The sequence below is a fragment of the Seriola aureovittata genome, chromosome 7, assembly GCF_021018895.1.
Source record: "Seriola aureovittata isolate HTS-2021-v1 ecotype China chromosome 7, ASM2101889v1, whole genome shotgun sequence".
Taxonomy (NCBI): domain Eukaryota; kingdom Metazoa; phylum Chordata; class Actinopteri; order Carangiformes; family Carangidae; genus Seriola; species Seriola aureovittata.
Genome location: NC_079370.1, coordinates 14,012,218 through 14,065,779, shown reverse-complemented (window position 1 = coordinate 14,065,779; position 53,562 = coordinate 14,012,218). Strand labels below are relative to the sequence as shown.

General features: G+C 40.1%; 4 protein-coding genes across 6 annotated transcripts; 1 reads left to right on the top strand and 3 right to left on the bottom strand.

Annotated features, from left to right (window-relative positions):
• The first annotated feature begins 2,768 nt into the window (after positions 1-2,768).
• Positions 2,769-11,837, top strand: LOC130172292 (potassium-transporting ATPase alpha chain 1). The gene is made up of 24 exons (XM_056380889.1): positions 2,769-2,968; positions 3,647-3,751; positions 4,031-4,090; positions 4,205-4,408; positions 4,646-4,759; positions 4,988-5,122; positions 5,567-5,684; positions 5,802-6,070; positions 6,160-6,238; positions 6,328-6,447; positions 6,655-6,764; positions 6,975-7,109; positions 7,288-7,480; positions 7,616-7,791; positions 7,983-8,119; positions 8,329-8,479; positions 8,893-9,061; positions 9,304-9,458; positions 9,618-9,741; positions 10,091-10,236; positions 10,389-10,522; positions 11,010-11,111; positions 11,342-11,433; positions 11,564-11,837. The coding sequence occupies exons 1-24, from the start codon at positions 2,957-2,959 to the stop codon at positions 11,590-11,592; spliced, it is 3,069 nt and encodes a 1,022-aa protein (XP_056236864.1). The 5' UTR covers positions 2,769-2,956; the 3' UTR covers positions 11,593-11,837.
• A 509-nt stretch (positions 11,838-12,346) lies between these two features.
• Positions 12,347-28,957, bottom strand: LOC130172290 (DENN domain-containing protein 3-like). Of its 2 annotated transcripts, none has more exons than XM_056380888.1 (28): positions 28,833-28,957; positions 26,364-26,525; positions 25,883-26,081; positions 25,611-25,700; positions 25,321-25,436; positions 24,963-25,087; positions 24,598-24,709; positions 23,625-23,744; positions 23,415-23,513; positions 22,774-22,893; positions 22,333-22,448; positions 22,021-22,176; positions 21,828-21,924; positions 21,583-21,686; positions 21,067-21,254; positions 20,744-20,903; positions 20,314-20,509; positions 19,995-20,163; positions 17,953-18,212; positions 17,682-17,852; positions 17,460-17,589; positions 17,106-17,213; positions 15,714-15,853; positions 14,905-15,065; positions 14,634-14,770; positions 14,151-14,269; positions 13,642-13,779; positions 12,347-13,167 (listed from the first exon to the last, which is right to left on the bottom strand). In XM_056380888.1, the coding sequence occupies exons 2-28, from the start codon at positions 26,445-26,447 to the stop codon at positions 12,949-12,951; spliced, it is 3,834 nt and encodes a 1,277-aa protein (XP_056236863.1). In that variant the 5' UTR covers positions 26,448-26,525; positions 28,833-28,957; the 3' UTR covers positions 12,347-12,948. The 2 variants fall into 2 exon arrangements, with proteins under 2 accessions (XP_056236863.1, XP_056236862.1); XM_056380887.1 differs by having other exon boundaries at positions 28,845-28,948.
• A 1,005-nt stretch (positions 28,958-29,962) lies between these two features.
• On the bottom strand, positions 29,963-43,777 carry LOC130172643 (solute carrier family 45 member 4-like). Of its 2 annotated transcripts, none has more exons than XM_056381487.1 (13): positions 43,636-43,777; positions 41,330-42,307; positions 36,982-37,170; positions 36,710-36,889; positions 35,829-36,478; positions 35,439-35,588; positions 35,070-35,318; positions 34,771-34,890; positions 34,439-34,538; positions 34,242-34,322; positions 33,967-34,097; positions 33,461-33,529; positions 29,963-33,205 (listed from the first exon to the last, which is right to left on the bottom strand). In XM_056381487.1, exons 2-13 carry the CDS (start codon positions 41,595-41,597, stop codon positions 32,906-32,908), a joined length of 2,487 nt encoding a protein of 828 aa, XP_056237462.1. In that variant the 5' UTR covers positions 41,598-42,307; positions 43,636-43,777; the 3' UTR covers positions 29,963-32,905. The 2 variants fall into 2 exon arrangements, with proteins under 2 accessions (XP_056237462.1, XP_056237463.1); XM_056381488.1 differs by having other exon boundaries at positions 35,439-35,585.
• Positions 43,778-44,134: 357 nt separating this feature from the next.
• Positions 44,135-46,931, bottom strand: LOC130172608 (G-protein coupled receptor 20-like). Its single transcript, XM_056381431.1, has 6 exons — positions 46,557-46,931; positions 46,164-46,434; positions 45,807-46,044; positions 45,486-45,570; positions 45,179-45,304; positions 44,135-45,006 (listed from the first exon to the last, which is right to left on the bottom strand). The coding sequence occupies exons 1-6, from the start codon at positions 46,878-46,880 to the stop codon at positions 44,857-44,859; spliced, it is 1,194 nt and encodes a 397-aa protein (XP_056237406.1). The 5' UTR covers positions 46,881-46,931; the 3' UTR covers positions 44,135-44,856.
• Between the last annotated feature and the right edge of the window lie 6,631 nt (positions 46,932-53,562).

Here is a 53,562-nt window from a genome sequence, read left to right as displayed (position 1 = left end):
AAGATCTATCAGTCACACGGGTTTCATATTTTGGGCAATTGTGGCTCGATTCTATCAATTTCAGACATTTAATAATGGCCTAAAATGAAATTATAGGGGATGCATTAGGCTACTTGGCAGCTAAAGTTGGTTCTACTGAATAATGCATCCACTCCTTAACAGCAAAGTAAGAAAACATTTAAACCTTTAAACATTATCCCAAGTCAGGAGACTGAATATCTTAGGAGACCTGGATATCTCTTGACTCCTCAAAGTCCAGAAATGCTGGGTCTACGTTTAATATGATGCAACTCAATAACTTCTTCCTTTAGACCTTTCTTAAGAATTCCTTCACAAATTAAATTCCAGAGAGTTTGCAGAGACTATGTCCCTGTTACTGATAATGCACACACTTAGCTTTCTTGTGATTTGGGTGAACCCTTTAATTTAGCTACTGAGGGCAGGAAGAACATTTTAATGGGTGTGTTTAAAGGATGTGTGTTGGTCCCTCTATCTATGTCCCTGTCTCTCATTCTTATGTTACCCATCATCCCGTCCATTCACTCCCTACTCACCTGTCAACCCCATTAATGTGTCATTAGAGCTGATAAAACCACGCTGATAACATTGCTTTGATTGTACTGTCTCTCTACAGTATACAGTGCAGTACAATATTGACTCTCTAAAACACAACTTATCTTACCTGGCTGTTATTTACCCAGCATGCAACATGTTCTGGGAAGGAACATTTAAGGGACGGGGTGACCTTAGCTCAATTTTTACTCATTACTCTTCCTCTTATACCAGTTCATTATACAATGTATTAGAATCATGCTTTTTTAAATGAATATTTGTTCCTATGTGGTAGAGTAATTTGTCTTACTTTGCAGTATTTAAATGAGTAAGTTATATGTGTGTGTTTTGGTGGAATATTTTTTTACCAGTAGGTAGTATTGCTAATGACCTGGTATATTTTATGATGGATTAATTGTAATTTGGGTCACTGCATTTCTAACAGTGTATCTTATCTCTAACATCTGAGAAGACAGACCTGCTGATGCATGTCTGATATAATGGCACCATCAGCACCCTGGCTCAGAAAAGAGGAATGCTGCGCCTGGATGTGAATAAACACCTGTGTTCTTAATATTCTTGATTAATCATTCACATAATGGATTTTTACTTCATTGAAAGTACTATCTGTGATCTGAAAGCCACCAAATCTCACAATTTAGGATTGGAACCATATGCCACTCCCTTAGTAATTGAAAGATCTTTTAACACAGAGACTAACAATGCATGAAACTAAGTATAGGATCTTTTCTGATTCTTATGTTGTTTGTAAATGAGCCGATTAGAGGAGAGCTGTATGTGGTGGAAAAACTTGAATATCTTTTGTTGATTAGTCATTAAGCTTTCATACCCATGTTAATGAGTAAGTTAAAATATCAGCAGATGATAGATCAAAATTATACTGTTTTGCGAATCTCTGATTTCCTTTCCCTTTCCCTGTTTCTCTCGACTGCCTTTTCATCCTTGTTTTTATACGTCATCTTATCGCTGCTTCCTTGTAGTTAGTGTGGAGTTGTTTGTTTACTCTGAAAAGTGGTTCTCAGTCATGTACACTAGACCCTGAATAGTTTTGTGTCCTGCAATGTAAGAGCGAATTACATATAAATGCATAAAAACATACACAACACAACATGGGGTTATGGGGCATGGTTCAAACTGTCTTGTTTCTTGCCTTGAGAGGATGCCTCTTTTGTGCACATCGAGACTTTTCTCAAAACATAGTGCACTATGTTTTTATATTGTAAGTTGTCGTGGAAACAGCTGGGAATCGCAACCAGACAACATGACAAATGAGGTGCACATGCACACCTACGAACAGGAATGTATTAATCAAATGTGGTGGTAGTGAGGGGTAGAAGCTCTAGAGGAAAGGTATGGGTTCAGACAGAAGGAGTGTGTGGTCACCAGAGTGATCACACCATCTGTTAACCTGCAGGAGGACATCCTGACACCATTAACCTGCCTCTGTGGCTGAGGCTACCTGTTACAGCTTTGCTGAGGAGCTGGGATTGGCAGTAGGTGTGACAGGCTGATTAACTTCAGCTGCAGGCTATTCTCTCCCTGACGTCTTCTCTCTTTGTATTTGGCTTAATGGCGCTGCAGTGCATCACTGACTGTCTGATTGAGTGGCACAGCTGTCAGGCTGTGGATTGCGCCTGCTGGTTTGAGTTCCTCTGTCTTATTTCCTAAGGGTGCATTTTGTCCATCAGCTCATACGGCAGCAGTAAAGATGACTAATTTTCCCTGGGCTTATGAAGTCACTTTGTCTCAGTTAATACTCATTCTATCAATCCCATTTCGACCTATAGAATGACTCGATGACCAATAGCAGATTGTAGTTGTGTAGTGCAGCTTTTGGTGTAAGTTGATGCATTGCAATGTCAGGCAGATTGGTAGAAATGACATTGGTCCGCTTTAACCTTCACAGCTCCTTCGTCCAATCAGTTTATCAGGAAAAGAAACGTGCTGTGGAGAGATAAGAGATAGCAGAGAAACACTAGCCTACGCATAGCTTGTGATATGAATGTATTTATATGTAAGTGCGTGTTGTGTGTGACCTGGCTAGGGGTGACATTGTTACTACTAGAGGTACCATTTTACGCAGATGGTCGTATTTAACTGCGTGTTTCAACGTGTGTGTGTGTGTGTGTGTCCAGAGATGTTTGTGCGCATGTGTATATGAAAAGGGGAGTTTCAGGTATAAAAGGCTTTTCCAGAAAATGTGTCCTGTTTCTAACCATTGCATGTGTGTGTGCGTTTGTGTGTGAAGGAGAGAGAGGGAGAAACAGGGTGTATGTCTGGGACTGGAGCGTAGCTGACAGCCAAAATTTCGGGGGTGAAGAAAGATCGAGTGATCTGGACCTCCATTGATTTGGGAGAGCAGTCCCCTATCACATCAGCAACCATGAGTAAAACGGTAGGAGAGCCAGCTGTTTAGATGATCACTATTCAGCTTGTTTGTCATTAATTGTGGGAGACAGTAGACAAGTCTTTAATTAATGTTAAGAAAAAAAGTAGGCAAATATTCTAATTTATTCTACATAAAAACAAAGACTAAATCAGATAAACAAAAAAAAATTTATGTGCAAGTTGTTATATAGAGCACACACGCTACTGTAGAAATGAAAAAAGTTCAACAATTATCTTTTATAAAAATATATTTTCTTTATACTACAATTTATAATCATTTATATTATATTAATTATTATACTTTAGGCCAGTCACTTACCAAACTTCCACTTTGTTATGGTGTTAGTACAAGTGCAAAAATTAAAACAAAATACTGCAGTCGTATGCCTTTCTTTCTCATTGCATTTGTTTTCCTTGACTGGCATGGACATAATGTATGTGCTCCAATATATGAGGTGTCAGGATTAGTTTTATTAGTAACTACAAACCAAACCAGTTGTCACATATTCACAGTGCAGTAAGTAAGCAGTTCCTTTGACAAACATACAGCAGATGTGGAAAAAATACATTTTATTTAGTTCTGGTATCAATATTATCAAGAATATCAAGCCGTCTGGACAGACAGGTAGATTTTCTGTATAAAAATATGCATATTAATATTTTTGCCATTTCTGCCTGCATTTAGGACGCTTACAATATGTTCGAGATGGATGGAGAGATGGACAAGAAGAAGAATAAAAAGATGAAGAAAAAGGAGAAACTGGAGGGCATGAAGAAAGAAATGGATATTGTGAGTAATGAAAGTTATCTGGCAAAAAAACAGCAATGGAAAACAGCAGTGGTAGTGAGTGTTGTTATGTATTGTATAGATAAACCTGTGGCGATAGAACAGAAGCCTCAGGGCTGCACAGTAGTGAGAAGATGTAATCTCTGTGAGAAAAAGTAATTCAAGCCACTGTGAAGTTGACCAAGCTTCAACCAACCGGCTCTGAATAAATCACCTTCATTCACTCTGATCTGTCCTTCACAAGTGTTCTGAATCAATGACGCCCTGTGTCTCCTCCTGCAGGACGACCATGAGATTACAATTGAAGAGCTGGAAATGAGATACAACACAAGTGTTACCAAGGTAAAAGTAATTCTTGATGATTGACAGTGGTGTTTCTCTATTCATTTTGTTTTTAATTCTTTTCAAAAATACTCACTTTATCAATTTATTTAATTTTCTGTCTTTCATCCACAGGGTTTGACCACCACCTTTGCCCAGCAGGTCTTGGAGAGAGATGGTCCAAATGAACTGAAGCCTCCTAAAGGAACTCCGGAGTATGTAAAGTTTGCCAGGCAGCTGGCTGGAGGGCTGCAGTGTCTGATGTGGGTCGCAGCTGTCATCTGCTTCATCGCCTTTGGAATTGAACTTGGGAGAGGGAACCTCACCAGCTTTGATGATGTGAGTTATATTACCATATTGAGTGTTTCTCCTTTAGTGCACTGGGGAAAAAAGAAAAAAAAAAACAGACATTGAGTGCATATATGGATTATGTGGATTCCTTTGAGAAGGACAGATCACAGAGTGACAGAGACAAAGAGACGAGAGAAGAAAAATGAAGAGAAGAAATTGAGGAGCTCAATTTGAATCAGCCGTTTCTAGCCTGTTTTTATGGTTAAATCTTCTTTCTGATTTCAGCTTTACTTGGCCATCACCCTGATTGCTGTCGTCGTGGTAACTGGGTGCTTTGGTTACTACCAAGAATTCAAGAGTACCAACATCATTGCCAGCTTCAAGAATCTGGTGCCACAGGTAGGTGCATTGTTGGAATTTAATGTTAATAGCTTCTCTATCATTGCACCTCTTTTGATCTATTTTCTTTCTGTCACTCTCATAATTTCCCTTTGTCTCTCTGTGTGTCTGTGTGTGTGTGTGTGTGTGTGTGTGTGTGTGTGTGTGTGTGTGTGTGTGTGTGTGTGTGTGTGTGTGTGTCCTCTTCCTTCATATTTGCTCATCTTATTCTCAAATTCCCAAAAACAGCAAGCCCTTGTGATCCGTGATGGCAAGAAAAACGAGATCAATGCCAACCAGTTGGTGGTGGGCGATTTGGTGGAAATCAAAGGAGGAGACAGAGTCCCTGCTGACATTCGCATCATCACTGGTCAGGCCTGCAAGGTAAAATACACACAACTGCACAAAGAAATATATGTTGCTTCTTAAGACAAATTTGTTCAACGTCTTGCTATGTCTGTAGATAAAATCTGTGTATTTTTCAACATTAGAAAACAATGTTAGGCTGTCTACATTCAGTCAAAGTTGGCAGCATCAACTTCAAAGTTGTTACCTTTTAATGATTGAGTCCTCACTTGGCGAGTGTAATTTACTGACTGTAGTGAGTTTGGTGCCAATTAGATTGAACTGCATATTAGGCCGGTTAGTGTAATGTTTTTACAATCCCAGTGATAGACAGTGGGAGAATGAACTACTCCTATAATTTTAATGTCTGAGGAACAGATAAAGCCCAATCCATCGTCACACACGGTATCTTCCAACCCCATTGTATCATGTGGACGTGTAATAAACCGTTGTATATATTAATATACTGCGTGCATGTGACAGGTGGACAACTCGTCCTTGACAGGCGAGTCCGAGCCACAAACCAGGAGTCCAGAATGTACTCATGAGAATCCACTGGAGACCAGAAACATTGCTTTCTTCTCTACCACCTGTCTGGAAGGTACAGTACATAGATATCATCTATATTGTCATTTATTTAAGTATTATTTGTTTAATGCTTTTGTATGAATTCTTCTACTACATAAGAATAAGGATGGATCTCCTCTCCCCTCTTCAGGTGTAGCCACTGGTGTGATAATTAACACGGGAGATCGTACCATCATCGGTCGGATTGCCAGTTTGGCAAGCGGCGTCGGCAACGAGAAGACACCCATCGCCATTGAAATCGAGCATTTTGTGGACATCATTGCTGGACTTGCCATCTTTTTCGGGTTTACCTTCTTCGTGGTTGCCATGTTCATCGGATATGCCTTCCTGGAAGCCATGATCTTCTTCATGGCCATCGTGGTGGCTTATGTGCCAGAGGGGCTGCTTGCTACAGTTACTGTGAGTAATATATGTTCTACAGGTTAGACAGATTTAACATGCGCTGTAGTAATCTGTCAGTGTGTAACAGCCTGTGTCTTGGTCAACAGGTATGTCTGTCTCTGACTGCCAAACGACTTGCTAGGAAGAACTGTGTTGTGAAGAACCTGGAGGCTGTGGAGACGTTGGGTCAGTATACCAGTGTACCGGACGTATCCTGTTCCTAGTAGTTTTGTTATATTCAGGCAGAGTCTGACCTTTAACCTGTGTGTGTTTAGGCTCCACTTCAGTGATCTGCTCTGATAAGACGGGCACCCTGACCCAGAACAGGATGACTGTAGCTCACCTGTGGTTCGACAACCAGATCCACGCAGCTGATACCACAGAAGATCAGTCAGGTAAACACGTGGATCAAAGCCTGTTTTTGTCCGAAGCATTTTCCTATTGAAATCGATCAACGCTGTTGTTATAAGCGATGTGATAATACAGATGTAATGGAGGCCATAATGAGCTGTTGTGTGGGTTGCTCTTTAAAGGTGGATTTATGTTATTTTACATGTCAGTAACCTTTCAGTAATCATATTGATTGATTGTGTGGGTTTCAGGACAGAGTTTTGACCAGTCATCAGAGACATGGCGTTCACTGGCGAGAGTGGCCTCCCTGTGTAACAGAGCTATATTCAAACCTGATCAAGAAGGAGTGCCTATTCCTAAGGTACGAATGTAATGTTTTAAGACATTTGTAGTTGACATCCATGTGATGTCATGCTGAGCAGACAACAGTAAGTCTTGCTCTGGCTTTAATTTTCAACAATCAAGTTGTATATTTGTAGTTTTGCCTACTTTCTGTCAGTACTACAAACTATTGTAAGAACAGATTTGTTCTTATCGTCTCTATGAATTTCTATTTTACCGTCTCACACAGAGGCTCGTGGTGGGAGATGCGTCGGAGACAGCTCTGCTGAAGTTCACCGAGCTCACTGTAGGAAACATCATGGACTACCGTAATCGCTTCAAGAAAGTGGTGGAAGTGCCCTTTAACTCAACCAACAAATTCCAGGTGAGAGCAGGAAGCTTTGCTGTAGTGGGCAAAAGATCTTTTTTTTTTTTTTAAATATATATTAAACGCTGACATCAGGAGTGTCTTTAATACTGTGATACTACTATAATCCTGTGATTCACGGTGGATCTAAGAGCACAGATTAACATCCAGTTTTATTCATCCCTTCTCTCTCCAGCTGTCTATTCACGAACTGGAGGATCCACTGGACCTACGCTACCTGTTGGTGATGAAGGGAGCACCTGAGCGTATCTTGGAGCGCTGTTCCACCATTTTGATAAAAGGCCAGGAGCTGCCTCTGGATGAGCAGTGGAAAGAAGCGTTTCAGACCGCTTACATGGACCTGGGAGGACTGGGAGAGCGAGTACTGGGTTAGAAAGTTCTACTAGTAACACTGATGTGGCCTAATCCTGGGGCTTGCTATTATGTCCCTATATACTGAAAGCAAAAAGTAATTATTATTATTATTAGTTGTGTTTTTTAACAATCCTTTCCTCCCCTCTCAGGCTTCTGTCATCTCTATCTTAATGAGAAAGAGTTTCCTCGTGGCTATCGATTCGACCCTGATGAGATGAATTTCACCACGACAGGACTGTGCTTTGCTGGTCTCATCTCAATGATTGACCCCCCCAGAGCCACTGTACCAGATGCAGTGATGAAATGCCGTACTGCCGGCATCAGGGTGTGTTCACATTGCCACACATGCACATAAACAGCTTGTTTGGGCTGGTTTTTAATTCTAAAAAAAACAAAAAAAAAACATGAGTGTGATTACTTTGGTTAGGCCGAGATGCTGTTTTCACTTTGTGAGTTGTTTTATGTTTATCTACCTGTCTCAGAAATGTTTTTTTTTTAAATATCTTGAAACCAAAGGTTGTCATGGTGACTGGAGACCATCCAATTACAGCAAAGGCAATAGCAGCAAATGTTGGTATCATCTCAGAAGGCAGCGAAACAGTGGAAGATATCGCCGAGAGGAAGCGCATACCTGTCGAACAGGTCAACAAGAGGTATTGAATCAGTGCTGTCCGCACTTTGAACAGTGCGTTGACTAGCTATCCGTTCCAGTGTAATTTTGTATTTCTTAATAAGTGAACTACAGGATTCATCATCATCATCCCTTAGAGATTCACAAACGATTCAATGAGCTGTCGTATCTGGATGCATGCTTGTGTCTTTGTCTGTTTATTGTGTGTAACTCTGTGTCGTCTGTGTGCAGTGACGCCCGTGCTTGTGTGATCAGCGGTGGTCAGCTGAAAGAGATGAGCAGTGACGACTTAGATGATGCACTACGGAACCATCCTGAGATGGTGTTTGCGAGAACATCACCCCAGCAGAAACTGATTATTGTGGAGAGTTGTCAACGTCTGGTAAATACACACACACACACACACACACACACACACACACACACACAGACAAACCCAAACACACACACACACACACACACACACACACACACACACACACACACACACACACACACACACACACAAACACACACCTTTTGCTTTACTACCTGTCTTCTTAACTGACTAATTGAATGTATTTGATCATTTAAAAGAAGATATAAATCTTCCCATACACATAATGTGAAAAAAAACAAGGATAGACACTATAAAGCTGATGTCTTATTTCACTGTGGTCCCCTGGGAGGATTGTGAACAAATAAGCAGCAGGGGAAGAGATTGGTTTGCATGTCTTCATATATACAGTGTAAATGATCAAACTGCACTTTCAGGCTTGTGAAAGAGTTTTTGTTTCTCGTCCTTGATCCCACCAGGGCTCTATCGTGGCTGTAACAGGAGATGGTGTGAACGACTCACCAGCTCTTAAGAGGGCTGATATTGGTGTCGCCATGGGGATCGCTGGTTCAGATGCTGCCAAGAACGCTGCAGACATGATCCTGTTGGACGACAACTTCGCTTCTATTGTCACTGGAGTGGAGCAAGGTGAGGCTCAGTAGAAAAAAATAAGAATAAAAACTTGATGTCCATATCCAGTTTGTGCTGTACAATTAACAGTATAGTGTTTACGTGTTGTTCATATACACTGAGCTTTTTTAAGAGATAAGGTCGAAGAAAATTCCTAGTGACCAGAATGTACTTGCACAAGGGGGAATCTGGAGGTAGATGATTCGTACAGTGACCACTGAATGAACTTTGTGTGTGTGTGTGTGTGTGTTTGCCTGTAGGCCGTCTTATCTTTGACAACCTGAAGAAGTCTATTGCGTACACACTAACCAAAAACATTCCTGAGCTGACTCCATATTTGATCTACATCACCGTCAGTGTGCCTCTTCCTCTGGGCTGCATCACTATCCTCTTCATTGAACTAGCAACCGACATTGTGAGTTAATAGGTCATTACAGTTGCAATTTATTATCATAATAGATGATGATTCATTTTTGAACACCAGCCTCAGTCTTTACAGCAGATGATTATCTTCCTCGCTCCCCTATCTGCTGCATAGTGATATGGTGTTTGTTTATTCCTGTCTCTCCTGTAGTTCCCCTCTGTGTCTCTGGCTTATGAGAAAGCGGAGAGCGACATCATGCACCTGAAGCCCAGAAACCCCCGTCGTGATCGTTTGGTAAACGAAGCCCTGGCAGCGTACTCGTACTTCCAGATAGGTGAGACTGATGTGTGTGTCTGTGCCGGTCAACAAAACATGCATACTCAGTATTACTATAGCACTAACTATATTGAACTGAATACTTCACATGGACATGAAATAGACACACATGACAGGCACCTGAATGTATCTCCAGTTCTATGAATACATGCATTGCCTGCTAACAGACATTGGTAAACAGGTTTTTAACAGAACAAAAAAGCAGATAAGACAGTACCTGTAACAGAGTGCACTCTGAGGGGCTGAGCCACGGCCTCGTATGATCCCTGAATAATGCCACACAGCCAATGAGCTAGATTTATATACTACTAAAACAGTATCGACCCATTTTTCTTTCTCTCTTTTAGGAGCCATCCAGTCTTTTGCAGGTTTTACAGATTATTTCACAGCCATGGCCCAGGAGGGCTGGTTTCCACTCTTGTGTGTCGGCCTGCGTTCTCAGTGGGAAGATGTTCACCTTCAAGACTTACAGGACAGCTATGGCCAAGAATGGGTTAGTACTGACTTAGAGATCCCACCTTTACAGGCTTATTTTTGCCTCCTGTGTTAAACCTAGAGAAAGTGGTTGGGTCAAGGGAGTATTTATATTTTTATCAGCAAACAAACTAAATAACTCCTCCCTTAAATCCCCTCCTCTACTTACAGACATTCAGCCAGAGGCTATATCAGGAGTATACGTGCTACACTGTATTTTTCGTCAGTATAGAGATCTGTCAGATCTCTGATGTGTTGATCAGGAAGACTCGACGTCTGTCTGTGTTCCAGCAAGGCTTCTTCAGGTCAGTGAAGATCCATCCCTCACATGACTCGTCCAGTATAGTGTATTTTAATAGATAAAGTTATAACATTAACATTTACAGGTTTAATTCTTTGTCTGTACCATGTTAACATTCCCAACTCTTGGGCTTATACTGCATTCACATATACGTCGGCATCAGCACATTATTCCAAGATGGTTGGATATATAAATTTGGAGCGGTTCATTAAGAAATCAGATACAAAAAGTGTGTATAGCTCCTTTTCATGAGCAGATTGTTCTCTGGATCCAAAGCATATGCTTTAAATACATTATTAAACACCATATTTGATGATTTATGAAGATTTGAAATTGCATTTCTGTTACAGCTGTATAAAAATTTTATCTCGCGTACTCATTTGCAAGTAGAGGCAACCGGTCTCTTTGGGGTTTTGAGATCAATTTATATGGAAGCAATTAAACCTGAACCAGCTGGGCGTTTGGTTATTTATGTGTGTATTTTTGCGCAGGAACCGTGTCCTGGTTACTGCAATCGTCTTCCAGCTCTGCCTTGGTAACCTGCTTTGTTACTGCCCTGGAATGCCCAATATCTTCAATTTCATGCCCATCAGGTAAAAGGCCTCGTTCACATGGTCACCATCTGAAATCAAAGCTCAGACTGAATTATAGCGAACACTTGGTCTCTTGTTGTGAATTCTGAGGACACACATTTCAAATGAAAACATTATAAATATAGAACCCACAAGTAGAAAGTTATTTGTGTTCTACACTCATCACTTCTTCTATATTAGAAACAAAAGAAAGCTGAAGTCTAACATCACATGTTGTGTTTTTACTTCAGGGTCCAGTGGTGGTTTGTTCCTCTTCCATATGGTATTTTGATCTTTGTCTACGACGAGATCAGGAAGTTAGGAGTCAGAAGATACCCAGGAAGTAAGCCAAGATTCATTATTCTCCACTAACCTTAACCTGCCATTAAACATCCATTCATCATTAACATCCATACTGTAGATTCATTCCATTCCATTAATTATTCATTAATCTTTGGTTTGTGCTCTCACAGGTTGGTGGGATCAGGAGTTATACTACTGAGACCAGAGAGGCTCTTTCATCCTTCCATCCATATGCATGAAAGCTTACTTATGTATTTATAGCTTATCCTGTCTTTTAATGTTAACATTATATAATATTCAAGAGTCTGCCTAAATCCTTTTAAGAAAGTATAAAGGTAATCATTACCGGAAGCCATTGTTGAATAATTCCCACAGATTTGTTGTGTTCCAGCTCTGTGACTGTGGCTGCATTGTATTTGTACTAATAAAGAAATTTAAGACCAATCATGACCTCAAATTGATAACAAAAGCAGCGACATTGTTGAATTCCACATTGTTTTTGTGTTGAAGTTTGTATCTTTAGTCAATTTTAGAGTTGCTGTCTGCATTTGAATAGTCTGGGATTAATAAATGCAGACTCATTCAATGTTGCACTTGAGATTCACTCTGGAAAATGTTCTGTCTGGTTTAATGCTTAAGGCTAGACGTGCACGATTTCTTTATTGATCTGGCACCACAAAGAGCCTCATGTCTAAGAATATACAATATGCACAAAGATGTTTCAAAGAGAAATTTGATATTGATTATTTTAGCAGGAATCAATACATCATTGACAAATTGATAACAACTTAATGTACTGATTCAGTCAACAACAATTAAACCTTTGCATTGCTTCAAAAATGTGATTCTTTGAAGCAGTACCCAGTTTAAATGTCATAGCAGGCAGACAGTTGACTGTAGTATGACTAATATTTCAGGCAAACACCCAAAAAGTAAGCAACAGTAAATGACAATACCTGAAAATGTAATTTATTAGCAGTGCTTGACAATAAAATGTGAATGACAATTACATTGTGACATTTCAATATCTGACTGCTGCTGACATCTAGACTAAATCAAGTTTTTTTTAAAACAGAACATACAGCAGGCACAGACTTGATCTTTTTCACACTCCATGTGCATAGAAGGTTTGTTTCCAAGAAGAAAAAGATCTGCTCTTCGTCGTCCAGGACCAGCGTCAGTAAGCACATCTTTGTTACATTCAGTGTACTGTACTTTGCTCCAAGGGCTCACACTTCCATATAAGTCTCACAATGTCATTTTAAAGAGCTGCTGTCATCATTTTGTGTCCTTAATTAATTATAGCTCCGAGCAGAAGACTTCAATTACCATTGAAATGTGGCTTTAAAAAGTTGCTTCGCCAAGTGAAAGAAAATAACTTTCCTCTGCACTTCTCTGTTTTTCTTTGTTACTCTTTTGTATCCCAACCCTCATTCACGTCATGCTTTCCTTTAAAGTGCCTTCTGTGTTTTTCTTCTTTCCTCTCCCCATGCTCCTCTGTTGCCTCACTTGTACCCACCTCTTTCCATTCTGTTGCTTTCTCTGTCGCTCTTCTCTACTCGACTTTCCAGATGGCGATCTTGCCATCACGGCGTGCGGAGCCACTCAGGACGTAGCGATCCTCAGCTGAGCAGAGTGTCTGGATGCTGTCTGAATGAGCCTGCAGTTCCTTAGCCACAGTGTGGCTCTCTGGGTCCACCACCAACACCTGACTCCTCAGCTGACCATCACAATGACCTCCGACACCGCTGCGGCCACGACAGCCCACCCAGATCTGAGGGGAGGACAGGACATCAAGGAAAGGCAGTCACAAAGTGACGATTGTGGTATAAAAAGACCAAAATGGCGATGAAATGAGAGTCAGCTACAACAATTCAAAGCAGAAAAACAACAAAGGTCCCTATTTATATTATAGCATGTTGGTACTGCAACTAATCTTCTGATTATTTCTCATGCTTTGTGTTGTCTGACCACTCATCCAGAACCCCAAAATATTCAGTTTACAATCATGTAGAAAAAGAAAAGCAAATCCTCCTCCTTTGAGAAGCTGAAAAATGACAACAATAATTATTTAATTATCAAAATAGTTGCAATCAAATAATTGTTGCTCAGCTCTCACTGCATAAAATAAACACCATATTTATTTACGTACACCTTTCAGCAACTCTTAAGTATTTTACAAAATATAGATAACAAACTAAAACAATTACAAGATAACTTCGTGACCTGACATGTTATAATAGCTCACCTGGTCCTTCACACGAATCATACAGGTGACTCCTGAACTGCCTGGCAGGGGGATTCTTTTGGATGGACGCCTGTGGTTGTTGGTGTGCCAGAGACACAGCTCCCCCGAGTCTACACAGCCTGTCCACAACTGACCTCGCTGGAACAGACAGACACAGACACAGACACAGACACACACACACAGACACACACACACACACACACACACACACACAGAAACTGTAAAGTCACATACATACTTTTAGCCTGTACAAACACTTACAAAAACGTGCCTAGCTGTAGACAGCGAGTCTTTATGCATAACAAACACATCTGACACCCACATAAGTTATAACATTTTTGTATCTGGATATCCACATGTTGGGAAATGTCAGTAAATATTTGAATCTTTTAGTTTCCGCGGTTGCAGTGACTTATACTTCCAGTTATGTTAAAACATAATTGACTGACTTGAAAAAAATGGCTGCTACCTTGTGTAATAGACTGACATATTGGATTAGTTCAAGTCACCTCTGGCATGACAATGAAGCTGCTGAAGCTACTGGGCACGCTCAGTAGGTCGTCAGGAAGTGGCATCCTACGCTGTGGTATCCCGTTCTTTTTCAATTCCACAATGCGGTCACCACAACCTGCACATACACAAACACTTCTGTTTAACAAATCATTATCAGGATCCCTTTTGCTTATAAAGCAGAAGTACAATGTAAACTAACACTGTTGGTTTTTTTTCACACAGGAATGAAGGTCTCAAGGTTGTCATGTACACAACACCATGACGATGCCTGTAATTGTAAAGAAGGAATACAAAAACCACATGAATGCACACAACATTATAGTTGGGTATAATTGTGTCAGTCACAAAAAATCTTTGTGCGAGAGTGAGTGGAGTTGGTACATTTACCTCAACAGGGGAGCACTAATTATACAGATAAAAATGTACATGAAATAAGAGTTTAAGATTAGAAAACAAAAACGGTAAGGAAGTGTACTTACAGCACCACAACGTGCCATCATGGATCTGTATGGAGGAGAGACGGTCACAGCTCAGGTGGAGCTGTCGCTTCACTTTGAGACTGGTCGAGTCCCACTGCAGGATCGTCCCATCACTGCTGCAGGAGTATGTCTGCTGACTGAGAGAGAGAGAGACACGACTGATTGTTCTGCTCTGTACGCCTACAGTGCTGCAACATGTCTGCTTACAAGTTTAGACTAATGTTTAATGAGCAGTAACTGATGACCAAAGTAGAGTCTGTCATGTCTCTACCTGTTGTGTTGATCTCTGGTGTCCACGGTGAGGCCGGTCACTTCATGTCTGTGCTCAGTCAGCTGTTTGTTGCAGGACATGCTGTGAGTGTCAATGATGTAGATTACAGAGTCCTGGGAGCCAATCCAAACCTGCTCCTGGACCAATCCCAGCATGCAGTTCTACACAGAAGATGTGACATGGGATCTCAGTTTTAAAAATTGATATTATGATTTATGCATTTTACATCTGTAAATACACAATATAGCTTATGTTATTTTGTGTGTATGTTGTTATGTACATTGGTTTCTATAACAAAATTGTAACAAATATCTGCATAAAAGAGATACAATACAGAAAATGTCAGTGTGCAAAAAATATTTAAATACAGGTTTTTTTTAAGTGTAGAAATTGAACATTTACAACTTTGCAGCCTCCAGTGAGAGGTTCAACAAAGTGGTAGATCTGAGTTTTTAGATTTCTCTTTCTTTCTATAAGCTAAAACTTAAGCTTTTGCAATAATGTTTAAGACCATTTAATCACATACAAATTCTGCAAACAGTAGATCTATTTTTGGCTTTGCTATATAGAGTTTAACAACCTATAACGTAGTCAGACTCATAACATGATGATAAAAATAAAAAATTGATGCAGCTGATCCAGAGATATAATCTTTTTTATTCAATGCATTCTTAATCATTGTCAAAACTTGTATCATGCCAGTAGTGGCAAATGTCGCCTCCATACATAGATGGGGAGCGGGCTACAAAGGTCTGGTAAGCTCACTCTATTCTACTCTTTATAATGAAGTACACAATGTCTGCTCTCACCAGCTGTGACTCTCCAACCTGAATGCAGTCCTGCAACATGGACCAGCTCGCTGCATCGAATACAACCACTTTGCCCCCACTGAGAGCCACCCACAGCTTCGGGTTCATCTCACCCTCTGAGTCATTGCACGTCAACTGACCTGAGGACGTGGGGGGGGGGGGTGCGAGAGAAGCGGACCAGTGAATTGCGAGAGAGTGTTTGCAGTAAAAATAAATAAATAAATAAATAAAAACATGTCAGTCAGCAGGGTGGGCATGAGAACCTCCACCCTTCACTCTCTCTTCTCTAGTTTTCACAGAGAGCTATTCATAAATGTCTCCTGGGCAGTGGCAATAAATACACAGAGAGAATAACTAGTTAATTAGTTGACATTTTTATTTTTCCAAAGTCCTGATAAAAATACTATAAATGACTACTATTTTGGTGTGTTGCTCTTGAGGTTGACGTCAACATGGGACATACTCTGCTTTTGTTCTGTCACAGTGTAAACAATTGAGACACTAACAATACCACTATTATCCTGCCTGCAAATACACAGCACAACAAGACTAATCAGGTTATGTGGATAGGTTTCCCTGAGGCAGCTGCTGCGATACAAACATTTTTGCACATTGCACGTGAACACTTCGCAAGTGTGCAATTAGTACTCACATATAGGTCATCACGTTGACATGTTTTCATGCAAACCTAAAAGTTTTAACCAGCCAAGCTGAGCAACAACAGATTTTTATTCAAAGCTTTGATACCAACTAATAAAATCCTTCACAGATACAGAAATATCCATTGAAGCATGTCTGTCCTTTGTCCTCTGTCTTTATTTTTATCCCTTACTTTGTCATTCCTGTCCCTACTCTGATGTGAATGCTCATTAGGACAACTTAACACCAGTTGACAGTGGGTGTCTTGTGACTTTAACAGTCAGTTTGCAGCAGACATACAGCTATACAGTGATTTAAACAGATATAATAAAGATCAAAGAAAATGGGAGGCACATGATAATCTCTCTCCTCAGACAGCAGTTCAGTTTCTGAACACTCATTACTATAAATAAATAAATGGATTGTCACAACATCTTTTATTCTCTGAACTATAAATGACTTTTAATAGCCATGACAGGGCAACAGGGATATATAATGCATGAAGCTACTGGTTATAAAAATGATACAACTGTCACCATGACAACGAGACCAAGGGGATGTGTGTTAGTACTGTTTTTTTGTTCATTTATTTGTCATGTATCAAACAAACTCTGATCTAATAATGACAAAACATGCCCAGGCTGAATATCCATTGAATCAGGTTAAATATATATATATATCTTAGAATAAGGCTAAACACACGAAAATGGATACTTATCAACAAAATGACACACAAATTGCTCCAAATAGTACCTGGTGTGTATAGCAGCACATGTACAGTCTGAGGTTCAGCCAGGTCCAGCGAGGGGTTGATCTTGTGTTTTAGCGTCTCTGAGGTAGTTTTAGGCACCATCATGGGCACTGGACACCATCACAAACACAAAGAGCGAATTCATTCAAGAGAGGGTAAATGGAGAAGGGTGTAAATTGCGACACATGAGAGGGAAGAAGAAGTAACTATAAAGGATAATGATGATTCAGGTTTGGCATCAACATCAGAATGAGCATGATAAATAACACACTTTAGTACAATTACATATTTGTAATAAAGAAAAAACAAAAACAAGAACAAGAAGTAGATGATGAAGAACAAGAGTAAGCCCAGACCTTCATGTTTAATCTTATCAAAGTAAGCCAGCTTTGAGGCAGCAATAATGGACCTCTGGGTCTGCACACAGCCCATGACAGCGTCCATCAACAGCACATTGGTCAGAGCCTGAGTCATGTACTGAGGGTCCTAGACACAGAAAATCAGTGTTACAGAAATCAACCCTAACCCAAACACTGCCGTTTCCTTCCCAGGCCAGTCAAAATGTTTTGAGATTTTACCTTGTGTTGATCGGCCATCTTGCGTCCGGCCCACATCTCTTTGACCACAAGGTTCCAGAGTTCAGTCTCTGTCTTCAGGTTGGCCTCAAACACCTCAGGCCTGCCAGAGGTCTGGATACGAAGGGAGGGAATACGAACAAGTAGAAAGGGAGCTGAGGCAATCTTCACGTCCTGCATAGAAATGGAGGAGTTACTGATTGAAATAAAAGAGGTTATAAATCAACTCCAAAGAAAACAGGATTCAGAGGAAAAAGGATGAAAGACAATGGACCTGTATATCTCTGAACTTTGTGATTTCAAAGTAGCCCGGTTGACCCTCAGTCAGCAAGAACAGACGTTTCTGCGTCATGGCAATTTTGCCAACGCCATGGGAGGTCTTGACACAGGATGACAACTTGTAGACACACTCGCTATTGTCAAGGTGGTCGATGACCTCAGTGGGCAGGTTGACATCTTGTGCCTCAGCCTCTGTCTCCTTCCAGAAGGTGTAAAAAACTCTGAAGAGGTCGGGGTCGACCTGCTTTGGCTGGCCTACGACACACACACACACACACAGAGCGGCATGTACAGTATGTAGACAGACAAACATACTGTATGCAAAACAAAGAAATACACGTGCAAATACAAGCAGAAAACATGTACATATACAGATTAGATATGGTGTTCAGTCCTGTTACAGTCCTGTCTGTTTTTTACATCCATCTAGCCATGCAGGATTCCTTTTCACGTCAGATAGAAATTCAAACAAAGATGGGGAAAAACATGTTGGTGGGGAAAAAAACACTTCAAAGACTGTGTGTGATATGTGTCTGTGGCGTAACACACCATGAGTCATTTCATGACCGCTGTCGCGCTTTTTTCTCTCATGTTTTTTGTTGCTCTAAACTGACTTTTTTCCTTTGATTTACAGATTAGCTTTAATGACTAGAAATTTATAATACAAAATTTTCCTCTGAAGATTAACAAATTGTGTTATCTTATATCGCATGGTGTGGCTTACTGAAAACAATAAATTAGATATTGGATACATATCAGAAAGTTGATCATTGTAGCCCATTTGTTCTAAGACCAAAGCAATTTGTCAATGGCACTATTAGATCACAGTTACTTATTTGCACATCCAGCAGACACAAAGGCACCTCAACATTCACATATTTCTGGCCATCTGATGAATTTAAGACCAATATTCATTCATTCTTTTGCTCTGGTTTTGGTCTCCACCAACATATCTGGCTCTTTAGCTGTTATATGTTCACCAGCTACTCAGTGACTTTGTCTGTCTGCTACTTGCTGCTGAGCACGTAGCAACAGTTTTTAATGTGAAAAACAATAGTGATGAGACTGAACCAAATCAATGATCTAAACACCTCTAAAATGCCGAGGGACACTGCAGAGTTGGATGATAATTTTCTGCCATTTTGTCACTATGAACGACTGCTCAGGGTATTGATTAGTGCAGCTTTAAGGCATTAGAGATTAAATTGGCCAGGCTGATATTAGCTCATTGCAGATGTATCAGTATCAGCGTATATGTCAGCCGATAAATAATAATGAGCTGAAGAACAGAAATGCTAAAAGGTCCATTTATTTATGTTAGGGGTTGTGCAAAGAAAATTAATATTGGGCCACCTGATGGGATTTTTTAAACTCTGAAATATCACTATCAGCCTCAAAAATCCTGTATCAGACAGGTTCAACCTGTCAAGAAAGAAATCCAAAAACCATTGTAAGAGCACTCCAAAAGGATAGAGGTCAGTCAGACAGTCTGAAGATTTTATAATCTGTGCCTGGTCGAGACACACAGACATAATATGCTGAATTTACAATTATGAGATTTACATTACCATGTGTCTGTACCCTCAGTTGGACACTTGTGTTACATTTACATTTAGCAGGGTTCATTTGAACAATATGTGTGAGTGTGTGAGAGAACATGCTGAACAGACTGTACTTTATGCTTACAGAGCATTAAACGAGTGTAACAGATCATCTGACAGCTGATTGATTCCACCATGTCGGCAGCCACTGGTGTAATCAATTCAAAATTCTTTTGTTTAATGCTGGTGACAAAAATGATTAGCATCTAGCTTTCTGTTTCCATTACGTTAGCTCAGAGCTCATCGAATTGCAGGACCTAAGATGCCTAAGAAACAAGATGCCTTAAAGATTCGCCCATTTGTCACCATGGATTTGGATTTTAAATCAGCACCATAGCATTTATAGCACTTTACTTTGACTCACACTGTACATGTGTAACAGAAATCAAAAGTTTTATCTAATCTACACACATCAGCCTTCCTTTCCTTCACTTACCATCAGTGAGAGCATCAAATAAACGGTGTATGGTCGCCACATCCTTAACAATCCCACATTCTTGCACACACCGCACAAAGTCGTCCTGATGCAGATGCTTACGAGGAAGCTCGAAATTCTTCACATGGTCGTCGGGCTGCACCAATGTCTTCTCATTCTCTGTCTTCACCTAATAGATGAGAAAAAAAGTAAAGATCACCAACATCATCGCTACGTAATCTCCATCAGAGGCAGCTATATCACAGCAGCAAACATACTGTCTATCACCAACCAACCACCTCTACAACAGAGGTGACGATGAAGGCGTGAGCCGACTGACCTTGAGGATGAGTCTCTTGAGTTCAGGTCGTCTGTCAGCTTGCTGTCTCTCGTCTCGGTGCAGCGAGTCCACGAGCCACGTGAGCAGCTGTGTGGGGAAGATGGCGGTGTCTGTCTTGTAGAGGTTCTGGAAATCACTCAGAGCGTCCAGCCGCCGTGAACACAACGTGTTGATGAAACCACGCAAGTAGTAGAATCTACAGAGGGGAAATGATTTAATTCAAGACAAGGTTCATAGTGGATTAAAGACGTTCAACAAGAGGAGGAAACAGAGGAGTTAAAACAGACGGAGAGTGAAGAGAATCAACGGACCGACAATGAGAAGTGGAAAAACATTTTATTGTACAAATCAAAATGAAGAAGACAGGAATTACAGGGTTGTTCTTGAAGCGATAGCGGGAGGGGCGTAGAAAATGATGAAAGCAGAGTACCTGGCAAGCAGAGTAGAGTTCTCGTTTTGGACGGAGAAGATGGCCTTGCCGAGCTGCTGGATGAGCTCACTGTAATAACTTTGGACAGAGTGGAAGGACAGAGACGCCGGGAAGTCTGGGAGTTTAAACACCTTTACAGGCTTAGGAGGAGTTCTCAGCGCTAAGGGACAAAGACAGAGTGGAGGATGGGGGGAGGAGGAGGTGGAGGAGGAGAGGACAAGAAAAGCAAGAAAAATTGAGGAAATGTTAAATTCTTTATTGCCACTTGTTCGTACCCCTGTATATAAAGTCATAAAATTGGGTATATCCCCCTTTAGCTTCACCAGGGTCAGACACGATGATCCGACTCAGCAGTGAGTTTCTTTTGAAGCTGATAGTTTGGGCATCTCCCAGGTTAGGAAGGCTCATCCCCAGTCTCTTATTCAGCCTGTTCTCTGTGATGGAGCTCTTTCTCCGGGCTTGAATCTCCTGCATGGTGGGTCTCCGTGGGACTTCAATCATAGCCTTCATCCTTGAGGACACATGATAGAAACAATGCATTGCATGGATACTGCTCCAGCACGAAAAAGAGATGAAGAAAATATGTCAGAAAAAAAATACACTTAGTTCCCAGTTTAATAAAAAAAAAAAAAAAAATGATTGTAAAGTTTTTGTTGTTTTAGAGAGGTGCTGATACATCTGTGTGGTCCTTATTGAGGCTGTAAGTTGTGGTGCTTTTGAACTGTACTGATTTATACCAAGAGGTGTGTTCAACTTCATTTATAATCAATACACACAGATCAAGTGGTGAACTTCATGAATGTGTTATAGGTCAGTCTGAAGATTATCAGATATCTTACTTTTGCATCTCTGAACGAGTGCTGAGCTCCATGCGAGCGTAATTGTCTATTTTCCTGTTGAGACGATCCTTGAGGAAGGAATGGAAGATGTATGTCTCCAGCACCTGCAACACAGTCATGCTGATGTAAAGATGCGCATCCGGCCCAGCATCCCATGTTTGCTCAGAGGTGTCGTCCATTCAAGTAAAACAATAGAAAATACTATAGTAGAAAAATATCACTTTTTCTATCAGGTCAGTCTTTACCTTCTTGTAAAAAACTTGTTCAGCTGGCTCTCTGGTTTTCAGGAACTCTTCACTGTTAAACACTCGATGTTCATAGTTAAGATGACAACTAACATCCCTGTAAAATACATACATGTATATATCAACAAAATATATATATCATTTAGGAGAACCATCCCATTGTATCTTAATACCCAAAGAATACACACACAACCTGAATATGTTGACAATCATTTCCAGCGTGATCCTCTGGATGTCATGGTTGAGGTTCTGTTGCCACGCTCTTCTGTGCGCCCGCTCCTCGTTGATGTCGGTGCAGCTGGTGTGGTGGCACTGATCCAAGTCAAAGTGTATCTGCAGAGACTGACTCCTGCAAAACATACTCAAACTGTACAAACCGACAGTGGCTACGTCTCCATACCTCTGGCCTAGTTCCAAAGACGCTTACCGTCAATAAAAGATCTACACTTCCACGTCTCCAGTATATGTACCTGCTAGTGTTTTGAATAATAATAATAATGAGTACCTCTGTGTGAAGCAGTCTGCAGCAGCTGGAGGAATGTTGGGAAGGTCAACGGTATCAGAACAGGAAGTGGAGACACTTCCATTATCAATGTTGATTAAGATCAGATCATCTGTTTCCTGGATAAAAGAGTGTCAAGGTTAAAATTAATGTTTCATTCATCTCTCCGTTTATTCCTTTGATCTGTAAAAATTCTGTCAATATGCATTAACATAAACAACCATAAACCAAAGAACATATGACCTACAAATAAGGTATACTCAAACTGACAACAACAACTTAGCAAACTGTATTTGAACTTCAAGTATATAACCTTCTTTGCTTTAGATTTTCTTAGATGAAGTAAAAAAAAATAAGTTGTGGCCAAAGACAAAAACAGCAGCAAACCCACATCCCTCTGATATCCTGTGGTGGAAAATTTAAGTTGGAAGGTTGTGTACTTACGGCAGCAACCTCTTCAAAATGGCTGAGATGGCAGCCCATAAGGAAGGCAGTCGGAGCCATGAGAAAGTCCAGCATGCCTCTGGCCAGGACAGGAACATAAGGCTGCTGCCATGACAGAGGCTGGAGGAAAGATCAGGAAGACATGGATGAACAAACCCATGGACCAAAATATTAAAGGATGTCTTCTTAAATTGCATAAAATTGCAAAAGTGACTTTACCATGTCCAAAATGAATCAGCAAAAATAGTAATATGTTGAGAAAACAAACGTAATAGTAAGCCATGGGTTAAAATTTCATTTGATCATTATCATAATATTTATTGATTGTATTGTGCTGTAACTTTTTTTCATAATTTACATTTAATTTCAGGTTCCAAAGACAGACATTTACTCAAACAGGGCTTTTATTAAGGCCTCCAACTGCAGCCCTGCTCTACTCTTCACTTTAACAACCACAAGCCGTGTAGCACTGTGCTTTTAAAACCAGAGTCTTTCCCTTTTTAAACGGTGGGCGAAACTTAATTTAATGTGAGAAAAGTCATTCTGATCTCATAGTTACCAGTTAAATTCAATAAAAATCATGATTAACTTTAACACTACTTTGCCCTGTGCAGATGTGCAGACATAAATTTTGAACTGACTTGCAGGAAAAGCAACAAACTCTCTGCCACCAGTGTGAGTCTGGCCCAGTCAGAAGAAAATAACACCACCCGCTGCTCCTGCAGGAGACAAGACATCACCTACAGAGACAGGGACAGAAAGACAGATAAATGGAGAAAGAGGCATGAGGTTCAATGTGAGCCTCCTTGTGCTTCACTGATAAATACAACAATACAGGTGTGTGTAATAACCTGCAGTAGTTGCTGTGGCCTGAAGCAGAGGAAAGGTAGATGGAGGTCTAAATCTATAGCTGGGTGGTCTTTGTCTTCACTGGATGGTAATACAATGGTCAGAGGACGCAAAGTAAACATCTGGAAAACATACACAGTTACAGTTGGTGCTCTTATATCAACTAACTTCTGGCACGTGTGATTATGAATGTAAACATTTTTAGGACATGTGACCACAAAGTGAACAGATCTTCAAATCATTGTAGCCTGGCTACACCTACACACCCCCCCCCACCCCCCCCCCACCCCCCCACCCCCCCACCCCCACACACACACACCACACACACACACACACACACCACACACACACACACACACACACACACACACACACACACACACACACACACACACACACACACACACACACACACACACACACACACACACACACACACACACACACACACACACACACACACACACACACACACACACACACACACACACACACACACACACACACACACACACACACACACACACACACACACACACACACACACACACACACACACACACACACACACACACACACACACACACACACACACACACACACACACACACACACACACACACACACACACACACACACACACACACACACACACACACACACACACACACACACACACACACACACACACACACACACACACACACACACACACACACACACACACACACACACACACACACACACACACACACACACACACACACACACACACACACACACACACACACACACACACACACACACACACACACACACACACACACACACACACACACACACACACACACACACACACACACACACACACACACACACACACACACACACACACACACACACACACACACACACACACACACACACACACACACACACACACACACACACACACACACACACACACACACACACCAAATGTAGATGTCCAGGAGGTGGGACGGGCACAAGTGTCAGTTTGGCTGCAAACTCCTTCACTCTCTCCTCCATGTCTGATAAACGACAAGTTCTCAGCTGGACTAACAGGCTGACAAAGAAACAGACGGAGAGACATACAATAATTGGTGCAAACAAATAACTTTAGATTCAGTTACCAGACAAATGATTCCTCAGAGGTTTTCTTAAAATAAGAGTTAAGCTGTGTTTCAGATCAAATATCCATTACACACACGCTGTTGGCCTGTTGACAAGTAGATCTTAGTAATAATGAAACAAACAAAACCATTTGGTTTTTAAAAATTGCCGAGCAAAGCAGTTTGGTTGGGCACGCTCTCTCTCACCAGGACAGACAGTCTTTCAGCGCAGTGAAGTACGGATACTTGGATATTACACAGAAACTGAAGGCAGAGAAAAGTGTAGAAAACTTAGAGGACCCGGTTCCATTGTGGAAGGAAGACGTCCCTTCCTGCAAAAAACACAGGAAAGACAATCCGACAGTGACTTGCTTTTATTCAAGGTCTGGTTAGTTTTATCTGAATTCATTTGTTAACCCATGCCTGCACCTAAAATGTCTTGTTATCTGGCCTGTCAGCAGCACAATGAGCATTGTAGTTAGAAATTTGGTTGTAGCAGTAAAACACAGTTGGGATGTAAGTTAACCGTTGCAGTGTGTGATGTAGTACGTGTAGCGCTGTGTACCAGTATCGGTCGGTAACACTGCATTACTACTCCATGGGACTTGTTGCCAAAGACATCAGTGAAAACCAGGAAGTGAAACTGTTCATCTCTCTGTTCATAAGTGACTTGCAGCCCATCTGGTGGAAAGAAAAATATATATACACACGTTATCACACTGACCTGATATGCTACAATTATACAATTACAAGCTGTCAGTTTCATGCTGCTCTATGGCTGAACAGCATGCATATACAAAATCAGTGCTTTCAGAGGCTGTTATAACACAAACTTCAAATCAGGACACTAAATACCAGGGAAGCAGAGCTGAGGCAAAGCCATGAGGTCAATGTCTTTGGGAACACTGACATCTTCACTTCCTCCTCTTCCTTCTGCTCCTCCACCTGCAAAAATATCAGCAGCTAAAACAAAATGATACCGATCACTGATGATAATATGGTTAAAACAGTTTGCGCAGGGAATGGAGAAGAAAGATTTTCAATATTTGAGAATAAACTAAAACCTCCTATGTATGTACAGGTAAGTGACCAGCGGGTGTACCAGACCAGACAAGCAGGTACCACACCTTGGCTCTGGGTTGCAGCAGCAGCAGCAGCTGAAGGAGGTTGTTCCCTCTTCCTCCTGAGAAAGGAGCGCCGCCTCTTCCCACGTGGCCTCACCACTTCACTCTCATTTTGTGGTCTGCTAACAAAGGGAGGCGCCAGGACATGCAGGACCTCTGGCTCCAACAGCAGATGCTCTAGACCTCCATTATTGTTAACAGCCTGAGTGGCAGACAGGACGGGAATCAACACAGATAGCATGGCTTTTTAGGATCATTAGGGCATTGTTATTATGTTTGTTGTCTGGCCCACTGGGTTGGTTTAGTTTGGACTTCTGGGCATTTTTACATGTTGCTGTTGTGCAGTTTAAAGTTTGCAATGAAGCTGCTTTTTTGGTCAGATCTCGCTTGAAAAAGAAATCCTTAATCTCAGTGGAGCTAGCCGGGTTGATAAAAAGATAAAGATAAGAAAATATTAGGTTTTCAGGTGTTTGAAGGCAAATACCTGGTAGACCTCCCTGAGTTTGTCGACAGATGCTCCTACTACTACGCAGGCTTCCAGCAGAGCAGGAGGCAGATGGTCCGCCATCACTGAAACCAGTCCAGGACCCAGTTGGACCAGCAGAACTCGACCACGGGCCAACTCAGACCTGCTAGATCACAACCGCTGAAAGCAGCAGAGAAGAAATACAGAGAGAGAAGTCAAAGGAACCAGAGTGACAAAGATCAAGAGATACAGATCACAGAGGGAAAAAAAAAACAGATTTTATACTTATTTTGGCTTTTTTTTTTTAACAAGGGAGACAGCTGTTCCTCTTATCTTTATCTCTGCGTGAGAATAAAATTGATCAGCTAAATAAAGTCACAACATATGACAGAGTGGTTGTTGCAGCTCATTATCGCTGCCGCTCGTCTCATCAACATCAACTTCTACAGATGCAGTCGGACCTTCTTTTCCACCACATGATGGAGAAAGTAGAAACAGCCTCTCAGTAATTAATATAGCTACAAAAGTTAAATATAGTATCATTGCTATAATCCGACTGCAAACAAATAATTAGAGGAAATTCTCCATTAGTCCATGCTTAAACTTATCAGCTCACTGACACCCACACAACATACTGTACTACAATGTCTATATTTATGGCTCTAATGCACTGTGGTATTGATTACCGCTGCATAAATGTGTGGAACAAAACATTGTTGCCAGCAGATTATCAGCTTGTCATTTTTAGACGGTGGCAGCAGTGGCACCTATTAGGTAAAAATTCCTATGACAACTTGGGAAAACAACTGAATCCGTTAAACTGCATTAAACTCAACAGGGAAAATGTTGGCATGAAACCGGTTGTCACTCATCATTTTGTGAGTATTTTTCACAGTCTGTGACAAAGCAGAGATTCATTTTTCTACACCCTAACTGATCATTGGTTATCTTTCTCCCTCCATGGTCTGCTACTCTTTCTTTACAGCTGAGACACCACACGGTCTTATTGGAAAATTAAGCTCATGTGCGCAGAGGAGGACAGACACACATACACACGAAAACACAGAGAACATGACTTGTAACTGGGCCACACTGAATGGGCTGCACAGATGAAATGTTAACATTGAGTCCACCTTAAAGCAGTCTCATCACGAAAGGACCTTTAGCCAGCTGCAAGAAACATTAAGATTAAAATCACTCATCAAATCAATCATTAAAATCAAGTGCTCTCCCTATGAAAAATGCATGAAATCATAACTAATCATCAGCAGCGAGAACATTCAGCATAACTTTACTAATTTCCCATTAGAGAGAATGCCACATGACTGGCTGCTGTCCCTTCATTATTAGTCTGAGGATGTGACACGATCATCATAATCTACAGCAGTCATGTGATCATTGGAAAAAACAGGGAAAATCCCACATCAACCCATAAGAACATAATCTTTTTACATGCAATATATGGATTAGTGTTACATCTTCTGATAATGTCACAGCACAATAACTGACATGAGCACACAACAATTTGACATTTCTGTCTTTCAGATCTGAAGCGGTCAAGCCTGCAGTGAGATCTGGGTCAAACGTTTCCTTCAAACACAGGAAAGTAGTGTGAAGGTTCAGGGCTGGGGAGCGAGGGAGAGAGAGAAGTACCATAACCGAGAATTTACAGGAATACAAGCAGAAGAGAAGGCTGACTGTCATTTCTGGAGCAAGCTGGCAGCCAGAAACATAACCTAGATAAAAAATTTGACCATCATAATCAATTACATGGAAATAAAAAGAGGGCTATAATCACAGCTTCGAAAAGCAACTAACACAGTCAGATGTCTCCAGCTTTTAGATGTCCACCCCTTTGATCTGCGCCCATACAAATCCAGAAAATTCTATGTAAACAAGGTACTTTTTCCAGTTTTCATGAAGAAGGCACATTGACTATTTGACGTAATTAAATCATGAGCAAATTAACATTATTTTCTGTTACTTATTTAAATAATTATATGTAGCTAATAAAAGACATAACCAGAATATCACCTGTCAAGGAAATCTAGAGGCTGACTGTTCAAGTCTTTATGTAGGAATGAAGCTAAAAATAGGTAACTGGAAGTCAGTAGCAAAACAAACAAAATCATTGCACATGGAGAACTGCTATGAACTACTGTGAATGTGTCCAGGCAAAAATCACCGTCACACTGTTAGGATCCAAAGTTTACGTATGCTCATGCCTACACAGAATGGAGTCTATGTGGTTTAGCAAAGAATTTAGAGTTCATAGGTTTTTACTCATTAAAGTTTAATGATCAGCTGAAACAGTTTTATTGCTGGTGTGACACGTGATCCAGCGTCACAAGTTGTGCAGGTAAGAGGATGCTTCCAATCTGCCTCTACACCTCAGACGCGACTCTGCTAAATCATCATAGTTAAGATCAAAACTCGCACAATTAGATGAATAACTCATGGTTAAAACTTCTACTTCAAGTCACTGACCTCCTCACGTACCTCCGTGCGGCTCCTCATCCATATATTCATGTCTGCATCCCGGTGAAGAACTGGCAGCAAACTTCTCCGCTGCTGAATGAAACCGGCTCATTCAGTTCCCATGATCACCATCAGTCCGCTTCCTGTTTCTGTGTGTGCAGAGACAAACATGCGCGTTGGTGGTTTGAGGAAGCACAACGCAGTGTCACAGAATAATGTTGTAAAAATAATTAGATCTTGTACCATAATTAGGCTCTACAGTGTTTTCTCGAATAATCTGTTGAGTGCCAGTGAAAACTTAGTTGACTAAAGCAGTAAATGAAGTTTTTCACATTAGAGTAACAGGTATTCACTTTCTACATCCAAGCACGCTCACAGATCTAATATTGGAGCCACTGCGACACTTAGGCTACTAAACTCGAGTTTAAAGTTGTGACATCTGATTTTAAAAATAAATAAATAAATAAATAAATCAAAAACATCTTACATTTATGTCCAGATGCTCTGATGTGATTTCCTGTCAAACACCTGTGTAAGCAGCTACTGATTTTAGACTAGAAAAAACTTAAAAAAACATGTAAATCCTGTATTATCATGGTAGGTTTTGCCTGTTGTAATAACCCACCGTGACCTGAAGGTGACAGTGGTTGACTGAATGTAAATGTACAGTCGGCCAGATAGCACTCAATTTCTAAAGTGTAGCCCATAACTGTGAGGGCGTGCTTCACGTTTTTTATATTTCCCCCCCATAGTTAAAAGTAAAAATGTAAATTATTGCGACAAAATTAATAGAATTAAAAAAAAACTTTAGTAAACCCAACAGCAAACTTAATTCATACAGAAGGATACAAAGAAATAAAATGCAAAGAGGGATTATAGTCTGTTCAAACAAGTTCCTGACATGCCTGTGTCATGACACTTATTATTTAACTATTACTTGTAACCTATAACTGCAAATAACCATTCACACCTCCTGGCTTTTCTAAAATCACTAATTCATTTCTTGTGGTTTTTTGCTTCAGTTTTTTATAATTACAAAATCCCAAATATCTGTAAAAGAATAGAAAGAAAAGAAAGAAAGCAAATAATGACTGCAGGGAGAAACGTGTGAGGGATTGGTAATAAAACACTGAAACAACTGAGGGTGAATTCTTTGTTTTTTTTTCAAATAACTGGTACAAAAATACCATTTTACATTGTACAAAAGTCTGTACAGCAGCGAAAAGAACCAAAAAATCACTTAAAAACACACCAGTGATTGACTTTCAAAATAAAACACAGACTATCATCCAAAAAGTCTTAACATTTGTATAAAATCAAAACAATTTCAATGAGCCAGGGGCTGGTTCCAAGAAATTATTTTTCTTATTCAGCATGAAAACACGAGTATTTCCCACAGACAGAGCTTCTTAGTGCGATGGAAATATCCCTGAAACATTTAGACCAGCTGAAGTTAAATGAATCATTAAACCAAACTAAAGCAACTAATTACTGAAACAGTAGTGTATGCTGTGAAGAAAACATTCAATTTCTTGGGGAAAAAATGTGAAAAAGAAAAAGTTTTAACGTTTCCACAGATTCCAAGCTGGAAATTTCCTGCTCTGTTTTAATTTACACTGATTTGCTATAATGCAATTGGATTAGTACCGTATATCAGTTGAAAAACATAACATTAGCAAAAATGAATTTCAGCCACTAACAAAACTATATACCCTTACATCTCTTCAAAAGGTGTTTTTAAAGAACAGCTCCAGAACAATTCGCTAAGAACATGATGGCACACGCCACGTCACACACACTTGCATTATTTACAAAAAGAAATTATTATTAATTATATTATTTTGTATTAATTGTCTCAACACTTTCCCTTTGATATCTGATGCAAAAATCAAAACAATGAGGATGTTCCCTTTGTAGTGCTTGTAAATCAGGTTGTGTAAATCTTGAGGCCTTAAATCCTAAATGACAGTGAACACACCATAAAAGACACCTTTCTCTCATGACTTGCAAAGCAATGGCATAGTTACCAGGATACAGGGTCCCAGCAAATACTGTTAGCATTTCCCAAATACTGATACACAGAGTAAGGAAAAAGTCTCTCAAGGGTGTAATGATAATAAACATCTTGCTCAGAGGTCAGAAGTGTGAGAACCTTTGAAGTGTTTTCACTTGCGAGAAGGTCCTGTGCTTGTTTTCTAGGCTCATTTGGTCATAACACCCCAGCCAAGGGAAATTCAAGTTTGCATAGATCAGTCCTTGGTCTTGCATAGAAGTGGTCCTCTCTACCATTTGATATGCAGCATTATAGGTCTCTGGAACAGTTTCAAACCAAGTGACATTAAAACGCCAAAATTAAATGAACAGTGAGTTTAAGGCTGCTGTGGGCATTTACACCAACTCTCAAATTCAGCAGAGATAAGGTTCTGCTGAAGCGGAGCCTTTAGAGAGTAGACACTAGGCTGTTAAAGTAAGACTGTACATAAGTGTGTAGCTTATAACATTAGGTTCATGACACTAAATTATGTGTTAAAGTGTGGTAGAAAACTATGCTAAACACACATAATAATCCTCAGAAGACTCTCTGGTACCTTTCATGTTTGTAATTCTGAGATTAACTCACACACGGCAGTGTGGGTGCTATCTATCTTGTTATATATCCTTTTTGTACAGCAAGGCAGAGTTTTACAGCTGTCATATGATCAGAAAGGCACAGTAACCTAATATGTAAAGCAAGGCCTCCAATACAAAGTACAAATAGAAAGTCCAGTCTCTTTTACAAGGGTAAATAAGTATTTCTATCCAATTATTTTTCAAAGACTGTATATGACAAATATGCTATGATAAACATAAGCTCATCATTAACTATTTTCCCATTTCAACTGTATTTGGAATGTATATTTCAAAACATCTTTAAAATGAATTCAAGCAAAATGAATGACACCCTGAAATATAATCACACTGAAACCCAGAACCCCTTGAGGTCAAATATGAGAGGCCATGAGAACCTACCATTTACAGTGTAGGTTCACGGTAATGGCAGTGAAAAATCTGTCATCTATCAACTACAGTGCAGGCTTAGTATCTTAACTACATTATGACAACATGTTGTCTGTCTATCATGGCATGAAAGGAGAATATGGCATTAAGAATTTTGCTGCTTCTGTATAGGCGATCATAAAAAAAATCCTAAAAGAGCACTTTGAACTGCAGACTAGCTTGCTATGTTATCAGGTTCCAACATCATAAATGTGAATAAAAAAGTGTATGAAATTAAACAAACTGTTTTGTGTATGTCTACAACAAATGTATAAGATTATACGCGTAGTTTGGAAACTTTGTGGCATAAAATAACAATGTTATTTCAAGGTATTCCCAGAACAGACTGGAACTAATATACACATCTGTATTCAGTCTACATGTAATGCAGAGCTACACAAAGTAACACCTTTAGAGCATCACAATTGTCCGAATAGCAATTATAGAGCAGCTTCCGTGAAGTTAAAGGTCAAACATTCTGGAGCATGAGTGTGACAGTGCTGTTCAGAAGTGAGATAAAAAGTGCTTTGTGTGCTTCCCATTTATGTTTTCGCAATAAAGGCTTGTGTTTGCCTCAGTAGTCTGAGCTAAGTGGGTTTCAACAGTCTGACCAAATCACTGTTGCGTGGCTCTGTGTTTTAATGGCTTTCATCTATCCATTCAAACATTTAAATGTATTTATTACAGGGTTTCTGCAGATTTCAACAAGTTAAATTTAAGACTTAAGACTTATTGGATTTTAGACTTTTTATGGACCCGCAGAAACCCTGTATTAGGGTTGAGGTAGCAACAGGACAAGCAGAGCAGCCTAAAACTGAGCTAATTCAGTCCTCTACTCCAAGAAGATATCTAGCCAAATCCATCCTTCCCATATTTCTATAAATGGGTCATCAACTTTCTGTCATGTTTCCCCTCTTTTGATATCTTTCCTCCTTTAGAAAAGCACAGACTGTCAAATATGTAAATTAGACGCATTTGGTATAATCCTCGCATGCTATGGCTTGTACTTGGTGAGGATAAACCTCAACTATGCTCCGTCTTCATGCTTATGCATCAGAGTGATTCTCTGTCATCTTTAAACTGTCTCCGTCTGTGATGCTCAGCAGAGCCAGTCTCTGGTCACTGGTTCTTTCTTTATTCTGGTCTGAATCTCCAGACGTATCCACCAAGCCCTGGTCCTGCTCTGAGCTGCTGGGCTCCATGTCAGGATAAATGACGAGGAAACAGGCAGTAAGGAAGCCAAGGAAGGAGCCTCCAGATGCCACTACAGGAACGACCTGCACGCTGCCAACTGCCTCTATCACAGCTCCCAGGGCGGACGCAACCAAAATCTGGCTGATATAGACCTGGAAATGGAGAAAAGTACTGTGACACAAACTGTAATGGCATTTACCAATTCTCATTACCACCGCCATGTTATTACAGCCCACAGCCTAAACCATGAACTCTGTGGATTCATTCAAAGAAGATCAAGAGTCACCTCACGTTTGGGTGTTGCTGGTTCCACTAACTAAATGTAACCTGGGTATTACTGCTGCATCAGTTTAAGTTGAGAGCAAACAGGAAACTTAAATTTGGGTCTAAAAAGTGTGAATGCTCACCTGGCAGGATAAGATGGCACAGTCAATACCAAAACCTCTCCGAGTGTTTGCTGGACTGTGGTGAATGTACTGAGGAAAGGTAAACAAGAGGAGAGATTGTAACTTCAGCCCGAATATTGTCTCTCTAGATTATCAGTTTATAGGTTTTCAGATTAAATGTTTTTGGCTTTCAGTAAAATAAGCATTTGATGTTAAATAAAATTACATTTTCCTTAAATAATTTAGGGCTGAGGTTAATGATTTGTGTGACAACAGCTACATCATGAATGTCCCAGGAGACAAGACAGAACAAATAGGACTATATCACATCGACTGCAATTGCTGTAATGTTGTTACACTTCACTGAACTACGCTACATAACACATTTCAAAATTCTGTTAAGTACCTGTTAGTACCAAAAAAAATGATACATTAAAACTATATAACATGGATGAATAGCTTTTTGTTTTTGTGTGTGAGTGAGTGTGAGTGTGAGTGTGTGTGTGTGTGTGTGTGTGTGCGCATACCTCTTTGATTTCATGGTATTGCCCAAGTAATGCATAGGGACAGTAGGAGATACTCAGGGAGATGATTCCCATGCTACTGATCATCACCATGGCAACATAAACATTAGGGAAGATCGCCATGACTGCAGTTCCTAAGATAAGGAGTAATAAAAGCTTTAATACTTAATATCATTTCCCTCTACCTACATGTCGACTGAGACGATGAGCATCTGCTCCTAAATCTACTGGAATACACTCTATTGCTCACAGCTGTTTATTCTTATATATTAACAGACCTATTGAGAATCCCAGAGTTCCAACGATGTAGACGACCTTAATGCTCAGATCAAAATTATCCAGGTACTTCTGAAGGATGGCTGGGTGGAAAGAGGGTCAGAAAAGGGAAAGGAAGTTTAATTGTTCACTCACCACTTCTTTTGTGTGTAGTTAGGTGAATCCTGATCTAAAAATGGAAACAGTGTTTGTGTTTTACCAGAGCAAACAGCAGCAGTAGCAGCGTAGACCACCAGTCCCCAACAGCCCATCTGTACTCCTCTGTGATAATTCTGTAGCTCTGTGGAATTGGCTGGTGCCTGAAAAAAGTGGAACAATGTTATCATAGCAATGTTGACTTGACAAAAAGGCTGGATAACTGACATTGCAGTGTTTATATTTCACATAAATTACTAATTAGTGAGCTGTGTATATGTTCTGTATTCCTCTACTGTGTGGTCTCCATGGTATAAAAAAAAAACCAAATGATGTCAGTTAGTACAACTCTCTTTAAATAATAATGAGGGCGTGTGTGTGTGTGTGAGTGTGTACCTTGGGATTTCCTTTGAAAATGACTTGCCCCATGAAATCCGTGTAAAACACAGCTTCAGCTATAATGGAGAACCACGTGAGGAGGTGACATATGCACAATCTCCACAATTGCCTCGGCATCTACAGCGGGCAAAAAAAAAAAAAAAAAAAAAACAGGAATCAAGACAAGCAGGTGAAAATAGTTCCACAAAAATGTTTGCTTTGTTAATCTGCAACAGTAGACACTTCGCTTACTAAATGTGATGTAGTGCAATGGTAACAAAGGAGAAAAAGAAAAAATTGTTTCCAATTTACTTCACCTTAAACATGGACAACCACAGCAGTCGAACAGTTGTACCCTTGTCTGCTCCTCCCTCACTGCTTGAGCCCTCAGATGACAGACTGCTAGCTGACAGCTGCATCTCTCGCCTGTCTGTGCACTGCTGGAGGTCACTCAGATCATTAAGACTGCGAGAGGTGGTGATTCGCTGAGGGCTCGATGGTGCTGCCCGTCGAAGTCGATAGCGCTGCGATCCTACTCGTCCGTAGTACGAGAAAGTAAAAGAAGGCTGGAGAGGAAAAAAGAAAAGCTGTCAGCCTTTTCACATTTGCAAATTGAACTTTAATGTGTAGCAAATATTTATGATGATTACATTAACTAATTCAAAAAATGATAAATTAAATTGTACTTGTCTGTAGAAGGTGTGTCTGTATGGCTGTGATGAAACAGAGGAGTTGGAGGGGCGGTTCCCAGGCTTGGTGGAAGCATGGCTTTTTATTGCATTGGAGTGATCAGAAGAGGACGAACAGGCATTGAGACCATTGGCAGCCCTGACCTGCTGTGATTGGGGAGATGTATAGAGACCACATGAGATCACATATCTGAAACACAGTACAGAGGTTTTCAGTCTCTGAAGAGTTCCATATATTGCCTATTGAAAATAATCACATATCAAATAACTTGTTGATATTGACACTTGATGACATTTGTTTCTGTGCAGGCAATACATTGTTTCACAGTCTCAAAGTCACATTAAGCTAACACAAAAAACATCTGCAACTGTATCATCTGACTTCACCTGTCTACGGTGCGAGTTCTCTGAGCCAGAACTCATCTTAGAGTTTGTTGGATCCTTATGTTCGGGAAAAACAAGACTTTTAGGTTCTAAGACCATCACATCAGTAAGGGCCTGTGGAGATGAGGAGCAAATATTGTGATCTGATGGATTGAAAGCATCTTCTAGCTCTCCCTGCGTCTCTGGTAGAAAGTGATGCACTTCTGGCAGGAAAAGTTGCGCATCTGGGTCGAGGTCGGAATCCAACTCAATCGTAGCATCTGGCATGGCTAAGACTGAGTCACTCTTACTCCGCACTCGCTCCACCGCAAGAAAATCCATCTCCCCTTCCTCAGGATCTGATTCGTCATCCTCTCTGAAAGGGGCTTGAGCAGAAGCATCCTCCTCTGCAATCACTTCAAGTGAAGGTGGCACGTGGCCAACGGGCTTGAAAGACAACTGGCTGGTAGACTCCCCACTTCCTGTGGCTTTAAGCTGGTAGGATGGAGTGAAAGGTCGCTCAGGGATACTGAACATGTGCAGTGTGACAGATATAATGAAGATGATGCCTGCAAACAGGAAGAGGACCTGTTCCTGTGATTTAAATGCTTGCCCCAGAGCTGTGCCAGTCCAGTCTAGACCACCTAACATGTAGCCCACTGCTCCACCAAGCCCTGGAGAAACAGGGATAGAAACAGATACACATGGACAAATACATTAATATATCTGAGGCTATATTGTTGACATGTTTAAAACATTTAAAGCTCAAATTCTGAGATCATTTGCAAGTTTTGAGGATGTACATATATGCACTCCTTGTAAATGCTTTCTTGAAGAGCTGATATTTATACAGATTCATGTGGACGGTCTTTGTGTGTCTTAGTGTTCATATAAGCATGTCTTACCAGCAGAGAAGGCATGAATATTCAGGGCCATATCTTGCTCCTCAGTGTCAGCAACATCCAGAAGGTAAGCTCTGATTGGTCCCTCAGAGGCATCAGCACAGAAGTCCAACACCACCACACCTAATACAGTAAGGACAATGCCGATTGGCTGGCTGCCTAGGCTATCACCAATGGAGAGGCCTGAAACAACACCACAACGTATACACAGATGTGGTTAAACAATAACTATAATCATTTGGAAGTGGAGATCTTCTTTGACACCTCCTATTTACCTATTAATGATCCATTTAAAAACAGTGCCACTCCCAGCAGCACACCTACACACAGGGCCAGGATGAATGGTCTTCTCCGGCCCCATCGCAGAGTACATCGGTCACTGGCTGAGCCGATCACAGGGGTGAAGATGAGACCAAGGATGGGACTGAGGAACCAGGTTAAACTGTTATATTGCTCAGGAAGGCCTGGAAACAATAAAGAACAGAACAATAGCTATATTCAGCTTAAGAAAGTACAATTAGATTAAAGCCAAGATTACTTTTTTATTTTTTTATTTTACACGAGCAGGGGATTTACCCAAGTGCATCAGTCTCTATATACCTTTTCATATTTGATCACAGTGTTACTAAGTTAATATAATAAACCACATCATTACAGCAACTGTTGCTAATTGTCGGTGCTTTCACAATACAGATTTGAGTATTCCGAGTATTTCCTAAGACACAGTTAAATGATATAAAAGACATGTGAGGACACTTGATGAAATAGTAATGGTTTCATTTGCTCACAGGCCCTATAAATCAACAAATATCAAGTGCAAATAGAAAAACTGAAGACAAATATGTTTCAAGCTAAAAATATTAAATGTTTCATCATTAGTGCTTTTATTCAGGCAGCATAACATGAAACGTTCTTTGCTGCATCTAATTCAGTTCGTCTTTTGTGTTCGTTTTTTTCAGATCTGTCAAAAGTTTTAATTCGAGTTTAATTTGTTTTCCTTAGTGTTTTTATCATGAACCTTATCTTTAACTCAGACTACTTAAATATCGGCTTATATTATTAGATTAAATGTCCTTTTGTATTGAATTACTAGGTACAAAACACATCAACCTATTCATATATTTGTCTTGCAGGAACTTCCCAGAATAACTAAACCAGTGGGAGCAGTTGGAGTCTGCACAAAAGGTGAAAGTTTTCCTGTGTTGCATTGTTTATAAAAGCATAGCAAATGACAGCACTTGCATACCAATGTGTAGCTGAGGAACCACTAGTGCTCTTAAACAGCTTCCTCTACCATTGGCTTTGAGGGCAGCAGGAACATTTCAGATAATGAGGTGGCCTGTTACAACACAGACAGAAATACGCACCAACAAGCCAGGAAAGTAGTGAAAACACCTCCAGTTGGCCCTGTCATAAGTAAAGACTAGGCTTTATCATGCTCTCAAATGAAATCAGGAAACACTCAACACACATTTTTGTAGCCAGTTCAATACCAATGTGGTAGGACAGTTTATACTGTACCAGTTTGGCACACTTGTATAGTACCAGTCAAAAGTTTGGACACACTTTCCCAAGGATAGGAGTGTGTCCAAACTTTTTAATTATATTGAAAAATGTATGCATAACTATGCACATCAGTTATAGTAAAAAAAACAAACAAAAAAGCAGTCTCTGCTAGATGAAAATATCCTAATTTTCCACCCCATATAAAGACATGGGCTTTTAGTTTTAATGTAAAAATCTGATGCATTTGAATCCAGTCAGCTGGCTGGGTGAGCCTACTGGTTCTCACGGGAACAACTTGTTACCCATGTTGCCTTGCTCTGCTCCTGCCTTCCCTCTCTCTTAAGTCAACACAACAACAGATGACTGCATTGCAATAGGAAAAAACTCTTGCTTTTTGTCTCCCTGTCCCACTGCTGCACATTCTCTTTTGTCAACAGGCCTACAGGAAGATTTAAAGGTTCCCTGAGGATTTTTTGACCTTGAGTAGCATTATGGAGCAGTTTTTTATGAGTTGGTCTCCATTTTGTTTGTTTCATGCATATGGACGAGGTCACTCATGCAGACAGACACGGACGCAAACAATGCAGGTTTAAAAAGAATTGGCTCTACAAATATTTAATGAGGAAGGAAATGCATTCAACCCTTTCATTAGACCTGAAGGATACACACAGTGTGTTTTGGTGAGTAACACTGTAAGTGACCATAACTTGTATTTGTTTAAAAGAAAACCTTTAAGCAAAACTATGACACACTCATTAGGTAGGTTTGTGTCACAAGGAGCTGAACTTACATCCTGCTTGAGTTCAGTGTTGCAAAGCTACAGCACTTTGCAGTGGCTGACAATGCAGTCACACTTCAGCTCACTGTTCACAGACTGGAGACTGATTAATACATTTTGCTGTGTCTCTCTCCAAGCTGAGAGAACAGGACTCCAAATTGCACTGTTTGTATTAAAATGATTCAACATACAGGCTATTTCTTTCAGAATGATCAGACATTCAGCAGGGAACAGTACTTAATCAAACTCTTCTTTGGCAGAGTTTGTATGACTTTAGCTAAACTATTATTATTATTTAGTTATTCAAGCAGACATTACAAAATCAAGGATTACTTCATTGATTTTCCTGGTGTTGCTTGCAAAATGAGAAGTGGTATAATTGCATCATTGGTGATGAATCATGCCATGAAAATTTGTACTCAATAAAAAATAAACACAACCCAATGGTCCTGTGTAGCCTTGAGACAGTCATAATAAGTCCCATTCGAACTAATCCATGCTTATGTTTAACAACGTATGGATTCACTGCCCTAAAAATGCTGATAAGAGTCAACCTGATATATCTACTGTGCTGAAAGACAATCCAAGAGAGACTGTAGTAATAAATGTATGATCATGCTTGAAGTTCTCTGGGAAATTCAGCAAACTATAGATTGATATAGATTTTACAGTGCTGTCAATAGCAAAGTAAACCTTGTAAAAACACAGAGCTAATGTTTCAATTTTTTAAACTGGGAGTACTTCATCCAAGCTTAACATGTTAATCTTTCTGAAGGTGGTGTTGCCACACACTGTTGCATCACTGAATGGATAGAGCAAGGAAACAAAGATGCAGTCTACTGAGTCTACTACTGTTTTTGCCTTTTGTGCACTTCTTCCTCTTTAACCTCCGAGGACCTGGCGTCCACATATGTGGACCTCACATTTTGGGTTCTCTAGACCACAATACTAACTTTTTCTCAACAAGGGCCTGGTGACCACATATGAGGATATTATACTGCCACTCAGTAATCGAAATTTAAAACTAATGTCCTCATATGTGGACATCATTTTTCTCAGGTCCCAATCAGAATAAAGATCAAAGAGAAATTAAAAACGCACGCCATGCAAGAGTTCGGGTCTTAGGAGGTTAAAGGACACCCCTTGGAAAAGATTCACTCCAAACTTGAAGTGTGGCAGGTCATTTTACTGCTAGTAGACTATTTTGACCAATAATCAATCTCAATAATTGTCATCTATGCCATACTAAATGTCTTTTCTATCTGAGGGTCTATAATCGGACTCTAGGCCCATTTAACATACGGACTCCATAAAGGATACATTAAACTGCAACGTTAACTGACTGTGGCATTTACCATAAAGATTACTTTTATAGTACCAAAGCAAAATTGGATGCCTTCAGAAACACCCTGAATGGGGTATGGTTAAAGGTTTTAAAAAAATGTTCTTTCTTACAATATTGTAAAAACAGTGTGAGTGAAATGTGCTGTGTTAGACATTCTTGTAATACCTAGCCAGGGAAAAAATGCCTTTGTTCAATTTCTGCTATGATGGCAAACCTGACATTTAACTGCATAGCCCGTGTTGGCTACTGCTGGGCACACAGGTTACATGACACATTGGTGGGTGATCAATAGATCCAGCCTGGCTAATGCAATGACAGTAGAATTCCACGTTGTTGTTGTTGCTGTTACTCGACTGCTACTACGACTACTGTTGCAGCTGGAAATTAGACTGATGGGAATCTCTTTTAGGATAGCTGTGACAGCCTTCATCACAAATCAAACCCAAAAACTTTTATATAAAGAAAATGAACCAACAACAAGATGCTCATCTGGACAAATTATTGATCCTCCAGATCCCTGACACTAACCTGGGGAACACTGCCACAAACAAACTGCATAACTAAGATACCTGACAGGGTAAACAGAACATGCTATACATTACAGCTATTGTAAACACCAGTACTGAAACATCATATGGCTATACTGATAACACTATTAACATACCACTGTGTACTTTAAGTGGGAAGGGTCTAATATCTCTGCTACTTCTGAATGAGTCGAGCAATGTATATTTAGACAGGTATGTGTTTGTTGTTGGCACTTATCCATCTCTCATGTATAAGTTGTTTTAATACAGGTTCTTAATGTCTGTGTTCCACACCTACCACAGTTGAAAAAGTAAGTAAGAGTACACTTGAAAAGTGGACGTTCCGGGGCTGTCAGTATTGCTGAATTCTCATCTTTAGATATCTTTAACATTTCTAAAACATTTGCTTGAGCGGGAGAAGAGCAAGAGTGTGTTTGTCTCAGTATGACTGTATTGCATCTCCTTACCTATCTGCAGCAGCACTGGCGTCACCAAAGCTGTTTCCATGGCGTAGCAGAACTCACGTCCAAACATCACTGCCCCATTCATTACCCATCGATGCAGAGGGATCCGCTTGCCTCTGCCCTCCTCCTCCTCCACCTCCACCTCCTTCTCACTCTCACTCTCATTCTCTTCTACTTCTTCCTTAGGTTTTCTCCTCTCCGGAAGGCAATAAGTCTCCCTCTCCTCTGCTTCTTCGCCTTTTTCAGCATGGTTTGACTTCAGAGGAACCATTTATTTTGCTTGATGGTCGCTATATATTAGTGTATACCACTTATTGCTATTTTCTTTTATATGTAAGCACGCTCTACTATGTTATAATATGCTAAAAGAACATCTAATGTCCATGGTTATCATCTTGATCACTCGCTGTTTAAGAGGAGCCCAAGATATCCAGAAAGAGTAATTAGCAAGCATCTCTGCTGGTCAGCATGTTCTGCGTTTGAAACCAAAGAACTGAAAATGATTGAGGATGAGGCAGGAATCATCATTAAAATGAGATTAATGTGTCCAAAAAATTGATGTGGTAAAAATATGTTTTATCCTGTGGCCATCTTTTGACCAGTGTGCACGGCTCAGTAACTCAGCGGGAGAGTAGAAGTGTTCCTCACTGTGGCTTGCACAAATTCAAAATTCAGGAAGAGCAGAAATCTGCACAGCTCCAGAGGTATGCAGAGGGGAGGAGCAGAAGAGGTGGGAGGAGAGGGGTAGCAATATGTGTATTATGGTTTCAAGTAGCTCAGTTTGTGGTAAGAGGCAGAGTAGGTCTGCAACTGCGTTTGCTGCTGCCAGTCAGTGTGTGTTGGAAGTGGTGTACCTGCAGTATTTGGATTGATTTGAAGATTAGAGTGTGGGTCAGCAGAAGTCTGTGCACGTGCATCAAAGTGTACTTCAGGGCAAGTCAGGGTCAAAGCATGTGAAAACCCACTGAGTCACACAGCAACCTGCAGAAAAACAGAAACCAGTTAGACAATTAGCTGAAGCTATAAAGGCATTGATTTTAACATGCCCATTCTTGAAGTATTTTCTGAATTGCTGTTCATACTTTAAATATTTGTATTTTGTTAATATGGGGTCAAGGGCCAAATACTAGAAGGCTCCCATGTGTAAAATGTTTCAGTGCAGTTGGGCCCCATAAAGGTAAACAAAAAATCCCTTGGCTTTAGAAAAATGCTGCCCTGCTCTGAGGAAGTACACTGGCAACAAGTTTACACTCAATGTATAACATATCCTGTTATACAGAACTAACAGTATATGAAGGATACAGACTTGTCATGTGGATCATATAACATTATAAAGGAAAGAGGGATCGAGCAGTTTTGCCACACCTTAAGTGCCTCAAATTGCTATAATGACTTCCATTTTTGTATTTTGCTGAATCTGTTAAACTCAGTGACATCACCAGAACGCATACACTTTGAACTACTTAACCAGCAGACTATAAAAGGCATCAGAGGAATGAACAAAAGCCACATTAAGAAATCAACCCATATTGCAAAACCATACCTGTTGCATAATTAGCCTCAGTTAAAACAGGTAGATCCCATGCCCCTGGGGTGGATACAAACCATATAACTGCAATGTGACTTGATTTTCGGGATATACAGTAGATAAGAACCATTTTTTTCTCGTCTTTATTCAGTGACTTTGTGTCTGCCTTTTCTGAGGTAAACAAATGAAATGTATCCCAAATAAAGGTTAGGTCACGTAAGGGTTAATGTTTAAACATAATAAACTGAGCTTTAAAACCATAGATGTGGGACAGCCACGTGCATTTTTTGGCGTTATGTTCTCACAGAGTGACAGAGTAACCTGTTCCTGTGTGCAGTAACAGCTGTATGGAAGTTTTTTACCTCCCCTAAGTCGAGTTGAAAATGAGTGTTTCTCAAAGGAATTCATGGTCGTTAGGTGTGTGTGTCTAGGGGGCTTGCTGGACCAGTTACGACATGTTTAGCTAAGAGACAGCTCTTTCTGACGCTGAACTCTTACCTGAGCTTCCAACCAACCCGCTCTACAGTCTACAAGGTTAATAACGAGGCATTATCAGTCCATTTAAGGGTGTGAGGACGGCGCACACGGTGATAGATACGTGTTTTCGTCCGGTTGGATCAAAACACCTGACTCTGGACACATCAACTTCACTGACTGAGGTTTGACATGCGGGATCAACGTTCCCTTAGCGAGCTACGTTGGCTAATACATTTGACAGCTAACATTAGCAAGTTGCGACATAGAGACCCACTCAAAATGGAGACAGGAAAATGTAACATACCTGAGATATTACTCCCTTCAAGAAGAAATAGAGCCACTTCCGCTTTTTAAATATTTGCGATAACGCTGATGCAAAACTCGATTTGAGTTAGCAATCTGGCTAACCTTTACCAGCTAACTGAGTGACCATCTGGTTTACTACACTCATCAGTCTCATTGGTTTCCACAGTAACAAAGCGGGGCGTGGTCAAACGGGAACGCCAATGACGTGAGCAAGTTACTCACCTACGGGTTATAAGGAATTACAGTCACAATGCTTACTATGATGTACTTACAGTATATTGATTACTCATTAATAATACCAATAACAATAAAACAAAACTAAGCCATAATAGTGTATAAACAATAAATCAATCAATTGAAAAGACGTAAAACATTTCAAATTGCAATAATGAAACTTTAATTACTTATCGTTCTCGTTTTTTTAAAGACTTTTTTTAAGACTGATTTTACATTTGAAGCTCAAACGACAATATTACATTCATCTATTACTCATCCACTAGAACTTGATCCCATTAACATCAGACAAGGAAAATAACCAGATCAAATTTCACCCTACTTTTTCAAATGTCGTTTAATGTGACTTTTTTTTCCTGCCAAGAGAGGCTCTGGTCATTGTTGATGAAATTACAGTGTTCATTCAACAGCATGTAATATCAGACTTTGTTATAATAAAACAATGTGATTACAGCCCAACAACCCCTGTTCAAACATTCACAATGTAGGTGCTCCCTGTTAATTCAAGCAGCTTCCACCTGACTAATAAAATTGTCTTTGGTCTTATACTGTAATAGTCTTTGAATGAGAGTGCAATGTTGCCCTCTGCTGCACAAAAGTGGTTATCATTGTCATTGGTGTATTGAATTTGGAAGTGTCACAGCTGAAAAGTAATGAGAGGGTGCTATTGGCATGATGATAACATTGGGGTGCAGACTAAATTTGTCTCTTGTCAGTGTTGTAATTTATTCAAGTAGTTCGTAAACGTTTTTGGGCTGCTGAACCGGCTTTGTTTGTATCTCACTTTTTATGAATAGATTTTTGGTCAATATTAAATGATTGTGGACAGCATTAGCTGCCGATCCTGAGCTCTCAGCACTGTACCATTACAAACTGATGCCGTTATCAGTGGTCAGTATGCTGCAGAGTCCAGACATATCAACCACAGTTCCCCAGACAACTGTGGCATCTCTGTAGTTCTCCTTACCCCATATGAAAGGGGATTTTACACTGTATGGATCTTGGTCATCATGATCACATTATTTGTGATGGCGTTGGCTGTTGCTCCTGAGGCCTTGGAACTGTGCTGCATGCTGATGATGTCTCCGCTGGTCTGCTCGGGATCTGCACGACGGAAAAGATGTCTCATAGTGGCCTGGGAGAAAAAGAGGCTCTAAATCATTCAGGGAATCAATAAGTGAATAAATGAGTGGTGGATGGCTGCAGGCAAGGATGAATGGATAAATGTACAGGTGGTAGAGAGGAAGGATGTTGGGATGAATGGAATGATGATAAGAAAGAGAGTAAAGAAGAGATTCAAGTCTTACCTGGAAATTATTTGTAACAAAGCAGTAGACGACAGGATCCATACAGCTATTCAAACTACTGAGAGTGACGGTTAAGTGGTAGACAATCACATGATGAGGCATCTCGGGGTAGAAGTACACCACCACCTACAACACAAAAAGACAGAACATCCATTGCACTACCATAGCCAAAAAAAAATATAATAATAAAATAATAAATAATAAATAAAATAATAAAAGCACCGACAGACATCTTGTGACTACTCGAGAGTTAAAAGGCCACAAAAAACATGATGATTTCACATTTAATGTGTCATAGCTCACTCACCTGTCTTATGTGGAAGGGTGTGAAGCACACAGTGAAGATGATCAGCACTGTGGTCAGCAGCTGGACAGCCCTCCTTCTCCTCTCCCTGAGAAAACACAGATAAAACTATCACTGTGACATCCCATCAGCTGCTCAGAGCTGCAAATCTGAGTCACTTCCCCTAGTCCTTTTGTTCTTGTATGATATGTCCTTGTGTCAAAAGCTTCATTTTAAGTTTTGAAACTTGTTCAGCACCAAATACAAGCAAATAAGGCCCAAATACCTGAAATCACATGGTATTCTGTATTCTTTCCTTTCTTCTGCTAATGTAAATGTTTATACCTGCTCTGCTGCATCAGACGGCGGTCAGCAAGGGCCCACATAATCCTCAAGGTGAACACCACAATGATGACGAGGGGTAGAAAGAACTCAGTGATGGTAAGAAAGAGGAGCTTTGAAAGGCAGCAGCCTGTATGCTGAAAAGCAGAGGAGAGGAAGGAGTAGGTGACCACAATGGCAAACAGCCACACAGAGACACACACACATTTGGCCACACTGGAGTTCCTCCACCGACGGGAAGCTTCAACCTGCAAGGGCATAAGAGAATAAGTTAATAAGTCCTGCATGTTGCAAAGGGACAATTTAGGTTTCGGAGAACATAAATGAGACCGATTCTATCACCAAACTACAGAAAAAAACCCACCTGCACGATTGCAAGGTAACGGTCAACACATATGCAGGTCAGAAACAAGATGCTGCAGTACATGTTGACAAAGTAGCTGAAGATGTGCAGGTAGGAGCAGGTGAGACATGCTCCTCCACTGTAGTAGAGCAGGATGCGAGTCGGCAGAGAGAGATTCACCAAGAGGTCTGTCACTGCCAGGTTGATGGTGTAGATCACTGAGGTGGTCTTCTGCTTGGTCCGGAAACAGAAAACGTAAAGTGCAACTGTGTTGAGCACCATCCCCACCTGGAAGAGCGAGAGAGACATGAAGTAAAGGAGATGAAAATTAGAGTTTGCGCAGGGTAGTGTAGTTGCAAGAGAGAATGTGTATTTACAACACCAAAAACATCTCGGTAAAACGTTCCTACCAGAAATATGAGAGAGTTTATGACCATCAGCGCGATCCAGAGGCCGTAGAAGTCATTGTAAAGCCCCTCATCTAAATGAGCCAGTCTTTGAAGATAAGCTTCCATGCCACTCCTGTTAGTGGGACTGACTATTACAGGCAGGATGGGGAATGAAGTATTGATAAAAACCCAGGATTCAGTACTGTTGAAGTTCATCATAATGGTGATGATGATGATGATGATGATGATGCAAGTAGGTGATGATGGAGAGAACAGTGATGATGATTCGGAGCTGGGGCAGAAGCTGTCAGACAAAATGACACAGTGTTTTGATTCAGTAAACATTTACTTCAGATTTTAGTCTGGGTGCAAGTTGCAAAATGCAATTCATTGAAGGATTCCATTGTCCTATATAATCTATTCATTTTCTACACCCATGTGTAGTTGTTTAGCATTAAGATGACAGGCAATAAACTGAACACATTTGTCACAGCTTATACAGAAAACAGTTAATCACATTACCACAAATGTTCCTAAAGGAGTTTTTTTCTTTTTGTTTTTTGTTTTTTTTTAAATCGAAAACAACTGGACTAGGTTATTTGTCTGGGAAGACGTTGATGGGTTGATGCGTTGATGGATGAGAGGTGATGAGAGGTGAACCTCCACCTACCACAAATGTTCACACTTAGAGACTGGGAGTGATGGAAACTGTTTGGAAACAAAAGGGCAGCGTACAAACCAGGGCGAAGGTTCAACCTCTTCTGAGGTTATTGAGTTGATTTTGATTACTTTAACCACATCCATGAAGCTAAATTCTTTTTTACTTTAAAATCAAAAGTGCCATTTATATAATGAGTGTGTCTTATACTTGTTTATCCAGTTAATGAAGCTGATTCCTTAATATTCCCCTCCACTCCACTTTCACACACAAAGACATTCACAAACATCCACTCCCCTACCCTGACGTCCACTCTCCCCCCTGTCTCTGACCTCGCTGTGGTTGTTGCTGTTGGCATGGCCACACTGACAAAGCCACTTCTTTCCAATATCTGTTTATCTATTTAGACTATTTACTTATAATGCAATTATTTATCTATGCCTACAGTGTCTGTGTGAATCAATCCTTATCTCAGAAATGGTCTGTATGTGTTTATTTACCTCTAACAAAGATGGCAAATTCTTCTCATAATTGGGATAAACACAGTGGAACTGGGTGAATTTGATAAACTGTGTGAGGATAGCCTTATTTTCAGGATGTTTACAATTTTAAGTTTTATGGCATTTCATGTGATAAATTAGAGGAGTCTTTTTTTATGTAGATATGTTATTAGGATTGAACTGGTAAATACGTAAAAGGGAGTGATAGGGGATCCTTCTGTAGGTGCATTGTTTTACAAACCCCATAACACCTTCATAGGCTACAAATCAAATCAGATTAGCTTATCAAAATGCAGCAGGTTCCATCAAGTTATATTCCACGAAACCAGGAGAAGAGACGTCTGTGTAAACAGTGACAGAAGATGAAACATCCACTGATCATCCTAAAATAACTGCTGAGTGGACAAAGGGGAAATAAATGCTGCAGTACAGCTGTAGACTACTATGTCATCTTCAGGGTATTTTTCACATGTTGCATTTTCACAGTTTGATGATTATGTTTCACAGTGTGCAATCGATCGAAAACTTCATAAAATGAGACACTTGAGTTAAACATCACCCTTTCCATACAGTGTTTTCAGCTGTTAGGGGATGAATATGCAAATATTCATTAGATTCTTCCAGGTGTGAATATCAAAGACAGCAGAGGGCAGTCAGTGACTGCACTGTATATATCTCATTGGACTATAATGTGAGAATAGATATAAATTCAGCATATATGAATTGCTTCTTGTCCTTATAGGTGTTTCCTCATCAGTTGACACGGCTCATAAAGTGGTCAATGGCCATATTAGGACGGAGCCTTTAGGGCCCATGAAGGGCAGTCATAATAAGAAAAGCATTAAGGTTGGGTATGAAGATGTGTCAAGAGAATAGAAAGAGAAAGAAAAAGAAGAAAAAGGTTGAACAGAAGGCAATTTTTCCACACTGATTTTGATTCACAACAACTGGTTTTGTTGTTTTGTGTTTAATTCATTGATTTTACTACTTTGATTAAATTTAAAATGGACAATGGAGTTCTACTGATCTGAGGACTCAAAAAGGTGACAGTATCAGTTGAGGACTATGAAGGAGATGCAAAAAGCTTATTGTTTGAATCAAACTCATGAGGAATCCACTGGCGTTTAAAACACAAAAAAACTTCAAATCACATGAAGTTAAACATCACAATTTCCTTGTGGCATCCAGATGAGTGTGAATCCTAAATTAGCTGGTGGCTAGCATGCTACTGCATCCTTCTGTGACAAATGTTGCTTAATTGCTCATGTGAGTCCCAAACTGGAAAGGTTTAAGAAGCCTAGCATATTGTGTTGCTTATGCTCATGATTCTCAACTAATCTCTCACAGCAAAATAATCGTCCAGCTGATGAAAAATGTAGTCTATTCCGGCTAATGAGAATAACATGCTCAGCTGAGGGTGAGGCATGAATAATATGATTCATCTGCATTACCAAGACCAGTCTGGCCATAGAACATTAAGACCACCGAAGGAAATAAATGGGTGTTTTCACAGTAATATCCCCTGATATTATTCAGTGTACTGGAGCTAGTTCATCATCATTAACAGCGCTAACGAGTGTTATGAGCATTGCTCTGGGGAAATTATCTATTAAAACACTTACTTCATGTGCTGAGAAACAAATGACAAGGACAAATAAAGTATTTCAACAGTTTTCAGTGATGTATTGTCAAAACTGAGCTAACTATACAAAGCTACAGACTGTGTCCTTTTAGCCATGCAACTACGCAACACACGAGGATGTATCTTAACATCTGTGGGATCTCCTGACCTTTCCCCTTGTGCCACCATTAGGTTGACCTTTGTGGTTTTCAATTAGATATCTTGACAATTACTGGATGGATAATCACAAAGTTTCATACAGACTTTCATGCCCACTTTTCCTCTATTCCTCTACCCATCCTCAGACATAGTCTGTGTCCATTGGTAACCAGCAAATGTTAGCATGCTAACATGCTAAACTAAGATATGTTAGCATTTAACTACAGGCGCTGCTGTAGCACGTCCTTCATTCCTACATTTATAAAGAGGGATAAAAGAAAAACTTTAACCTACAGTAGCTAACCATTCCTTCATAACTTCTTAACATAAGTTGATAATTTGGCCTAAACAATGTCCCACAAAATTGGTTTTGGGTAATACAATAAAACCCAAGTACAGATACTAAATAACAGCCTATTTCCACATGTCCTTCATTAAAACAAAATAAGTCACGATTTTGAAAGTAACAGGAAGACACCAAAATGATTGGATTTGTTGTAATCCTAGAACAAACAGTGTGCAGATTGGCACTAATTGAAAAATAAATATGAAGAATACAGCAATAAGTTTGTGTATCCTCTAATATGAGTCAACCCAGGTTGTTTGATAATCTAATGCGTCACTGTTTCTATCCTATTGTTGCTCTTCCAACATCAAAGACAGTGGTGATGTAATCACTGTAAAGCGATACTAAAAGGAGAGCAGAGGGCCTTGAGGCAGATCACAAATAACACTGTCCAAATAAATTCCAGCAGCGTGGGAGTCCTGTTTGGGTGTGTGTACACGCATGTGTGTGCCTAAGATTGTAAGAAAGACCAGAAATATATATAAAAGGGAGAGAGACGGTATGAAATACTGGTATACAGATCTCACGCTGTCCTGCATCAAATTATAGCTCTACAGAGAACACCCCCACCCCCCCGAGGCAAATGGAACATTTTGTTGCTGCTGTAACTCTACATTTAGAGATAGTTGTACTTGCAATTACAGCTCAGAGGGGCCTTTCCATGTCCTCTGATTGTATAATATATCACAAACATGATCGGGAATGTGGCATGTTTGTCACTTCTTTAAACACTCTACTTCATTTGCAGATATCAGTTAATGGAAAAACTCATTTATGGATGGTTTTGCTTGCTTATTGTATTCTGTGTACTGTAAAGATAATGCTCTCCTGGTATTTTGCACTCCGAATATATACTTAAGAGTGGCCATGCCCTGTTTTAGTGATTGTTGGCATTACTTTTGTACATGTACCTTGTGATTAGTCTGGATTCCAGGATGAAACATCACTGTTTTTCCTTTCTTTTAAGTTCAGAATGTGGACACCATTTATCCACTGTGGATGACAACTTACCTCTGAAGAAAAAGAAGTCTAGTCAAACCAGTTGATAAACTGTGGACTTCAAATTTGTGTCCTCATGTCCGTCCTAAAACAAAGATCCTTGGTCAGTGTCCAACCAGGTGATGCTGGATCTTTTCCAAGTCACGATGCTTCAACCCTCAGTGACCTTTGCGCCCTTGTATCATCTCTGAAAATCCACGTACGTCAGTTGCTTTTCTGTCTGGAGCTGTTCAGCATCTCAGTGAGAATTTCTTTTCCCTTGTCAGTGTGTCATTCGAGTCTCTCCGTTTGGGTTCTGGAGTCATGCCAGCTGGATGCAGCAAACAACACTCTTCTTCAGATCTGTGCATGAAGAGGGCTCCTTGTCATTTCTGTCACTTTGTCAGCCAGTCTGCTGTTACTCAGTGTATTGTTTTCACACTGGATTTCTCAAACATCCTCAAATCTTTCTGCTTCTATTGTTGTAGGTCTCACTCCTTTCAGTGTGTCTTTCTACTTCTTCTCTCATCATTTTTAGTCTCTCTCTTTCCCTTCAATGACTCTCTCTTTCTACTTCCCTCCCTCTCTCTCTAAATTTTCCCCCCAGTTTGGGCTTCAGACAGGAAGTCTTAGTATGTGTTTACATTCTGCTGTGACACTCACATGCATACCCATGTACAGGCATGCACAATTACATGCAAATACACTCAGGCACACAACATCACAAGCACAACTCATACATTTCATGTGTGATTTACTGTGTAGGTCCATAAAGTCATTCACCAAACCATTAAATATTGTTATACATAAGGCTTACACTAAAAGGACCACTATAAAACACAAATGATGGAGGTTCTGCATGTTCCGTCTCATGAAATAAAGACACATCCTCTTTAAAGTTCAGCAGTTTTTTTGTTTTTTTTCATGGATCTTCTTTCAACTGTTTTTTCTCATTAGTGTCACCACAAGCTCTGGGTTATTGTATGTAACCAATGTGAAATACTACTGAATGTGCAGCATGTGCTTTTCAAGAGACACTAGAGTTAAAATGATCAAGGGAAGTATACAGCAGGTGTAAACATGTTGTAAAACATGTTAACCTACATTCTTTTAATGTTAAGGGCAATGATATAGGAAACTGAATTACACCCTGTATGAAAAACATTGACATTTACACTGACAATGGAGTGTGTTCTAACAACAAGAAAGAGAAAAACTGGATCTTTAAATCATTTGGAAAAATCAACAGTGTGTTGTTGATGCTTCCATAAACTTCTTTTTTTTTCTTCTTAAATAACACTCTAGAAAATTAGGTGCCTTTGATCAAGGAGGAGGGTTTTGGTCTGTGTCTTATGATAAATATGAATATGAATGGAGAGTGATATATGGGATTGAACTGGAAGATGAAGAGAGAAAGCCCTCTGATTTGTGCTAGGTTTTAAAAAAAAAATTATTCACAACAAGACATGCATATGTTTTTACAAAAATAGTAAGAAACTCGCAAAGCAAAAAAATATTTCAAAAAAGATTCATGATCAAATATGACGCGATACCAGCGCTCTGTCATGACTGCTTTCTCTGTGATATATTAAAAATAACCTCAAAACACAAAATCTTGAACCTGAGCAGACCTTTTCATCTCTCTCTGCTGAGCTTGAATGACAAAACACGTCAGGCTTAACAAGTGATTTGATGTTCTTTTCATCTTGACACTTGTTTTTACTAAAAGTGGAAAATAAATGAAGAAAGGCAATATCATCTAAATGAGGGTAATCACTTCTCTCAAGATGATTAAAATTGTTTCAGCCAGTTGCTTTAAACCTCCACTGGCTGTAAGAAAAAATGTACGAAAATCAGAGATTGATAATGACTGAGACTGAGATTGAGAAAGAAAGATGAGGAGGGTGAAAATCGAATAAAAATACTGTTTTAATGCTGAAGGTTTTGCCATCGTGGATGTTATAAGAAAGAGACAGTTTGACAGAAGAAGAGGAAAGGCAAAAAGCTTAGACCAGAGTGATATCCCGTTTATTTCTTGGTGCCACAGCCTCAGACATACAGAAAGTGTTTGTATGGTGTGGTATATATAAAGTCTGCACTTTTAAATCCAACTCAAACACTACGTGCTACCCATATGTCTCCTTTAAACTGCTATTTGGAACATGCTTGGTGTATCAGTTGAACATATCTGTATAAATACACACATGCCCGACTAAAAGTTGCATTCAAGTGTAAGGCTGAGTCTTGTCTCTTTATAATGTGTCTCTGGACCAACGCTCCATCCATCTTGCAGAATTAGACAGGTTTGTGTCTCCCGGTTTCCTGTCTAGAGGATCATCATCACTCACAGCCCGTCAGCGTTCCTCGGAAAGATCCGGAATAACGGATGTCAGGAGAATAGCCATGGATCAACTTGTTACTGAGGACGATGAGCTCAGAGAGAAGGTGCAGGACAGGGACAGAAAGGGAGAGAGAGAGAGAGAGAGAGAGAGAGAGAGAGACAGAATGGGGGAGGTGTGAAAGTAACAATTAGAAAAAGCAAAGATAGGGAGACAAAGACGGAGTAAGTGCTTATCGTAAAGTGTAAGTGTCTGTATGTATAGATGTCAAAATGACAGATGGATCATTATATGACATGTGTTTGTGTGTGTATATGTACTGTATGTGTGCAAGTGCAAAGACAGTAAATCAGTGAGTCAGTCCAACCAGGAGGAACTGGAACGCTTTGTTTATGTCAGGAACGGTCTGAATATTAATGATAGAGG

What these genes read in the sequence shown, in the direction of transcription:
- LOC130172292 (XM_056380889.1), top strand. An exon ending in TTGAACTAGCAACCGACATT is followed by an intron (nt 9,459 to 9,617) that starts GTGAGTTAATAG and finishes TCTCTCCTGTAG; the next exon opens with TTCCCCTCTGTGTCTCTGGC. An exon ending in TTCCAGCAAGGCTTCTTCAG is followed by an intron (nt 10,523 to 11,009) that starts GTCAGTGAAGAT and finishes ATTTTTGCGCAG; the next exon opens with GAACCGTGTCCTGGTTACTG.
- LOC130172290 (XM_056380888.1), bottom strand. Translation starts at nt 26,447, where the DNA reads ATGGCGGACCATCTGCCTCCTGCTCTGCTGGAAGCCTGCGTAGTAGTA. An exon ending in CTGAAAGACTGTCTGTCCTG is followed by an intron (nt 24,710 to 24,962) that starts GTGAGAGAGAGC and finishes TTTCTTTGTCAG; the next exon opens with CCTGTTAGTCCAGCTGAGAA. An exon ending in ACTCGTTCAGAGATGCAAAA is followed by an intron (nt 21,255 to 21,582) that starts GTAAGATATCTG and finishes TGTGTCCTCAAG; the next exon opens with GATGAAGGCTATGATTGAAG.
- LOC130172643 (XM_056381487.1), bottom strand. Translation starts at nt 41,597, where the DNA reads ATGGTTCCTCTGAAGTCAAACCATGCTGAAAAAGGCGAAGAAGCAGAG. An exon ending in TGTGGTTGTCCATGTTTAAG is followed by an intron (nt 34,891 to 35,069) that starts GTGAAGTAAATT and finishes TGCCCGCTGTAG; the next exon opens with ATGCCGAGGCAATTGTGGAG. An exon ending in AACTCTGGGATTCTCAATAG is followed by an intron (nt 34,098 to 34,241) that starts GTCTGTTAATAT and finishes TCCTTATCTTAG; the next exon opens with GAACTGCAGTCATGGCGATC.
- LOC130172608 (XM_056381431.1), bottom strand. Translation starts at nt 46,880, where the DNA reads ATGTTTACTGAATCAAAACACTGTGTCATTTTGTCTGACAGCTTCTGC. An exon ending in TAAACTCTCTCATATTTCTG is followed by an intron (nt 46,435 to 46,556) that starts GTAGGAACGTTT and finishes TCGCTCTTCCAG; the next exon opens with GTGGGGATGGTGCTCAACAC. An exon ending in CCTTGCAATCGTGCAGGTGG is followed by an intron (nt 46,045 to 46,163) that starts GTTTTTTTCTGT and finishes TGCAGGTTGAAG; the next exon opens with CTTCCCGTCGGTGGAGGAAC.